The 61,863-nt window shown below is 47.8% G+C and overlaps 1 protein-coding gene across 1 annotated transcript; it reads left to right on the top strand.

The window, feature by feature from the left end:
• The first annotated feature begins 14,840 nt into the window (after positions 1–14,840).
• LOC115479000 (carboxypeptidase A1-like) lies at positions 14,841–51,312 on the top strand. Its single transcript, XM_030216705.1, has 11 exons — positions 14,841–14,911; positions 22,041–22,122; positions 28,631–28,765; positions 31,725–31,823; positions 32,924–33,025; positions 36,821–36,922; positions 37,691–37,801; positions 42,958–43,048; positions 48,840–49,039; positions 49,809–49,893; positions 51,125–51,312. The coding sequence occupies exons 1-11, from the start codon at positions 14,841–14,843 to the stop codon at positions 51,310–51,312; spliced, it is 1,266 nt and encodes a 421-aa protein (XP_030072565.1).
• The last annotated feature ends 10,551 nt before the right edge of the window (positions 51,313–61,863 follow it).

Genomic DNA, 61,863 nt, shown 5'->3' with positions numbered 1-61,863 from the left:
TAATAATAAAGCAAGCAAATCAATTAATGTGTAGAGGAAAGAGGAGAGGAGGGTAGGTGGAGGTGCGTGGTTACAAGTCATTATGTCAGCTCATTCACCAAGGGAATTTCCAGTGGTCCTTAGCTTGCCCCCAGTTTTTGATGATGTCTGCAATCTTCTTGCTGACTGTGCACACACACACGCACACACACACACCTTAGCAGTGAGAGATGACGTTAGCCAAAGTCTGTATTCAAAGTCAGGTTGAAAATGCTGAATAGTACCACGTATCATAATCCCATATACTTTTGTTATATAGCAACATACAGTGCTTTATGCAGGGGCCCTTTGCCCACACAGCTCTACCCTGCTGTGTGCATTAACTTGTAGTCTTGATGTAACATAAGAAAGTAGGACTGTAAAATCCATATATGCAAATGAAGGATTTGAGTGATCTGGTGGAATGGAGCCAGCTACCACCCTGCTTTAGTCACCTTTAGCCAAATATCTACTGTCCAGAAAGTATAAAGCTTTAATAGCTTTATGGATTGCAGGAATATATAAGAAATTAAAATCAATCAAATCAATCTTTCAACAGCTGCAAGTGCATATCATAAACCCATTCAAACATACAGAGGGAAATGGGGTCTGTGCCCTGAGGGACCCCATAACAATAGAAGATGGACTCTGATTGCTGTTTGATCTAGCCTAACGAAACAGGATCCACTTGCTTAGCCTTTCCTGTGATGAAAGATATTAATATACAAATAAATCTGTTCCACACCTGGGGAAACAGTAAAACTAGAAGACATGAATTGAGCTTGTACAGTGATAGACTTAACATAGTAACATAGTAGATGACGGCAGAAAAAGACCTGCACGGTCCACCCAGTCTGCCCAACAAGATAAACTCATATGTGCCATTTTTTGTGTATACCCTACCTTGATTTGTACCTGTCCTCTTCAGGGCACAGACCATATAAGTCTGCCCAGCACTATCCCCGCCTCCCAACCACCAGCCCCACCTCCCACCACCGGCTCTTGCACAGACCGTATAAGTCTGCCCAGCACTATCCCCGCCTCCCAACCACCAGCCCCACCTCCCACCACCGGCTCTGGCACAGACCGTATAAGTCTGCCCAGCACTATCCCCGCCTCCCAACCACCAGCTCCGCCTCCCACCACCCGCTCTGGCACAGACCGTATAAGTCTGCCCAGCACTATCCCCGCCTCCCAACCACCAGCCCCGCCTCCCACCACCCGCTCTGGCACAGACTGTATAAGTCTGCCCAGCACTATCCCCGCCTCCCACCACCAGCTCTGGCACAGACCATATAAGTCTGCTCAGCACTATCCCTGCCTCCCAACCACTAGACTTAAGAGTAATGTGAGGAAATACTTTTTCACGAGACGGTGTCAATGCCTGAAATGCCTCCCGGGGAGGTGGTGGAGACAAAAACAGTGATAGAATTCCAAAAAAAATAATGTAGGAGGAGCACAGAGGATTCCTAATTAGAAAGAAGATGGTATAAAAGCAAAACTTCAATGACATTATGGATGCTGATGTATTGGGCGGTGCTTAGACAATCCTGTAGATGACAAGACAGATCAGGAGAGGCTAGAGTAAGCTTTGATGGTAACTCCAGTAGTTGGGATGTAAGGCCTTCTACAGTATCCAGCTTATTTTCGAAGGAGATCGCCGGCCATCTTCCGACACAAATCGGGAGATGGCCGGCGATCTCCTAAAGCCGACCAAATCGGTATAATCGAAAGCCGATTTTGGCCGGCGCCAACTGCTTTCCGTCGCGGAGCTGGCCAAACTTCAAGGGGGCGTTTCGGTAGGGTAGCGAAGCCAGGATGGGGGCAGGACGGGGGCGTGCTTTGAGATGGCTGGCTTCGCTCGATAATGGAAAAAAGAAAGCCGGCCTTGACGAGCATTTCGCCGGCTTCACTTGGTCCCTTTTTTTTTTTCAGGACCAAGCTTCAAAAAGGTGCCCCAACTGATCAAATGACCACTGGAGGGAATCGGGGATGAACTCCCTGTACTCCCCCAGTGGTCACCCACCCCTCCCACACACAAAAAAATAAATAAATAAAACTTTTTTTGCCAGCCATGCCAGCCTCAAATGTCATACCCAGCTCCATCACAGCAGTATGCAGGTCCCTGGAGCAGTTTTAGTAGGTACAGTGCACCTCAGGCAGGTGGACCCAGGTCCATTCCCCCCTACCTGTTACACTTGTGGTGGTAAATGTTGAGCTCTCCAACCTCCCCCCAAATCTCACTGTACGCACATGTATTATTTATTAATTATTGCATTTGTATCCCACATTTTCCCACCTCTTTGCGGGCTCAGTGTGGCTTACAATAAGATATGAATAATAGAAATACATTTGTTACAACTTGGTTATGGATTACCTTGTGCAGAGTTATGCGAGACAATTGAAGTATCATTAGGAATATAACAATGGGATATAAACATTGAAACATTGGAAGGAGACAGTGGGAAGCTTAAAGCCCCCCTTCATCCCTAAGGGCTATGGTAGTGGTGTACAGTTGTGGGGAGTGGGTTTGGGGGGGGGGGGGGTTGGGAGGCTCAACACACAAAGTAAGGGAGCTATGCACATGGGATCAATTTGGGAAGTCCACTGCAGTGCCCCCTAGGGTATCTGGTTGGTGTCCTGGCATGTGAGGGGGACCAGTGCACTACAAATACTGGCCCCTCCCATGACCAAGTAGCTTGGATTTGGCCGGGTCTGAGATGGCCAGCTTCGGTTTCCATTATGGGCGAAAACCGAAGCCGGCCATCTCAAACCCGGCCATCTCAACATTTATGTCGAGATTTGGCCGGCCCCAACCGTATTATCGAAAAAAAGATGGCCGGCCATCTATGCGAAAATACGATTGGCTCCGCCCATTTACGGAGCCAGCCCCGGAGATGGCTGGCGCCGTTCGATTATGCCCCTCTATGTGTCCTGAAAACGGCAAAGAAATATCAAGATCGAGTATATATACTGTATACCACATTCACTGTTGGTTAAATCATGAATTGATAATGAATGTGACTGCTGGGCAGACTGGATGGACCATTCAGGTCTTTATCTGCTGTCGCCTACTATTTGACTATTTTTACTATGTTCCTCTGGCACGTTTTATCAATGCAGAAGGATAAAAAGGACTCTCCGCTGTTTGTTTCCATTCCCTAGATTTCCCATTAGGAGCAAATCTATCTACTATGTTTATCTTATCGTCCTCCAGGGTTTTCAGCAGCTGCTGAATTACTCACATTATTCAAAATCACAGGAAAAAAGAAGGTAAAAGGTAAGCAAACAACTTAGTGCCTGATTATTCAAGGTTTTTCTCATTAAGGTGGAAAATAATAATAAGATGTTGCATTTAATGTATCCATAAAGCATGAAATCTGTTTTTTTTTAAATTCTTTATTTATAATTATTGTATTATTACACAAGCATATCACTTGTAATTGGAAAAAATGCCACTATAATAATTAAATTCACAAAGTTACATTTTTAACCAAGGAATTATACTCTATAGCTTCATAAAAGTCCACAATAGGAGTCCAATATTCATACACTGGAGAGAAAGAAGAATCAAAATAATCTATTTAAATTAAGATTGAGATACAGACGTGTTTCGGTTGGAATATCTTTAACTAGTAGCACTTCTAGCTATTAAAAAAGAAGAAAGCTGATCAGGATCAAAATACACATATTTCACAGCAGTGGCGTAGCTACGTGGGGCCTGAGGGGGCCGGGGCCCCCGCAGATTCACCCCAGGACCCCCCTCCCGGCGAACCCGCCCCCGCCGCCGCCTACCTTTACTTTTGCTGGCGGGGGATCCCACTCCCCGCCAACCGACGTCTTCTCAGTCCTTCCTGCACTTCAATTTGTTTGCTGACGTCCTGCACGTACAACGTGCAGGACGTCAGCAAACAAATTGAAGAGCGGGAAGCGACTAAGAAGAAGACGTCGGCTGGCGGGGAGTGGGATCCCCCGCCAGCAAAAGTAAAGGTAGGCTGCAGCGGCGGCGGGTTCGCGGCGGGAGGGGGGGCGGCAATGTCGGCGGTGGGGGGGGCGTCGCCGGGGGGAGGGCTAAAATGTGCCCCCTCCCCCTGGGCTCGGACCCCTCTCCCACGGAAGGCTGGCTACGCCCCTGTTTCACAGATTGATAGTAGATTACACATTTACACGGGTATTTAAGATAGAATGTAGCACCCAATTGAAGTATCTCTTGCTTCATTTGCAAAAACGTTTTTCTTCGTTTCTGCGTTTCCTTCGCTAGGTCTGGAAAAACACGGGTATGTAAACCACGGAAAGTTTTATCTTTCTTCTGGAAGAATTTCTTTAGAATCCAGACCTTATCCGAGGATAACGCCACTGTAGCCAATAAAGTTGTCGCTGTTATTTGCACTGTGTCTGACATTTCAAGCAAAGCTGAAACGTCCAATGGTTGATCATTCTGAATATCATTTCTTTGTTGACTTTCTGTTCCTCTCACAGGAATATAAAAGACCTGTGAAAAAGGTGGTATATCTTTTTCTTCAACCTCTAAAACTTCTTTGAATTAGTTCTTTAGCATTTCTCTAGGAGAGATTAGTGGTTGTTGAGGGAAATTGATAAAGCGTAGATTATTCTGGCCCAGATGCACTAAACGTTTTTCACCGTTAAATGAGCCCTTAAGGAAGAATTTCCTATCCTTTCCATGCACTAAAGTCTATTTCCCGACAACAGTAGCAGCTAACGAAAACTGAGTGCAGATGAGCAATTCTTCTACAAATCCCATTGAAATGACATGCACTAACCTTTTCTGATTCGTTTAACGCAGGAAAACACCGTGAAATCTAACGAGAGTCTATCCCTCTCATTAGGGCTGTCTGTCTGCTAGAAGTTTACAAAATCCATTAAAAAAAATAACTGGGGGGGGGGCAAAAACGCGTCAGGGGCGTCCTTAATTGACGCTCCAGGTTGCTGCTGCTCCCCTCTCCCTCAGCACCAAAAAAGAAAAAAAAAAAAGGATCGGGAGGGGGCAAGGGCGCTCGTCATGAGCGTCCTGTATGGACGCCTTGCCCCCCCCCGCTGCTCCCCGCTTCCCCCCCCCCCCCCCCCCCCCCGCACGAAAAAACTCCAATTTTAGCAGCCCCAGCCCCGGGCCGACCCTCCTCCCTTCCTGTGTATTCTCCCACACTAGCTCCGCCTTCTGCCATGCTCCGGTCCTGTGCCCCGCCCCCGCCGCCCCCCCTTTGGTCGTGGCTGCCGCTCCCCCCCTCCAACGACCCCCCCCTTTGCCTTACCGGCCCGTGCAGCGCCTCTCACCTCTGCTGCACGGGCAAGGACAGCTGATCGGCGATTCTGAAGGCCTCCTCAGACGTCCCTTCTTTCTTCCTGGGCCCGCCGTCCTCTGAAGCCAGCAGATCAATATAACATCAAAAAGATTTTATTGAAGATACCGCATGTAAACAAATTGCCCGACACAGGCTGTGTTTCGCCCACCAAGGGCTGCGTCAGGGGCTAATTTGAAACCTTCTGAAAGGAGCAACTCTAAAAACGGAAAACTTGTGGTGTATAATAGATTGGAAAAAACCAGCGCATACAGCAGATGCCTAAAATGATGTGACTCTTAACACAACGCAAGCAGATGCACTGCTGTATGCACTGTTTTTTTCCAATCTATTATACACCACAAGTTTTCAGTTTTTAGAGTTGCTCCTTTCAGAAGGTTTCAAATTAGCCCCTGACGCAGCCCTTGGTGGGCGAAACACAGCCTGTGTCGGGCAATTTGTTTACATGCGGTATGTTCAATAAAATCTTTCTGATGTTATATTGATCTGCTGGCTTCTTTTTCCGTATTATCGAAATGAAAGATGGATGTCCATCTTGTTTCCAAAATACGGGTTTCCCCGCCCTTGGATTGGGACGTTTTGCGAGGACGTCCAAATCAAAACGTGGACGTCCCTTTCAAAAATGCCCCTCCACGTCAGTGTTTCCCAAACTGTGCGCCACGGTGAACTCACAGGAGTGGCCTCTCTCCACCGCCCACCTGCTCGCTCGCTCACTGCAGGCTGCCGGCAGCAATGTAAGAGCTGCCTTTGGCCTGCCCCCTGTTCCTGCGTAGGCGGGATGCTGTACTAAGAAGGCTTTCGGGGCAGGCTGAAGGCAACCCTTACACATTGCTGCTGATGCCGGCAGCCTGGAAGTTTGAAGGCCTGCTCCCGCCCCGGGACCCTGGCTGCTCACTACTTAGCTGTCAGGGAGGGAGGACAGGGCTGCAGGGCATTATGTTGCCTCTCTCCCGTGCTTAGGTCTGGGTTCTTCTTCATCCTCCTCTCCCCAGGAACAAGGTAAAAAAAATGGATTATAATGGATTACAAGGGGGCATGGGTTGGGGGGGGGGGAGATGGTACATGGGGGAGAGAGGGAGAAATATTGGACATGATGTGGGGTGGGGTGGTGGAGACCTGTGTGGTCGGGGAGGGGGGGTGCCACAAAAATTGCTCAGACACTAAGGGTGTCATGAGCCCAAAAGGTTTGGGAACCACTGCCCTATGTAATTGTATATTATTCCCTTCCACCCTTGCCCCTTGGGAGGAGGGAAATACCTCAGCCTCGGGGGCTGGGAAAAATAAGAGAGAGAAGCAGACTTAGGCGTTTTGGCGTAACCAGCAATAAATCTTTTATTGGCATATCATTAAGACAGATACAAAACAAATTGTTCTCTCTCTGGAGCAGGTTGTTACAGAAAAGCAAGACGCAAAACCTGGCTAACAAAATCTGCTCAGCTGACACCTATATACTGTCATAAGTTTTGTTTCTCCCAAATCATGTGATTTCCCATAAACCAGAACCATTAGGTAGCCTATCCATATATGGAATTGTTCCTGTATTCTATCAGTCTCTCCTGATGGAAGTTCACGTACAAAGGAGTGGAGGAGTGGCCTAGTGGTTAGAGTGGTGGACTTTGGTCCTGGGGAACTTAGGAACTGAGTTCGATTCCCACTTCAGGCACAGGCAGCTCCTTGTGACTCTGGGCAAGTCACTTAACCCTCCATTACCCCATGTAAGCTGCATTGAGCCTGCCATGAGTGGGAAAGCGTGGGGTACAAATGTAACAAAAAAAAAAGTCGGTAGCCATTGGCTAATCAGTTATCAGTATAGCGTGCAGTTAGTCACAGAGCAAAAAATTACATAGAACAATACCCTTGTGTCCTCTCTCTGTCTATTTCCCCAAATCTGAAACATTCTAGACTCACTGTGTCCTCAGTCTGTTGTTCACCAAGGTTACATCATTATATTCAGTTTATATGAAAAGCCTAGTCTCAGCTCCAGCAAAGTCAGCAAAATGTGTATCCCTGAAGTGTCTGTTCTCAGCTCCTGAGAAAGCAGTACTGTATGTTACATGTGAGAACCAAAGTGAGCAAAGTACAGGCCTTAGGCCTAGCCCTTAGGAACAGGCCTAACAGAGGAAAGAATATAACATAATGTAATGTAGTGATCTACTAAAATGAATATATTTTGTTTTGATGTTTTGTTTTCGATGTATCACCTTCTTTCCCAGTACAAAATACTGCTCAATGTGTCCGACAACAAAATAGTTTCAACAATTACAACACAAATTGCAATTCAACATTCAAATAGCAAATACAATAAGTATAAAATTCAACAATTACAATTCATTAAATACATAAATAATCTAAGAAATCCTGGCTGATTGCACAGATAGTTTTGCACCAAGCTGCCAAGAAACTAGTGGAGTGGAATGGGTAGGAGTGAATCGTTTGTTTACTTTTTCCAAAAATACTAGGACTAGGGGGCATGCGATGAAGCTACAAAGTAGTAAATTTAACATGAATCGGAGAAAATGTTTCTTCACTCAACGTGTAATTAATCTTTGGAATTCGTTGCCAGAAAATGTAGTAAAGGCAGTTAGCTTAGCAGGGTTTAAAAAATGTCTAGACGGCTTCCTAAAGGAAAAGTCCATAGACCATTATTAAATTGACTTGGGGAAAATCCACTGCTTATTTCTGGGATAAGCAGCATAAAGTGTATTGAACTTTTTCGGGATCTTGCTAGGCATTTGTGACCTGGATTGGCCACTGTTGGAAACAGGATGCTGGGCTTGATGGACCTTTGGTCTGTCCCAGTGTGGCAACACTTATGTACTTAGGATTCTGAATGGAATCTTGCTACTCTTTAGGGTTCTAAATGGAATGTTGCTATACACTTTGAAATTCTGCATGGAATCTTGTTATTCTTTAGAATTCTAGAATCTTGCTACTCTTTGGGGTTCTACATGGAATGTTGCTATTGTTTGGGGATCTTGCCAGGTACTTGTGACCTGGATTGGCCACTGTTGGAAACAGGATGCTGGGCTTGATGGACCTTTGGTCTGTTCCAGTATGGCAACACTTATGTACTTAGGATTCTGAATGGAATCTTGCTACTCTTTAGGGTTCTAAATGGAATGTTGCAATACACTTTGAAATTCTGCATAAAATCTTGTTATTCTTTAGAATTCTAGAATCTTGCTACTCTTTGGGGTTCTACATGGAATGTTGCTATTGTTTGGGGATCTTGCCAGGTACTTGTGACCTGGATTGGCCACTGTTGGAAACAGGATGCTGGGCTTGATGGACCTTTGGCCTGTCCCAGTGAGGCAGAACTCCTTAAGAAAAGCCACGGATAAGAATTACTTCTCCTGTGACTACTATGGACCTTTACTAGCCTGTACAACAAGAAGACGATGGTATAATACACCAGCTTTTGAAAACCCTCGAAAGTTCACGTAGTCACTTACTGCAGCATCTTCAATATCATTCTTTACACTGGAGAAAGAAACAGTCCAGGCAAGTATGATGAAACGTAGAGCAGGAGGGGAACACCTGCCGCTTTTCTATAGTCAAATACAAAAAAGAAAAAAGAGAACCACTAAAAAAGTGAACACACCAAAAATTCAAATAGTGGATCGATAACACTTCAAATGTACTCCAGGAAATGGAACATAAAGTACTAAATGCACACACATTACATTTCTTATATTTTTTCTTAAATATCTTTTACTTTTTTTCTTTTTCTAAAAAAAAAGGAGGAAATAGACCTCAGTTGGCTGTGACTGTCTTACCTAACTAAAAAGCAGGCAAACCTGCGGTAAGGTAGACATGTGTGATGTACACACAGCTCACAGGGGAATGAGCTCTATGCCACCTCCCCGCTCCCCCCGTTTTCTATTTCTGTTGATGGCTCTCTCATTCTCCCTGTCTCCTCAGCTCGAAACCTTGGGGTCATCTTTGACTCTTCTCTCTCCTTCTCTGCTCATATCCAGCAGACCGCCAAGACCTGTCGTTTCTTTCTTTACAACATTCGTAAAATCTGCCCCTTTCTTTCCGAGCACTCTACCAAAACCCTGGTCCACACCCTTGTCACCTCTCGTTTAGACTACTGCAATCTGCTTCTTGCTGGCTTCCCACTTAGTCACCTCTCCCCTCTCCAATCGGTTAAAATCTCTGCTGCCCGTCTCGTCTTCCGCCAGGGTCGCTTTACTCATACTACCCCTCTCCTCAAGTCCCTTCACTGGCTCCCGATCCGTTTTCGCATCCTGTTCAAACTTCTTCTACTAACCTATAAATGTACTCACTCTGCTGCTCCCCAGTATCTCTCCACACTCGTCCTTCCCTACACCTCTTCCCGTGCACTCCGCTCCATGGATAAATCCTTCTTATCTGTTCCCTTCTCCACTACTGCCAACTCTAGACTTCGCGCCTTCTGTCTTGCTGCACCCTACGCCTGGAATAAACTTCCTGAGCCCCTACGTCTTGCCCCATCCTTGGCCACCTTTAAATCTAGACTGAAAGCCCACCTCTTTAACATTGCTTTTGACTCGTAACCACTTGTAACCACTCGCCTCCACCTACCCTCCTCTCTTCCTTCCCGTTCACATTAATTGATTTGATTTGCTTACTTTATTTATTTTTTGTCTATTAGATTGTAAGCTCTTTGAGCAGGGACTGTCTTTCTTCTGTGTTTGTGCAGCGCTGCGTACGCCTTGTAGCGCTATAGAAATGCTAAATAGTAGTAGTAGTAGTCTCTTGTAACCAGAGCTAATAGTGTGATGTCATAATGCCTCAGGCCACCAATAAGAGCCAACCTCATCAGTGATGTCACAATGGCTTGATTGTCCAATACTTGGCTCACTTTTATTACATAGCTCTTTGAGCAGGGACTGTCTTTCTTCTGTGTTTGTGCAGCGCTGCGTACGCCTTGTAGCACTATAGAAATGCTAAATAGTAGTAGTAGTAGTAGTTACAGTCTGCCCAAAGGCAGGGCCGCCAAGAGACTGAGCCGGGCCCGGGACAAGGCAGCACCCAGGGCCCCCGCCACCCGCTGCTCCCCCTGGGCCGCCCCCCCCCCCAATCGCTACCACTGTCGCCTCCCTCTCCTGTTCTCAGTCCACCAGCGCCACAGTCCCCGGTCTCCACCCGCCCACCCCCAGCCCCCCTCCGTCCACCACCGGGCCCCCTGCATTCAAATCAGCAGTGCCTCACCTCCCTCACTGTGCCCTGCCCTCGCAGAAACAGGAAGTTACATCAGACGAGGGCGGGACACAGTGAGGGAGGGCCTGAAGGGAGGCTATCCTGCCGCTTTCACACGGAGGTGAGGCGCTGCTGATTTGAATGCAGGGGGCCCATGGCGGACGGAGGGGGGCTGTCGACAGAGCCGAGGGCGGGCAGGTGAGACCATGGACTGCAGCGCCGGCAGCCTGGGAGCAGGAGAAGGAGAGAGAGACCGTTTTCTGTAGTCACAAAATACAACAAAGTAATTGCAGTACTGTCCAGGCGACCCTCAGGGGAAGAATGCTGGCTTCGGCCTAACCCCTGGTAAGCCTTTCCTCAGCTGAGAGGTGCCCAGCTCTACCACCAGCTGCCTTTCAGGTGCTGTGGAGGACTTGCAGTTCATCTGCATATCCTTACAGCCTTCTCCAGGGTGACACCCAGGTCCACTCCGATCCACCCAGGGCCTCCGCACTAGGTGCCCAGCACTCCCACCAGGTGCTGTGGAGGACTTGCAGCCCTTCTGCATTTCCTCACAGCTGTATCCGTGGTGACTCCAGGTCTACCCCAAGCTTCCCAGGGCCCTCGCTCCAAGTGTACAGAGTCTCCAGGTGCTTTTTGGCTAGGATTCCTTTAAACACTATCACTCCCTATGCCTTAGCTGCTGCCTGCTGTCCATGTCCTAGCCTTCCTGCCTTCCTCCTCTACTCCTATCACCTTAGCCACTTCACATCTACCCGCATTCACCTTAGCCCCTATATATGGCCCCTATACACATTCTCTTCATCGCCCTGTCCCTTCCTAACCTCTTCCCCCCTCCCCTTCCACTGTCTATCTCAGGAACTCACTGCCCACCCTTGTCCCCTCCCGTCCTGCTCATAACTCCCCTACCCTACCTCCCCTACCCTACCTCCCCCCACCTCCCCAGCTCTCCTGCCCCCCTCGTCATTCCTAGCTCTCAACCTTCTACACTTCCTCCCCACCATTAACCCATCCCCATTCCTCCTTAACACATCCTGTCTTCGTCATCTTCGTCGACCCTCCTCCCCCACCCTCCTCCGCACTCTCTTATTCCTTCTCCTACTTTCCGCAGGTGACATCAATCCCAATCCAGGTCCCCCCACCTCTCCTCTCCATATCCACGTAACCGATCCCAGAATGCCTCCAATCTCATCTCTATTCCCCTTCTCACCCCCCCCCCGCTTCCCTCCCCTTCTCGTGTGCCCTATGGAATGCCCACTCAGTATGCAACAAACTCTCCTTCACCCACGATTTGTTCATCTCCCGTTCCCTTCAACTGCTCGCTTTAACTGAAACTTGGATAACCCCTAACGACACTGCCTCAATCGCAGCCCTATGCCATGGAGGATATCTTTTCTCCCACACTCCCCGCCCAGACGCACGCGGTGGAGGCGTTGGGTTTCTTCTCTCACCCTCTTGTAGTTTCCAACCCTTCCCCCTGCCACAGTCTCACTGCTTCTCATCCTTCGAAACTCATGCCATCCGGCTATTCTACCCGACACCACTCAGAGTTGCAGTCATCTACTGCCTCCCTGATAAGCCCCTCTCTTCCTTCCTTACTGACTTCGACGCTTGACTCACCGTCTTTCTTGATCCCTCATCTCCATCCCTCATTCTTGGTGATTTTAATATTCACGTTGACGACCCATCCAACTCCTATGCTTCTAAATTCCTCACTCTGACATCGTCCTTTAACCTCCAACTATGCTCTACCACCCCTACTCACCGTAATGGCCATTGTCTCGACCTCGTTCTCTTCTCTTCCTGCTCACCTTCCAATTTCTGCACCTCAGTCCTTCCTATCTCAGATCATCACCTAATCACCCTCACACTTCATCACCCTCCCCCTCAACCTCGCCCAACTATAGCCATTGCCTTCAGGAATCTCCAGGCTGTCGACCCCCCTATCCTATCCTCTCACATCTCCAATCTCTTCCCTTCCATCTCGTCTTCCGAATCTGTTGACACGGCTGTCTCTGCCTACAATGAAATTCTCTCCACTGCTCTGGATACCCTAGCACCATCTGTCTCTCGACCCACTAAGTGCACTAATCCTCAGCCCTGGTTAACCCCTTGCATCCGTTACCTTCGCTCCTGCACCCGATCTGCTGAACGACTCTGGAGGAAATCTCGCACCCTGTCAGACTTCACCCATTACAAATTCATGCTATCCTCCTTCCAGTCCTCCCTATTCCTTGCCAAATAGGAATATTATTCTCAATTAACTAATTCTCTTGGCTCCAACCCTCGTCGCCTTTTCACCACCCTTAACTCCCTACGTAAAGTGCCCACCGCTCCCACCCCCCTCACTCTCTCCTCAAACACTAGCTGACTACTTCCGCGATAAGGTGCAGAAGATAAACCTTGAATTCACTTCCAAGCCTTCTTCTCCCTGTGACTTCTTAACCCACTCCCCCAACCAACCTAGCCTGGCCTCCTCCTCCTTCTTCCCTGAGATCACCGAAGAGGAAACTGCTCGCCTTCTCTCTTCCTCTAAGTGCACCACCTGTTCCTCTGATCCCATTCCCACCAATCTGCTTAACAACATCTCTCCTACAGTCAACCCCTCAATCTGTCACATCCTCAACCTCTCTCTCTCCACTGCTACTGTCCCTGACACCTTCAAGCATGCTGTAGTCACACCACTTCTCAAAAAAACCATCACTAGACCCCACCTGTCCCTCCAACTATCGTCCCATCTCTCTTCTACCCTTCCTCTCCAAATTACTTGAACGCGCTGTCCACAGCCGCTGCCTTGATTTCCTCTCCTCTCAGGCCGTCCTCGATCCGCTCCAATCCGGCTTTCGCCCACTACACTCGACAGAAACAGCACTCTCTAAAGTCTGTAATGACTTGTTCCTTGCCAGATCCAAAGGTCACTATTCCATCCTCATCCTCCTCGACCTATCTGCCGCCTTTGACACTGTCAATCATAATTTACTTCTTGACACACTGACCTCATTTGGGTTCCAGGGCTCTGTCCTCTCCTGGTTCTCTTCGTATCTTCTTCCACCCCCATCCCGCTCTCTGTTGGGGTTTCTCAAGGTTCTGTCCTTGGACCGCTTCTTTTCTCGATCTACACCTCTTCCCTGGGCTCGCTGATCTCATCACATGGTTTCCAGTACCATCTCTATGCTGATGACACCCAGCTTTATCTCTCCACTCCCGACATCACGGTCAAAACCCAGGCCAAAGTTTCGGCCTGCCTTTCAGACATCGCTGTCTGGATGTCCAACCGGCATCTGAAACTGAACATGGCAAAGACTGAGCTCCTTGTCTTTCTACCCAAACCCTCTTCTCCTTTTCCCCCACTTTCCGTCTCTGTTGACAATGCCCTCATCCTCCCCGTCGCTTCAGCCCGCAATCTCGGAGTCATCTTCGACTCCTCCCTCTCCTTCTCTGCCCATATCCAGCAGACAGCTAAGACCTGTCGCTTCTTCCTCTATAATATTAGCAAAATTCGCCCATTCCTCTCTGAACAGACCACCCGAACCCTCGTCCACTCGCTCGTCACCTCTCGTCTTGACTATTGCAACCTTCTTCTCACTGGCCTCCCGCTTAACCATCTATCCCCCCTTCAATCTGTCCAAAATTCTGCCGCACGTCTTATCTACCGCATGAACCGATACTCTCATATCACCCCTCTCCTCAAGTCACTTCACTGGCTCCCGATCCGCTACCGTATACAGTTCAAGCTTCTCCTTTTAACCTTCAAATGCACTCAATCTGCAGCCCCCCAGTACCTCTCTACACTCCTCTCCCCGTATGTTCCCACCCGTAACCTCCGCTCTCAGGACAAATCACTCCTATCTGTACCCTTCTCCACCACCGCTAACTCCAGACTCCGCCCCTTCTGCCTCGCATCACCACATGCCTGGAACAGCCTTCCCGAGCCCATACGTCATGCGCCCTCCCTGCCCATCTTCAAGTCCTTACTCAAAGCCCATCTCTTCTCCCTTGCGTTTGGCGCATAACCACCTTCCCCACTCATGATACCTACACTGACTACATAGTTTGTAACCTTTAGATTGTAAGCTCTTCTGAGCAGGTCGGTCCTTCCCCATGGTAAACTTGTACAGCGCTGCGTAACCCTGGCAGCGCTATAGAAATGCTAAGTAGTAGTAGTAGTAGTAGAAAGTTTAATAGTGCTACCCTGAGCAATGAGAGGGAGGGACAGGTATGACTAATAGTCTCAGATAAAGGAGTCCTTGGCACACCATGAAACATCCGGCACCCGATATATAAGGGGCACTGGAGATGGATTCTTGCATAACTAAAAACATGAACATGAGGGGTGTCTTGATCTTTACTGCTCTTCTCGTGGCTGCCTTCGGCCAAAAGCTCTTTGTCGGGTGAGTACCTGAGTTTCAGTGTTTGTTTTCATATGGGTCACAGGAAAAACTGGGTACTCTGAAGAGCGTCATGTCTTTTACTGGACAAAAAAAATATTCTTTAGATTGTTTCTGCTTGAACTGTTTGGCTGTGTCCTCGAGCACACATGTTTTGTGGACTCAGCGGCGTCCTCCTGCCCGTGTTTTGCTAGCACTCAAAGTTGTTTTGGCGTTTAGCAGAGGACTCTCGTTTATCAACCCCCCTGAAGAAGGCGTGTTGCTGAAACACGGACCGTGTAGGGTCCCAATAAGCTTTGTTCGGAGCTCTTACTTCTGGGTTCGGGCTGGTCACTTGGACTTGGTCTTCTTCCACCCTTTGGTCTGTTTTGCTTGCGTTATTGTGGAAGGAGTGGATCCTTCTTTTTCTCCCTTAAATCAATTATTTTACAGAATCAATCTTCCACTAGTAATCAAAGAAAAAACTAACAAACCCCCCCTCAAAAATCCCAAACAAAAAGAAAAAAAAGAAGAAAAGAAAAAGAGAAAATATGGAAAATGGGAGAATAAACAGTGCAGTTAAATCCAGAATCTTGAATTTATCTCACCTAAATGTATTAGCAGAGAGGAATCCTCAGCTTCCCCACCAGGAACCAGCCAAACACTCTTTCTTGATAATGTGTTCTCTCAGGAGGTCTCACTGCTGTTGCTGATAACTGAAAAAATTTGGGCTTTGTTGAGTTGGGAGGGGAATGGAAGCAAAACCTGGATTGGATCAATGTATTCTCCTTTTTCTGGAGCCATATTTTATTTATTTTTGTACCCCACGCTTTCCCACTCATGGCAGGCTCAATGCAGCTTACGTGGGGCAATGGAGGGTTAAGTGACTTGCCCTGAGTCACAAGGAGCTGCCTGTGCCTAAAGTGGGAATCAAACTCAGTTCCTCAGGACCAAAGTCCACCACCCTAACCACTAGGCCACTCCTCCACATACGTGCAGGACGTCAGACTCACAGAAACGGAAGCCTGCACAGCCTTCTACATGGAATGTTGCTAGTGGAATAGCAACATTCCATGTAGAATCTCCAATAGTAGCAACATTCCATGTAGAATCTCCAATAATATCTATTTTATTTTTGTTACATTTGTACCCCGCGCTTTCCCACTCATGGCAGGCTCAATGCGGCTTACATGGGGCAATGGAGGGTTAAGTGACTTGCCCAGAGAGTCACAAGGAGCTGCCTGTGCCTGAAGTGGGAATCGAACTCAGTTCCTCAGTCCAAAGTCCACCACCCTAACTCACAGAAACAAAAGCCTGCGCAGCCTTCTACGTGGAATGTTGCTAGTGGAATAGCAACATTCCATGTAGAATCTCCAATAGTAGCAACATTCCATGTAGAATCTCCAATAATATCTATTTTATTTTTGTTACATTTGTACCCTGCGCTTTCCCACTCATGGCAGGCTCAACGTGACTTACATGGGGCAATGGAGGGTTAAATGACTTGCCCAGAGTCACAAGGAGCTGCCTGTGCCTGAAGTGGGAATCGAACTCAGTTCCCCAGGACCAAAGTCCACCACCCTAACCACTAGGCCACTCTTCCACTGTTGCTACTATTTGAGATTCTACATGGAATGTTGCTATTCCACTAGCAACATTCCATGTAGAAGTTGGCCCTTGCAGATCACCAATGTGGCCGCGCAGGCTTCTACATGGAATGTTGCTAGTGGAATAGCAACATTCCATGTAGAATCTCCAATAGTAGCAACATTCCATGTAGAATCTCCAATAGTATCTATTTTATTTTTGTTACATTTGTACCCTGCGCTTTCCCACTCATGGCAGGCTCAATGCGGCTTACATGGGGCAATGGAGGGTTAAGTGACCCTAACCCAGTACTTCCCTCCCATGTGCCCAGGGACTTTTTCAGCTCCCCATCCATGACATCTGAATGGGGGGAGCCACAGGTGCTGTGGAGGTTCCGCAGGGGTGCGGCAAAGAGGAGACTCCGGGGCCCGGCATAGATAAGTTTCTCTGAAAAGCTGCTGCTGCTGTGCAAAAGAAACAATTTAAAAAGTAAACCGGGGGGGGGGGGGGGGGGGGGGGGCAGCTGCTGAATCGCAGGGGGAGGGGAAGGTTTGAGAGAGGCTGAGTAGGGGAAAGGAGGTTTAAAAGATAGAAAAGAGAAAAGCTGGGCACTGGCAGCTTTAAAGGCAGGGGACGAGGGAGGTAGCAGGACCTGGGGAGTGGGGCCCAGTGATTCTTATTGTCCGGGGACCTTGATCACTCTCTGCCCCTGGTTCAGAATACTACCACTGACGAACACATGTGCGTAATTACATGCGTAAATGCTAGTATGGCACCTAAGCGCTATTCTGCAAATACTCACTGAACTTACATAGAACGCATTTCTAAGAGGGACATACCTAGGGGCGGAGCATGGGTGAGATGTAGGCGGGGCTTCCATTTATGCACATAATTCACAGAATACTGTAGGTTACTAGCCGTTGAGCCCGTTAAAACGGGCTACTGGGTCACCGCTGCCCCCTCCCCCCCGAGGTCGCCGCTGCCGGTCCCCCCCCCGGTCGCCGCCGCCACCCCTCCACCTGGCCCGTCTCATCGCTATTCAACTTACATCTCTGCAGCAGGCAGATCAGCTGAGCTCCTGTCGGCCTTCGTTCTCTGCCTGTGTCCCGCCCTCGTGTGACGTAACGTCGGCGAGGGCGGGACACAGACAGGGAAGGAAGGCCAACGGCAGCTCAGCTGGTCTGCCTGCTGCGGAGATGTAAGTTGAATAGCGAAGAGACGGGCCGGGTGGAGGGGTGGAGGCAGCGGCAACTATGGGTGGGGGGGTGCCAGTGGCGGCGACCTCGGGGGGGAGGGGGAGCGGTGGCGACCTTGGCGGTTCCCTCCCCTTCGCGCAGTTTCCCTCTCTGTCCCGCCCCCCCCTTCATCACGTATTGACGCGGTGGTGGGACAGAGAGGGAAGTCTCTACTGCGCATTTGCGAGTGAGTACGGTCACTCGCCGTTTACTCTACTACTACTACTTAACATTTCTAGAGCGCTACAAAGTGTACGCAGCGCTGAACAAACACAGATGAAAGACAGTCCCTGCTCAGAGAGCTTACAATCTAATAGACAAAAAGTAAAGCATTTAAATTTAAAATATTTAAGCAGTCAAGCACAAGAGAACAGTCACGGAAGGACTGAAACTCTAAGGCTACTACTGGGTATGTAATGAAGCTATTATGTAGTACATTTAAAACAAACTGTGGAAAAATATTTCTTCACTCAATCTGTAATTAAACTCTGGAATTAGTTGTCAGAAAAGCAGTTAGCTTAGCAGGGTTTAAAAAAGGTTTGGATAATTTCCCAAACAAAAAAAAAAAGCAGGAATGCACATCAAACGTTTACATGTTTGATGTGCATTCCTGCCGCACTTGGGTCTGTACATGTGCCTACGTTCTATGGCTGACGTAAGCGCAAGTACCTTAAATTTGATAGTCAGTTATGCTGGTATTCTAAACATTTAAATCCATGGTAATGAAGATCTTGGAATTTAGCACAGATGCAGAGAAGTGCATAGAAGACCTGAAGGCAGAAAGTAGGATTCTCTAAAGCAGTGGTTTTAACTCAAGCCCTGGGGTGGAGTAAAGGGTTAGCTCATTCTGTTGTCAGTTCTTGTGAGGATTTAATGCGTGTTTCATCTCTTTAGTGTCAGTATACAGGACCTATAGCTTTTTCTGCCTTCCTTGAAGAGGAGGAACTGAGGGGGGTGGGGGTGGGGTGGGAGGAGTGCTGGACAAAGGAATGTTGGACTATTCACAAAATCGGTATTTGCAAAATTGTGTAGCGACACTTCGACTGGCATGGTGGGAAGCGGGACTGGTGGTTGGGAGGCAGGGATAGTGCTGGGCAGACTTATACGGTCTGTGCCAGAGCCGGTGGTGGGAGGCAGGGATAGTGCTGGGCAGAGTTATACGGTCTGTGCCAGAGCCGGTGGTGGGAGGCGGAGCTGGTGGTTGGGAGGCGGGGATAGTGCTGGGCAGACTTATACGGTCTGTGCCGGAGCCAGTGGCGGGAGGCGGGGGCTGGTGGTTGGGAGGCGGGGATAGTGCTGGGCAGACTTATACGGTCTGTGCCAGAGCCGGTGGTGGGAGGCGGGGCTGGTGGTTGGGAGGCGGGGATAGTGCTGGACAGACTTATACGGTCTGTGCCAAAGCCGGTGGTGGAAGGCGGGGCTGGTGGTTGGGAGGCGGGGATAGTGCTGGGCAGACTTATACGGTCTGTGCCGGAGCCAGTGGCAGGAGGCGGGGCTGGTGGTTGGGAGGCGGGGATAGTGCTGGGCAGACTTATACGGTCTGTGCCCTGAAGAACACAGGTACAAATCAAAGTAGGGTATACACAAAAAGTAGCAAATATGAGTAATCTTGATGGGCAGACTGGATGGACCGTGCAGGTCTTTTTCTGCCGTCATCTACTATGTTACTATGTGTGTATATCTGCTCATGTGCTGGAATGCTATTCTGCGCAAAAATAACAGAACTGAAGAACTTTCACGGAACAACAGAATTTTTACAGAAAGAGTGGTTGATACGTCCCGCGGGAGGTGGTGGAGATGAAAACAGTAATGGAATTCAAACATGCGTGGGATAAACACAAAGGAATCCTATTTAGAAGGAATGGATCCACGGAATCTTAGCGGAGATTTGGTGGCGACGCCGGTAATTGGGAAGCTAAACCAGTGGCGTACCAAGGGGGGGGGCGGTGGGGTGGTCCGCCCCGGGTGCATGCCGCTGGAGGGGGTGCCGCGGCGCGCCTGTGGGCTCCGACTTTGCTAACTTCGCTCGTTCGCTGCAGCTCCCTCTGCCCTGGAACAGGTTACTTCCTGTTCCGGGGCAGAGGGAGCTGCAGCGAACGTGCGAAGTCGGAGCCCACAGGCGCGCACCGCGGCACCCCCCCATGGCATGCACCCGGGGGGGAGGTGTCATTTTGCAGGCGGGGGGGGGGGGGGCACGCTACACCCGGGGGGGGAGGGCGCATCGGCGATCCACCTCGGGTGCCATCAAGGCTAGGAACGCCACTGAGCTAAACCAGTGCTGGGCAGACTTCTATGGTCTACGCCCTGATCGTAACTGAATAGATAGGGATGGGCTGGAGTGTAAATTTTAAGGGGTTTCGACATTAGCTTCAGAACATTTAGTACAAGAAAAGTGCTGGGCAGACCTCTACGGTCTGTGCCCTGAGAAAGGCAAGGATAAATCAAACTCGGGTATACATATAAAGTATCACATACCACGTAAAATGAGTTTATCTTGTTGGGCAGACTGGATGGACCGTTCAGGTCTTTATCTGCCGTCATTTGCTATGTTACTATGTTATTGTGCAGAACTGTATTCCAGCATGTGGGCAGCTGCCACTCAGTGGTTCCCAAATCTGGTCCTGGAGGCACCCCAGCCAGTCAGGTTTTCAGGATATCCACAATGAATATTCACGAGCGAGATTTGCAAGCAGTGGTGGCTTTAACTGAAGAAATGCTGAGTGGCTAGTGCCACATTTAGAAAACGTCAGTCTTTTAAACTTGCAAGCACTTCTGGTTGCAGAAGCAGACAAAACTGGCAGTTAAATCTTAAAACCTGGCATGAAATCTTCTCCGCTATCCCTTCTACACTGCCCCAGACATAGTAAAACATTTCTCACATTGTTCGTGCGACGAAAGCCACTGCTTCCTTCTCTGCCTGCTGTAGAAAACATAATAGCCTCATTACCATACATTGAGGGGCATAATCGAACGGGGACGTCCCGGCGAAGGGGCGGGGAAACCGCTATTATCGAAACAAGATGGGCGTCCATCTTTCATTTTGATAATACAGTCAGGGACACCCAAATCTCAATATTTAGGTTGACCTTAGAGATGGTCGACCTAATGTTGAGATGGTTGACCTTAGAGATGGTTGTCCCAGGTTTTCGGCGAAAATGGAAACCGAGGAAGCCCATCTCAAAAATGACCAAATCCAAGGCATTTGGTGTGGGAGGAGCCAGCATTTGTAGTGCACTGGTCCCCCTCACATGCCAGGACACCAACCGGGTACCCTAGGGGGCATTGCAGTGGACTTCACAAATTGCTCCCAGGTGCATAACTCCCTTACCTTGTGTGCTGAGTCCCCCCAACCCCCCCAAAAAACCCACTCCCCACAACTGTACACCACTACCAAAACTCTAAGGGGTGAAGGGGGGCACCTACATGCAGGTACAGTGAGTTTGTGGTGGGTTTTGAAGGGCTCACATTTACCACCACAAGTGTAACAGGTAGGGGGGGATGGGCCTGGGTGCGCCTGGCTGAAGTGCACTGTACCCACTAAAACTGCTCCAGGGATCCGCATACTGCTGTCATGGAGCTGGGTATGACATTTGAGGCTGGCAAAAAAAATATATATTTTTTTTTAGGGTGGGAGGGGGTTGACCACTGGGGGAGTAAGGGGAGGTGATCCCCGATTCCCTCCGGTGGTCATCTGGTCAGTTTGGGCACCTTTTTGAGGCTTGGTTGTGAAAAAAAATGGACCAAGTAAAGTCGACCAAATGCTCGTCAGGGACGCCCTTCTTTTTTCCATTATCGGTTGAGGACGCCCATCTCTTAAGCATGCCCTAGTCCTGCCTTCGCTACGCTTCCGACACGCCCCCGTGAACTTTGGTCGTCACCGCGACGGACTGCAGTTGAGGGCGCCCAAAATTGGCTTTTGATTATACTGATTTGAGCGACCCTGAGAGAAGGACGTCCATCTCCCGATTTGTGTCGGAAGATGGGCGCCCTTCTCTTTCGAAAATGCCCATGATTGTAATACAATCTGCGGCCATGGCTTCCATGGAGTTAACACACACACTCGATCCCTCTGCGCATTGCTTGGCTATTAGCGTGTGTATACAACCCTGCAGCTAGGTTTGCCCCAGCTTTCTGCATTGGACCCCCCCAATAGGAAAAGGGGAACTTGGGTCTCCTGTGTGGCAGAGCACAGCACTGAATCACACAGGACTGGCTTTCCCACCCTCTGCTGTTGTAAACCAAACAACTGGTGATTGCTCTGGGTCACTGCCATAGACACCCCATCTGTGAGCCAAGCTCCATGCTCATCCCAATGCTTCTTTTCTCCTCAGAGATCAGGTTCTGCGGGTCACAGCCAAAAATGAGGAGCAGCTCACCTTGCTGAGAGGGCTAGAAGGCATGGAGCATCTGCAGGTATCCCTCTCTTGTCTCTGAAATTCTATCTGTGATGATAATAATGACATTCACTGTTCCCTCTAAGCTGAGTCCTCCACCTATACTCCTTCCTCTAGAGGGTGCTGTTTCACTATCACATTTTCAATAGTGAGAGACAGGCAAGCTCTGCAGGACTCCAGGGAACCTGCCTGTCCCTAGTGATGCGTGAGGCTAACACAATTACCTCACCTCAGGTAAAGGGGAGGTGATAAGGGAACGTATACACAGATAACAAAATATGAAGGGTAGCACTCTGGAATGTAGGTTAGGCGTAATTAAACGTCCCTCCAACTACAGATCCAAATTCATTACAACCTAGAATAATCACTAGAAAAGAACAAGACACAAAGCTCAGATATTGTAGAAATGTAAAAGCTAATTTATTATATTGGCAGCTTTAGAAACAGTGTAAATCAGAGACGACACACTTACAGTGGGGGAAATAAGTATTTGATCCCTTGCTGATTTTGTAAGTTTGCCCACTGACAAAGACATGAGCAGCCCATAATTGAAGGGTAGGTTATTGGTAACAGTGAGAGATAGCACATCACAAATTAAATCCGGAAAATCACATTGTGGAAAGTATATGAATTTATTTGCATTCTGCAGAGGGAAATAAGTATTTGATCCCCCACCAACCAGTAAGAGATCTGGCCCCTACAGACCAGGTAGATGCTCCAAATCAACTCGTTACCTGCATGACAGACAGCTGTCGGCAATGGTCACCTGTATGAAAGACACCTGTCCACAGACTCAGTGAATCAGTCAGACTCTAACCTCTACAAAATGGCCAAGAGCAAGGAGCTGTCTAAGGATGTCAGGGACAAGATCATACACCTGCACAAGGCTGGAATGGGCTACAAAACCATCAGTAAGACGCTGGGCGAGAAGGAGACAACTGTTGGTGCCATAGTAAGAAAATGGAAGAAGTACAAAATGACTGTCAATCGACAAAGATCTGGGGCTCCACGCAAAATCTCACCTCGTGGGGTATCCTTGATCATGAGGAAGGTTAGAAATCAGCCTACAACTACAAGGGGGGAACTTGTCAATGATCTCAAGGCAGCTGGGACCACTGTCACCACGAAAACCATTGGTAACACATTACGACATAACGGATTGCAATCCTGCAGTGCCCGCAAGGTCCCCCTGCTCCGGAAGGCACATGTGACGGCCCGTCTGAAGTTTGCCAGTGAACACCTGGATGATGCCGAGAGTGATTGGGAGAAGGTGCTGTGGTCAGATGAGACAAAAATTGAGCTCTTTGGCATGAACTCAACTCGCCGTGTTTGGAGGAAGAGAAATGCTGCCTATGACCCAAAGAACACCGTCCCCACTGTCAAGCATGGAGGCGGAAATGTTATGTTTTGGGGGTGTTTCTCTGCTAAGGGCACAGGACTACTTCACCGCATCAATGGGAGAATGGATGGGGCCATGTACCGTACAATTCTGAGTGACAACCTCCTTCCCTCCGCCAGGGCCTTAAAAATGGGTCGTGGCTGGGTCTTCCAGCACGACAATGACCCAAAACATACAGCCAAGGCAACAAAGGAGTGGCTCAGGAAGAAGCACATTAGGGTCATGGAGTGGCCTAGCCAGTCACCAGACCTTAATCCCATTGAAAACTTATGGAGGGAGCTGAAGCTGCGAGTTGCCAAGCGACAGCCCAGAACTCTTAATGATTTAGAGATGATCTGCAAAGAGGAGTGGACCAAAATTCCTCCTGACATGTGTGCAAACCTCATCATCAACTACAGAAGACGTCTGACCGCTGTGCTTGCCAACAAGGGTTTTGCCACCAAGTATTAGGTCTTGTTTGCCAGAGGGATCAAATACTTATTTCCCTCTGCAGAATGCAAATAAATTCATATACTTTCCACAATGTGATTTTCCGGATTTAATTTGTGATGTGCTATCTCTCACTGTTACCAATAACCTACCCTTCAATTATGGGCTGCTCATGTTTTTGTCAGTGGGCAAACTTACAAAATCAGCAAGGGATCAAATACTTATTTCCCCCACTGTATACATAGTAACATAGTAACATAGTAGATGATGGCAGAAAAAGACCTGTACGGTCCATCCAGTCTGCCCAACATGACAACTCATATGTGCTACTTTTTGTGTACACCCTACTTTGATTTGTACCTGTCCTGTTCAGGGCACAGACCGTATAAGTCTGCCCAGCACTATCCCCGCCTCCCAACCACCAGCCCCGCCTCCCACCACCGGCTCTGGCACAGACCATATAAATTACTTATGCTAAATTACCCATAATGATGGTAAAGCTATGAATATTTATGAATATTTATGTACCTGCCAAGGCACGGTAAAGATAATGCACACTGTACACCCTATGTCCTGAACTGATTGGGACCCCCAACTCCCAAGGCACTATGAAAAGAACAGTTACATCCTGACAGATGAAAAAGGTTCTCCCACACTCACGAACACCAGAGGAAGAGGCAGTCAGGAAGCTGTCAAGCAACATCTTTGGGAGAATGACAGGAGTCCCAGCACGGATGGTCAGACAGCAGATAGGATAGGTAGCAGGTCATCAGATGCTCTTTCTCATTGGCAGGGCAGGCAGACCAGCAGGCAGGAGCGGATGGCAAGGCTGTCAGTTTAATGAGCTTTAGATATCTTCATGATGCGGCCAGCTCGGATCTGGGCTTGTCAGCTATTTCGCTGATGGCAACTCTCGCGTGAACTGCTCCAGCTAACACCCAGACCACCTTATGCTTATGGAAAGAATTCTTATACCCTTTTCTTGGGTAAGGCGAGACTTTCTGTCCAGAAAAACAAATCTGGGGTTTTCCACTGTTGTGACTAGAAGAACTCAAACAACAGGGCCACAGGCCCAATTTCTGTAAACAAGGTTGTTACTGAAGTTATTTTTGCCTTCTTGTAGCCTTGGTTAGTCAGCAATGTCCTTTTCTCTGCATGCAGGCCTGAGGCCTATTGAAATAACAAGCCTTTGCATGAGAGCTGATATAGGCCTGAGCCTGAATCTTTAAAGTCAGGTTCATAGTGCTGAATAGCGACTTCTGTAAGACCTATTTTGCTTCCATAGTCCCCTCCTTTTTCGTGAAATTAAGCTCTAAGAAGGAACTGAAAGACTTGAAACACTAGCTAAAGAACAATAGCGTGGATGTCCTTGCCTATTGATCAATTTCTTCCTTTTCTTTTTCTAATGACTTTTACTAAGATGTGTGCTTCTTTTTCAAGTGTATAAGCTTGTAATGATTTAAAATGTTAATAAATAAATGATTAATAAAACACACAGGTGAATACATACCCTCACATTTTATAAATGGCGCCTTAAGTTGTATGTGCTAATTTGGCCACATGGCCAAATTGTGTGCCCAACTTTAACTGATTAATAAGCCAATCAGCACCAATAATTGGTACTTAACAACCAATTAGCGGCACTAATTGGCTTTAATTAGAACCTACGAGCACAACTTTCTAGATGCATTCTATAACGTGGTGCGCTTAAATTCTAATGTTTGTAACAGAAAAGGGGGCGTGGCCTTGGTGTGGAATGGGCGGGTTGTGGGTGTTTCAAAAAAAAACAAAACTATGCGCACTATTATGGAATACATCCACTCTGCGCCTAAGTTAGGCGCAGGTATTTAGGCCTGGTTTTAGGTGGCCTAAATGGATGTGCCTAAATTATAGTCGCAAGAACGGCCGCTAAGCATAGTCTAACTTTTGGCATAGTTTATAGAATTGTTGCTAAGTGCGTGGGTTTTTTTTGGCGACGATTTTTAAGGCGCCATTTATAGAATTTGGCCCATAAAGCATAAGGAGTAGTCTTATAGGGCCCTGTTTACTAAGCTGTGTTATAGGTACGTTAGCATTTTTAACACGTGTTAGCCATGTACTACTACTACTACTACTACTTAACATTTCTAGAGCGCTACTAGGGTTACGCAGCGCTGTACAATTTAACAAAGAGAGACAGTCCCTGCTCAAAGAGCTTACAATCTAATAGACAAGTGAACGGTCGGTCCGATAGGGGCAGTCAAATTGGGGCAGTCTGGATTCACTGAACGGTAAGGGTTAGGTGCCGAACGCAGCATTGAAGAGGTGGGCTTTAAGCAAAGACTTGAAGATGGGCAGGGAGGGGGCTTGGCGTAAGGGTTCAGGAAGGTTGTTCCAAGCATAGGGTGAGGCGAGGCAGAATGAGCGGAGCCTGGAGTTGGCGGTGGTGGAGAAGGGTACTGAGAGGAGGGATTTATCCTGTGAACGGAGGTTACGGGCGGGAACGTAAGGGGAGATGAGGGTAGAGAGGTAGTGAGGGGCAGCAGACTGAGTGCATTTGTAGGTAAGAAGGAGAAGCTTGAATTGAATGCGGTATCTGATCGGAAGCCAGTGAAGTGACCTGAGGAGAGGGGTGATATGAGTATATCGGTTCTGGCGGAATATGAGACGTGCAGCAGAGTTCTGAACAGACTGAAGGGGGGATAGATGGCTAAGTGGGAGGCCGGTGAGGAGTAAGTTGCAGTAGTCCAGGCGAGAGGTAATGAGAGCGTGGACGAGAGTTCGGGTGGTGTGTTCAGAGAGGAAAGGGCGAATTTTGCTGATGTTAAAGAGGAAGAAGCGACAGGTCTTGGCTATCTGCTGGATATGCGCAGAGAAGGAAAGAGAGGAGTCAAAGATGACTCCGAGGTTGCGGGCAGATGAGACGGGGAGGATGAGGGTGTTATCAACTGAGATAGAAAGTGGAGGAAGAGGAGAAGTGTAGGCATCTACATGGTTAACACGTGTGCTAATTGTAGGCGTGTTAAAAATGCTAACTCGCCTCAGTAAGCAGGGCCCATAGTTTTGTTGCCACGTTGCAAGGAAATTAGATGCCATTAGATAACGTCCATAAAAGATGTGGTGAAGTGACATGATGGAAAATAGATGTACATGTAAAAGTCACTTATAACCAGGGGCGTAGCTACGCGGGGCCACGGGGGCCTGGGCCCCTGTAGATTTGGCCCTGGACCCCCCCGCTGATGACCCTCTCGACCCCTCTCCCGCCGCCAACCCGCCGTCACCGTCTGCTATCTTTCTGGTGGGGAACCCCAACCCCCGCCAGCCGAGGTCCTCTTCTTCCTTCGTTCTGTTTGTGAGTCTGACGTCCTGCACGTACAAAGTGCAGGACGTCAGACTCACAGAAACAGAACGAAGTCCTGCAGATCACAAGACTTTGTACGTGCAGGACGTCAGACTCAGAAACAGAACGAAGGAAGAAGAGGACCTCGGCTGGCGGGGGTTGGGGTCCCCCGCCAGCAAAGGTAGCAGACGGCGGGTTGATGGCGGGAGTGGGGGTCGAGAGGGTCGTCAGCGGGGGGGAGGGGGTGTTAAAGTTGGTGGTGGTGGTGGCGCCGGCGGAGGCGCCGGGGGGGGCTAAAATGTGCCCCCTCACCTCGGGCTCTGGACCCCCCTCCCTCCGAAGTCTGGCTACGCCCCTGGTTTACACGCCCTGACGCTTACCGCAAGGTTAGGGCATGAGACCTTACCACTAACTCAATGGGTAGCGGTAAGGTCTCAGGCCGAAAATGGACGTACGCTGGTTTTAATTTTGCCACATGCCCATTTTCGGCTAAAAAAAAAAAGGTATTTTTTTATAGGTGTGCTGAAAAATGAACCTGCGTGCATCCAAAACATGCGCCTACACCAGCGCAGCCACTTTTCGGCGTGCCTTAGTAAAAGGGCCCCTCAGTTATAGAAACCTGTCAGTTACATTCATAAGACCAATATTTGGGTGCAAACATTTCACCAGCCATTGATATGGCATAAGCGTGTGTGCCTAGAATCAGTAGCGTAGCTTTGAGGGGCCTTGGGGGCCTGGCCCCCCAAGTTGAATACGGGGCCCCTGGTGTGGCTGGCGGGGGTCCTCAACCCCTGCCAACTGAAGCCTTTCTCCAGCGCTGTTCTCTGCCCATTGCCTGCATGCTGGGTTTTAGTGAAACTGAGCATGCACGACACTTCGCGACGTGAGGGGAAGCAGGGCAGTTAACGCAGAGATCAGTGCTGGAGAAAGGCTTCAGTTGGTGGGGGTCGGGGACCTCCGCCAGCCAAGGTATGTGGGGTTGCGGCAGGGAGGTGGGGCCAAACTGTGTCCCCCCCCCCCACTTTGGGCTCAGGACCCCCCCCAAACGTTGAGGTCTGGCTACGCCTCTGCCTAGAATTAGGCGCCAAAATGTGCACTTACACTAGTATTCTAGAACAACAACTATACACAATGTTGTCATTATAGAATTGGCGCTGAGCGCCCAAACTTTTGGCGCCTAAGTCTTATTTGTCTCTACGAAATAATAGTACCATTTTCTTTATAAAGTACCTATAATTATTTATCTCTCTGCCGTTACAGCCTATCTTTGTTCTTTCTACATGTGTCTGTATCTAGCTAGCCATCCATGTATATTTTTTATTTGTACAGTATTTGATATAAATATCGCATAAAGAAAAATTAACTTTGTTCCCCAATCAGGTTGATTTATGGCGCAGCCCAGCTAAGGCCAGTCTTCCCGTAGACATCCACGTTCCCTTCCACAGCCTCCAATCCGTCAAGGCCTTCCTGGAATATAACGACATTCCATACTCCATTATGTTGGAGGACTTGCAGGTAAAGAAAAATTTCCCCCCCCCCCTCCCCTAAACTGCTATACAAATTACTGGAATTACTAAAGCTGAGGTTCAGGAGATGCCAAAAGAAATTTGAGTGTCTGCAAGTAATTCAAATGGCTGAGCAATGACTTTATAATTGTAAGGAACTTATTCATGTATAACAATTTAGTGGGTCCTTAGGTGATAAAAGAAAACTGTGGCAGAGGATTGGCTGACAGAGCTTCTAGGACTTTGCCAGCAGGAGGCGCTCATGTTTGGACTGATTAGTGCAACGGCTGCCTTTAGACATAGAGATTTTAGTGGAATGGCCTCCCGGTGGAGGTCGTGGAGTCGAGGACTGTGTCAGACTTAAAGAAGGCGTGGGATAAGCACGTGGGCTCACTTAGGAAAAGGAAGAGTTTGGGGTTTCAGAGGATGGGCAGACTGGATGGGCCATTTGGCCTTTATCTGCCGTCATGTTTCTATTACTAAATTTAATCCCAACTAAGACACGCTTGCAAGTACAAAATAAAACTCAGTTCTCTCCTGCAGCTAGTAATGCTCTAATGGATTTAGATAATACTTTTGGACAAACACTGTACAGGCATAGTACACATTTTAAAAACCATCCAGTTACAATTTGTGTAACTAGAGAACAGGTGTTAGGATGTTATAATGCCGTTGTACCGCTCCATGGTGCGACCGCACCTTGAGTATTGTGTTCATTTCTGGTCGCTGCATCTCAAGAAAGATATAGTAGAATTGGAAAAGGTGCAGCGAAGGGCGACTAAAATGATAACGGGGATGGGACGACTTCCCTATGAAGAAAGACTAAGGAGGCTAGGGCTATTCAGCTTGGAGAAGAGACGGCTGAGGGGAGACATGATAGAGGTGTATATATATATATATATATTTATTAATATTACATTTGTACCCCGCGCTTTCCCACTCATAGCAGACTCAATGCGGCTTACATGGGGCAATGGAGGGTTAAGTGACTTGCCCAGAGTCACAAGGAGCTGCCTGTGCCTGCAGTGGGAATCGAACCAAGTTCCCCAGGACCAAAGTCCACCACTCTAACCACTAGGCCACTAAAATAATGAGTGGAGTGGAACAGGTGGATGTGAAGTGTCTGTTCACGCTTTCCAAAAATACTAGGACTAAGGGGCATGCGATGAAACTACAGTGTAGTAAATTTAAAACAAATAGGAGAAAAAGTTTCTTCACACAACGTGTAATTAAACTCTGGAATTCGTTGCCGGAGAACGTAGTGAAGGCGGTTAGCTTGGCAGAGTTTTAAAAGGGGTTGGACGGTTTCCTAAAAGACAAGTCCATAGACCACTACTAAAGGGACTTGGGAAAAATCCACAATTTCAGGAATAACATGTATAGAATGTTTGTATGTTTGGGAAGCTTGACAGGTGCCCTTGACCTGGATTGGCCGCTGTCGGGGACATGATGCTGGGCTCGATGGACCTTTGGTCTTTTCCCAGTATGGCATTACTTATGTACTTATTAGGTGTATCAGAAGGATCATGTTAGAACAGAATCAGAAACTCTCAGCTGTTTATGTAGGTTTGCACCAGACACATGTATAATTAAAGAACAATAGACCTGGATGAGCCCTTGAGACACAGAAACTTAGAAAATGATAACAGGAAAAGACCAGTCTGCCCATCTCAACCAACAGCCCAGCAGACAAATCTGTGTTTTGGACTATCCACAATAAATACGGATGAACATATCTGCTTACAATGGAGACAAAATGCTTGCAAAAATATGTCATTCATGTGCATTGTGGATATCCTAAAATTCTGACCTGTTAGGTGGAGTAAAGATAATGAAAACAGAATAGAAAAACGACAACACGGTGAAACTTTGTTTTGCATCCAATTGGCAGAACAGAGTCAAATCAAATAATAACTTGTTGACCACTATTATCCCCACTTTGCGGTTCAATGTTGTGTACAAAGTAGATGATGGCGTACAAAATTAGTACAAATTACAAACATAATAAAAGAAAAAAGAAAGAAAAACAAAATGGAGGAGTCGAGGAGACCACCGTGCATGGGAAGGGCTATGTACAGGGCTGCCGAGGGGGGGGGGGGACGACAAAATTCCCCGGGCCCAGGCCTTCAAGGGGGGGCCTGGCACCAGGGTCTCTCTCACTCTCTCTCCTGCTCCTGATGGGACCTGAGTGATCGCGTCCCAACAGGAGCAGGAGAGAGAAAGTTCCGGCGCCGCCCCTCCCCCCCTTGGAGGCTGGGGAGGACCCAGAGCTTCTTCTGCCCAATTGCTGAGCGGCTGCTTTTCCACTCAGGCGTGCCTGCTTGGTTTTGAAATCGAGCATGCCCTGAGAGGAAAAGCAGCCGCAGGGGGCCGGCAGCGCTGGTGGAAGACGTCCTCTGCTAGCAGGGCCTCATGATCACCGCCAGTCAAGGTATTTAGGCAGCAGCAGCGATTCGGTGTGGGGGGGGGGGGGGAGCAGCAGCGATGGGGGGGTGGCAGTTGCCCTGCCCCTGGCTCGGTTCAGTCTCTCGGCGGCCCTGGCTATATATACTCAGAACTTTAACTCCTGCTTATTGACAGAAGCCTATCAGTGCATTGTAAGTCACTTTGAGCCTGCAAATCTGGGGGGGAAACGTGGGGCATAAATGTACAAAAATAAATAAATAAAAACATCAGTAGATCACACTTCGTAACACAAAGGCCTCAGATTCAACAGGCAAACAACCAGTTTTAGCTAAGAGGCGTGTGTTTAGAGGAGTTGGAATTTCAAAACAATTGGGGGTGCAAACCCCAACAAAAATAACCCCTCCCTGGAGATAGCGAAGGGTTTGTTCGGTAGTAGGGGTGCTGAAATACCCATTGCACTCAGAGAACTGGTACCTGTGTGTGTGTGTTGTCTGTTGTATTGTGCGTGCATTCTGTGCTGTATGAGTAAGGCTCTACCTTTTTTTCATGTGTTCCGTTCCCAGTTGCTATTGGACCAGGAACAGGAAGAAATGAAGAGGTCCAGGATGCTAGTGCGGAATACCAACAGTTTCAGTTACTCCACTTATCATACACTGGATGAGGTGATTCCCAGTCTAATCTTTCTATGACTTTCAGCTGAACAGGTCGGCCTATTATTCCCTGAGCTTGTCACTATTTTTCACTTAATCTCCGCTGCAAGATCTTTTTTTTTCTCCCCCTTCTAGTCATCATGTTATATATTTCTTCTTACTCTACTAGTAAAAAAGCCCCGTTTCTGATGCAAATGAAACGGGGGCTAGCAAAGTTTTCTTCTGTGTGCATGTGGGGGTGTGTGTGTCCCTGCCCTCTCTCCCTTCCCCTGTGCTGTCTGTCCTCTCTGTCCCCTCCCCCCTTGGAGTCCAGTCCTTCAGTGTTAAGTTTCCTGCTGTGCTGTGTTTGTGTTACAGAGATAGTGAGGGCTTCTGGCCTCTCTCCCCTCCCCCCTCTGAGTCCTTCACTGTTACAGAGAGAGCGATTTGATTTCGTGCTTTGCTGTGTTTTCCTTCACTGTTTGTGTTACAGAGAGAGCGAGGGCGGGGCAGACACTCATGGGGAAACCGGATATCTCTCTCCCTTCACACTTCCGGCTGGAGGCTTCATTTAGAACGTTGGTGGTGCCTTTTATATATAGAGAATACTAGGGGTGTGCTGAAAACACCAACATGCTATGTTATTTCATTTTTCATTTTGTGCTACTTTGTTTTAGTTTGAGCACATACTATCTGGTTTTGGTGTGCATCAAGCATTTAGTGTCTGACCACAAGCTAACCCAGGTTGGAGTTTTAAATTCAGCCTTGTATTATACTGGTAGCCAGTGAAGTTTTTGCAAAAATGGTGTGATGTGGTCACGTCGCTTGCAACCTTCTATTAGTCTTGCTGCCGTATTCTGAATCAACTGGAGCTGGTGCAGGCGCTTTGTAGTCAGACCATCGAAGAGTGCATTATAGTAATCCAGTCTTGATGTTATCATGGCATGCACAACTGAGACAAGACTTGCCATCTTTACGTTCCCCAGTGTTAAAGAGTCAGAGGCACATGACATGTGCAGACCGTATCACAGTGCTCTGATCTGGTGTAGTCCAATGTTCCCTTCTAACATCATCTTTTATCATAACCGGATCATGTTGAGTTCACGCTCCTTCACTGAATTTCTCCATTCCAGATCTACAACTGGATAGATAGTCTGGTGGCCGAGCACCCAGACCTTGTCAGCAAAATTCAGATTGGCCACACCTATGAAAATCGCCCGATATATGTACTAAAGGTAGGTACAATATGCTGATCCTAATGTATGCCTCTTTGTCGTGCTACAGTGAGTATCTGTTCCAGTTTCCACAGAAGAATTTGTCTCACAGCTGTCCTTTTTCAACATTACTAGAAACCATAGGAGCTGACTCTGTGGGTGCTTGAGCAACCCCAATATTGAGAAAATTCATTGTATGTGTCCAAGGTAGGGTTATTTCCACTGGGCTTAGCACCCCCAATAATTCTGAAAAGTTGGCTCCTATGCTAGAAACTAGAGGTGGGCATGGATTACAGATTGTAATTGAAACTTATCTTGAGATGAAAAATTTTAATTGTGTGATTAGTTGCAAACATTTGGAAATATGCACAGAGTTAAGGCATGTTCTGCTGTCTGAGTGAAGTGCACTTTTAAGATGTCCTTTTGAAAAAGTACACTTTGCATTCATAGACTCCCCTTGCTTAAAGGTGCAGTGGCCGGGGAGCAGAGCCAAAGACAAGGCCGCTCACCTGGACTGGAGTTTTATAGTCCCTCAGTTTCCCTCCACAGGGGCGTCTCCTCCTATTGCTGTTGCTAGACAGAAGGATCAGCTGTGGAGGTCTATAAATTACAAGAGGTTTCCAAGTCAAAATTTCACTTTCTTCACTCTAGTAGAGGAAATAGAGGTCACTGTCAAGTTGTCTCTGACAGGCAGAATCTGTACACCCTCTACAGACTTAAGAATTCGCCCCTTTCTTTCCGAGCACTCTACCAAAACCCTCATCCACACCCTTGTCACCTCTCGTTTAGACTACTGCAATCTGCTTCTTGCTGGCCTCCCACTTAGTCACCTCTCCCCTCTCCAGTCGGTTCAAAACTCTGCTGCCCGTCTCATCTTCCGCCAGGGTCGCTTTACTCATACTACCCCTCTCCTCAAGACCCTTCACTGGCTCCCTATCCGTTTTCGCATCCTGTTCAAACTTCTTCTACTAACCTATAAATGTACTCACTCTGCTGCTCCCCAGTATCTCTCCACACTCGTCCTTCCCTACACCCCTTCCCGTGCACTCCGCTCCATGGATAAATCCTTCTTATCTGTTCCCTTCTCCACTACTGCCAACTCCAGACTTCGCGCCTTCTGTCTCACTGCACCCTACGCCTGGAATAAACTTCCTGAGCCCCTACGTCTTGCCCCATCCTTGGCCACCTTTAAATCTAGACTGAAAGCCCACCTCCTTAACATTGCACCTCTTTAACATTGCTTTTGACTCGTAACCACTCGCCTCCACCTACCCTCCTCTCCTCCTTCCTGTACACATTAATTGATTTGATTTGCTTACTTTATTTATTTTTTGTCTATTAGATTGTAAGCTCTTTGAGCAGGGACTGTCTTTCTTCTATGTTTGTGCAGCGCTGCGTATGCCTTGTAGCGCTATAGAAATGCTAAATAGTAGTAGTAGTTAAGAAATGCTAAGTACTAGTAGTAGCAACTCAGGCTCAATCAGCTGCTATTAAAATTGGAGGTGCTGCCCCTTCAATCTCCAGTCCCCAAGTTTCTCGGGAAATAAAAGAGAAGAGGTTTCAAGACAATTCCAGAGCACCCTTTAACAGGGGCAGCAGAATGCCTTTTTTGTTTGGGGCATTCAAACTCTGCCCCCAACCCCAGCTCTACCCCTGTCCCTTCCCTACCATTCCATAGTTACCCCACATGGCATCCAGTACCTCTCCTTCTCTCCCTTTCAATCCCATCCTCCATGGGGTGTCCAGCAATTCTCTCCTTCTCTACTCCCCTCCCTGGTCTTCAGCATCTCTGTCCTTTTACCTTTCTCTCCCCATCTTCAGCATCTCTCTCCTTCCCTCCCTCCATGATCTTCAGCATTTCTTTCCTTCCCCACCCTTACCCCATCCCATGGTCTCCCAACATCTTCTCTTTCCACTTCTCTTCAGCATCTCTCTCTTTCTTTCCTCCCCCCCCCCCCCCATTGGTCTCCAGCATTTCTCTCCTTCCCCACCCCCACCTCATAGTCTCCAGCATCTCACTCCATTCCTTCCTCCCTCCTCTCTAGCATGTTTCTCCTTCTCTCCCCCCTCTTCAGCATTTCTCTCCTTCCCTGCCACCGCTGCCACTGTGGTCCGGGTTTAAGACTCTACCATCTTCAAACGAGGCATTTTGCTTCATCTGAACTTTATGTTTTGGAGGAGATGGAAGCCAGCTAGCCTTGAGCATGCACAGATTCTCAAGGTCCCGTGCTGGATGGCCATGCAATGCCTGATAAGCAGATAGCAGAGCTGCTGATCCAGTGGAGCAAGGTAAAAAAAAAAATTAACACCTTGCAAAGAGAGAGACTGGAAGGGAGGAAACATCCCTTGGTTATCCTCTTTATACTTTATGCCTAATGATGACCGTATCGTTCTTATGTCATATGGCAGATTTGTTATAATCTTGTTTATGCCCCAAGATGTAGCCTTGAAGTTCGGATCTGCTTGGATTGCTTCCTGGCGATCTCCTAATTCTTGTCATTATCTTTACTTGTGACTCAAAGTCAACAAGAATTTAGCCTGTGGAAGAGTTTTTATTTAAATTCAGTAGAGGCTGATCTCATACTAAAAAGAAGGCAGGAATCAAGATAACAGTAAGATTTAACATATATATCTTAAACAAAGAATGAAACTGATGCAAATTAAGAGGAGTAAAATCTTCCCAGGATAGCCTGATTTTCCAACTGGTTGCCAGTTTCCGAAAAAATAAACAAACATATTGTCAAATTGAGATCTAATGGTTTTTACCTTGGTCTGAAAAAAAAAAAAACCTTCCAATTGTGATGATATAGCTAATTTATCTGAAGAAAAATCTTGACAACAATATGTGTTTAGCAAGATTATTCACTAGTTGATAAAGATATTTAGTGTTAATAGTTTCTGTCCCTATTAATTTAGGGACCCTTTTACTAAGCCGCGTAAGCGTCTATGCGCGCCCAACGCGTGCCAAAATGGAGTTACCGCCCGGCTACTGCGCAGCTCTTGCGGTCATTTCATTTTTGGCGTGCATTGGATACGCACATCCGAAAAATAATTTTTATTTTCGGAGACATGCGAATTGGGTGCGGGCCAAGTGGCATTTGAAATGCATAGGCAGTGGCGTACCAAGGGGGGGGGCAGTGGGGGCGGTCCGCCCCGGGTGCATGCCGCTGGAGGGGTGCCGCGCGCCTGTCGGCTCTTCATTTTCATGCTCCCTTTGCCCCGGAACAGGTTACTTCCTGTTCCGGGGCAGAGGGAGCATGAAAACGAAGAGCCGGCAGGTGCGCGGCACCCCCCCCCCAGCGGCGTGCACCCGGGGGGGGTTCTTTCACCAGGGGGTGTCGCGCTGTTCCGGGGGTGGGCGCTGCACCCGGGGGGCTGGGCGCATCAGCGATCTGCCACGGGTGTCAGCCCCCCTAGGAACGCCACTGCGCATAAGTCATTACCACCTGCTTACCGTGTGAAACTTTACCGCTAGGCCAATGGCTGGTGGTAAGGTCTCAGACCTAAAATGGACATGTGGCAATTTTCATTTTGCTGTGCGTCCATTTTCGGCAAACATTTTAAAAAGGCATTTTTTACAGGTGCGCTGAAAAATGATTCTGCGTGCGCCCAAAACATGCGTCTACACTGCCGCAGACTATTTTTCAGTGCGCCTTTGTAAAAGGGCCCCTTAGAATAATATTCTTGCTGTTTAAATCAATGGGAAAATCACTGGACGTCGGGTAAGAACAGTGGCTCATACTTAAATCAAAAGATATGGAATGTGTTGTCTTTCTGTAGTTCAGTTTTCTGATAGTTCACTGACTTCTCTTGCAGTTCAGTACAGGGGGCTCAAACCGACCAGCCATTTGGATCGATACTGGCATTCATTCACGAGAATGGATCACTCAAGCTACTGGCATCTGGACTGCAAAAAAGGTAGGGGTTACAGCCCCATCAATTTTTTGTTTTGTTTAGTTTCCCATGTTGCTTTAGAAGAAAGTATCATTAACAATGCACACTCTTTGGCAAATGTTAATAATGAGCATTATTTGCAAAGAAGATGCAGTATCTAATATAATAATTCGCACCTCCAACGTTCTGAAGCTGACTCCGTGGCAGTGAAGCCGTGTAGTGTTCGTAGGGTTCTTAATCGCACTCCCAATCGCTGCCCCGCCCTCGAGGGAACTCTGTATAGTTGCCAGGGAAAGAAACGCGATGTCAGAAGGAGCAGGGACCAACCGCAGGCCTCGCACTCGCTCTCACTGCCCCGCCCTCGGAGGGAAGGGAAGGCTGCATATAATATTCACCCACCGGAAGTTCGTTCCCTCTCTCCGAGTTCCAGGGTTGTCGTCCGTCCCCCTCCCAGTTCCAGCATCCCCCCTCCCTCCCTCCCTCCTAATTCCATGGTCCCCCCTCCCTCCCAGTTCCAGGGTTGTCGTCCCTCCCTCCCTTCCACTTCCAGGCCCCCTCCCTCCCAATTTTAAAAGTCATCCTGACTTATCTCGCGCGGTAAAAAGAGTGCAGGCTCGGCACTTACTTCAGTTTTCCCTTCTCTGTCTCTCAGCTCTGGTCTGGCCCTTGCGGAAACAGGAAAGGAGGGCGGGACCAGAGCTGAGAGACAGAGAAGGGAAAACTGAAGTAAGTGCCGAGCCTGCACCTGGTTCTGGAAAGGAAGCCTAAAAACAATGCTCTTTCTTTCTGCAGATCGCCAGTGACTATGGTAAAGAGAGCACTCTGACCTCCATTCTGAACAACCTGGATATCTTTCTACTTATCGTCACCAACCCTGATGGGTTTGCTTATACCCACAGTACAGTAAGTGGTTTTGGTGCTTGTCCTCTCCTGTGCCGCAGAAATGAGGGTTAGAACCAGTGCATTTTTTTCTAGCGAAAAAGGTGCGGTTACTCAAATGCCAGGCCACCCTTCAGGGGTGGGGTGATCACTGAGGGACCCACCCCACAATAGCCGGGCCCCCTGCAACCAGTCACAGAATCCATGACAAGGCAGAATTGGTGTGTAGAGCCTGAGCCCTTTCATTAAAACTTGGGGTCCATGGGTCAATTTTAGCAGACAATGGAAAAGGTGCCGGTGCTCAGTACCCCCAAGTACCCCCTCCAAAAAAGCCCTGCTTTTTCACATGTAGCAATGATTTTGATTTCTACAGGCATTTCTTTTTCATTTAGGGGGCTTATCAACATGAGCTATTGTTAAGACATGTTATTTTACTGTTAACCCCTGTAATTATCTTGATTGTTCTATACTTGGCTCACTTTTGATAATGTGATGTCATAATGCCTCACTCCACCAATGCCTAACAGCCAACCTCATCAGTGATGTCACAAAGGCCTGATCACCCACATGTGGGTCACTTTATCCAGTGCGTTTGTTCTAGCAAAAGAGGTGCCGGTACTCAAATGCTAGGCCACCCTTCAGGGGTGGGGTGATCACTGAGGGACCCACCCCACAATAGCCGGGCCCCCTGCAACCAGTCACAGAATCCATGACAAGGCAGAATTGGTGTGTAGAGCCTGAGCCCTTTCATTAAAACTTGGGGTCCATGGGTCAATTTTAGCAGACAATGGAAAAGGTGCCGGTGCTCAGTACCCCCAAGTACCCCCTCCAAAAAAGCCCTGCTTTTTCACATGTAGCAATGATTTTGATTTCTACAGGCATTTCTTTTTCATTTAGGGGGCTTATCAACATGAGCTATTGTTAAGACATGTTATTTTACTGTTAACCCCTGTAATTATCTTGATCGTTCTATACTTGGCTCACTTTTGATAATGTGATGTCATAATGCCTCACTCCACCAATGCCTAACAGCCAACCTCATCAGTGATGTCACAAAGGCCTGATCACCCACATGTGGGTCACTTTATCCAGTGCGTTTGTTCTAGCAAAAGAGGTGCCGGTACTCAAATGCTAGGCCACCCTTCAGGGGTGGGGTGATCACTGAGGGACCCACCCCACAATAGCCAGGCCCCCCCGAAACCAGTCACAGAATCTATGACGAGGCAGAATTGGTGTGTAGAGCCTGAGCTCGTTCATTAAAACTTGGGGTCCATGGGTCAATTTTTATTAGACAATGGAAAAGGTGCCGGTACTCAGTACCCCCGAGTACCCCCTCAAAAAAAGCCCTGGTTAGAACTCAAGAGGGCCAACTCCCAGCACCATGAGAAGGATATCATGCAGGTCACTATATTAAGGATGTGACCTATTAAGGCGGGGCCGACTCGAGCAGGGTTGCCAGGTGGAAAATATTTTTCCAGCCTAAAGGAGCCCAAAATCCAGCCCAAAACCCGCCCAAACTCAAACCCCGCCCCTGACACCCCCGCCCCCGCGTCATCACCCCCGCCCCCGCCGTCATCAACCCCGCCCCCGCCGTCATCGGCCCCGCCTTCCCCGTCACTAACCCCGCCTCCCACGTCACTAACCCCGCCTCCCACGTCACTAACCCCGCCCAAAAACGTCACTAACCCCGCCCACCGCGGCCGAAAAAGCCACCTAAAAAAACCGCCCGAAGCACAAAAACCAGCCCAAAAAACCGCAACCCGCCGCGGGCAAAAATTTCCCGCGGCGGGTCGCAGAAAACCGCCCAATTGGGCGGTAAAACCGCCCACCTGGCAACACTGGACTCGAGGGACCATTCAGATCACTGAGGATTTTGCTGAGTGGGGGAGGGGGACCAAATTACCTCCTCCTACTGTTTGTCCTGCAGCCTCCTGCTGCTCAGGCTGTAAGGCAATTGTTTGGAGACCCCTGGCACAGAGGCTAACAGTCTTGCATCTCCCCCCCCTCCCCCACAGTGCTGCATCATTTCTGAGCTTCTCTCTCTCTCTCTCTCTTTCGTTCATTTCTTCTCCCCATCCTGCATCTCCCCTGTCTTTCTCCATGCTTCCCGTGGTCCAGCATGTCTTCCTTTCTCTTCTCTCCCCCTGTGTGTCCAGCATCCTCCCTCTCTCTCTCTCTTCCCTTCATTTCCTGTGACCCTGCATCTCCCCCTCTCTCCTTGTTCCTCCCCCACTGTCCAACACAGGGGTGGGCAACCTCAGTCCTCGAGGGCCGCAACCTTTTCGGATTTTCAGGATTTCCCCAATGAATACTATTACTACTACTACTTAACACTTCTGTAGTGCTACAAGGCATACGCAGCGCTGTACACCATACACATAAAGACAGTCCCTGCTCAAAGAGCTCACAATCTAAATAAGACAGGTAACAGACAGAACAACTGAGGGGTAAGGGGAATTAAAGAGGAGGGGATAAAAAGTACAGGCAAGTGAGCAGTGGTTAGAACTCAAAAGCGGCGTCAAAGAGGTGGGCTTTTAGCTTGGACTTGAAAACGGCCAGACGGGGCTAGACGTACGTGCTCGGGAAGTCTATTCCAGGCGTGTGGTGCAGCGAGATAGAAGGAACAGAGTCTGGAATTAGCAGTAGAGGAGAAGGGTACAGACAAGAGAGATTTGTCAACAGAACGGAGTGCCCGAGGGGGGGTGTAGGGAGAGACAAGAGTGGAGAGGTACTGGGGAGCAGCAGAGTGAATATACTTATAGGTCAGTAAGAGAAGTTTGAATTGAATGCGGAAACGGATAGGGAGCCAGTGAAGTGACTTGAGGAGAGGGCTAATGTGAGCATGGTGATTTTGGTGGAAAATGAGTCATGCAGCAGAGTTTTGGACCGATTGAAGAGGAGAGAGATGGCTAAGTGGGAGACCGGTGAGAAGCAGATTGCAATAGTCTAGGCGAGAGGTGATAAGAGTGTGGATGAGGGTTCTGGTAGAGTGCTCAGAGATGAAGGGGCGGATTTTGCTGATGCTATAGAGAAAGAAATGACAGATTTTGACAATCTGCTGAATGTGAGCAGAGAGGGAGAGAGAGGAGTTGAAGATGACCCCAAGGTTACGAGCTGAGGAGACAGGGAGAATGAGAGTGCCATCCACAGGAATAGAGAAAGGTGGGGAGAGGAGAGGTGGGTTTAGGGGGAAAGATGAGAAGCTCGGTATATTTGATATATTTGCATGCACTTCTGCCATTGTATACAAATAGAGCTCATGCATTTTCATTGGGGAAATCCTGAAAACCTGAGTTGCAGTCCTCAATTTCTGAGACACCTCCAGTACTAGTATGTGAACGTCTATAAATCAAAGAAGACTGAAGCCAATACAATACCATCCCTGTTTCATTCCAGCAGTCACTGGAAAGATATATTCACTGTTGCCTTTTCATCTAAGGGGTCCTTTTACTAAGTTGCGCTGAAAAATGGCTCGCGGTAGTGCAGGCGCGGGTTTTGGGCGCATGCCGATCCATTTTTCAGCACGCCTGTAAAAAAAGGCCTTTTAAAAATTGTTGCCGAAAACGGACATGCAGCAAAATCAAAATTGCTGCACGTCCATTTTGGGTCTGCGACCTTACTACCAGCCATAGACCTAGCGGTAAAGTCTCATGTGGTAACCAGGCGGTAATGACCTACGCGCGCCAAATGCCATTTCACACGCAAAAATAAAAATTATTTTTTGGCTGTGCGTATCGGACGCACACCAAAAATGAAATTACCACAAGAGCCATGCGGTAGCCAGGCAGTAACTCCATTTTTACGCACGTTGGGCGCGCGTAGAGCCTTACGCGGCTTAGTAAAAGGACCCCTAAATGCATAAACTACTCCTTCATCTGAAGGCCCTGCAGTAATTACCCCTAAGTAATTACAATTAATGTTAACCCATCTTCTACATCATGTGGAGGGGCATAATCGAATGGGGCGCCCAAGTTTTCCTGAGGATGTCCTCGCAGGACGTCCCGCAAAGGGGCGGGGAAACCCGTATTATCGAAACAAGACTGACGTGATGGGCGTCCATCTTTCGTTTCGATAGTACAGTCGGGGATGCCCTAATCTCCACATTTAGGTCGACTTTAGAGATGGTCGTCCCTAGAGATGGTCGTCCCCGATTTTCGGCGATAATGGAAACCGAGGACGCCCATCTCAGAAATGACCAAATCCAAGGCATTTGGTCATGGGAGGAGCCAGCATTTGTAGTGCACTGGTCCCCATCACATGCCAGGACACCAACCGGGCACCCTAGGGGGCACTGCAGTGGACTTCAGAAATTGCTCCCAGGTGCATAGCTCCCTTACCTTGTGTGCTGAGCCCCCCAAAGCCCACTCCCCACAACTGTATACCACTACCATAGCCCTAAGGGGTGAAGGGGGGCACCTACATGTGGGTACAGTGGGTTTCAGGTGGGTTTTGGAGGGCTCACATTTACCACCACAAGTGTAACAGGTAGGGGGGGATGGGCCTGGGTCCGCCTGGCTGAAGTCCACTGTACCCACTAAAACTGCTCCAGGGACCTGTATACTGCTGCGATGGACCTGAGTATGACATTTGAGGCTGGCATAGAGGCTGGCAAAAAAATATTTGTAAGTTTTTTTTTTTTTTAGGGTTGGAGGGGGTTGCTGACCACTGGGGAAGTAAGGGGAGGTCATCCCTGATTCCCTCCGGTGGTCATCTGGTCAGTTCGGGCACCTTTTCACGGCTTGGTCGCAAGAAAAAAATGGACCAAGTTAAGTCAGCCAAGTGCTCGTCAGGGACGCCCTTCTTTTTTCCATTATCGGCCGAGGACGCCCATGTGTTAGGCACGCCCTAGTCCCGCCTTCGCTATGCTTCCGACACGCCCCTGGGAACTTTGGTCATCCCCGCGACGGAAATCAGTTGAGGGCGCCCAAAATCGGCTTTCGATTATGCCGATTTGGGCGCCCCTGAGAGAAAGACGCCCATCTCCCGATTTGTGTCGGAAGATGGGCGCCCTTCTCTTTCGAAAATAAGCCTGATAGCTACACATACACATTGCAGCGCCTGTTGGGCTCCTGTTAGGATTAGTTGTTTAAAACCAATATGGTAATGTAATCAAGTAAATACATTCTCAGTAGCTCACCCCCTTTACTAATAAAAACACTTTGCCCTTTATCTGTTTTCAGAACCGCATGTGGCGTAAAACCCGGTCCATTAATGCTGGGTCAGCTTGTGTCGGAGTTGATCCCAACAGGAACTGGGATGCTGGCTTTGGAGGTAGGCTGTGGCCGAAAGAGCTGCCTGTTTCTCTGGCTGGTTATCAGTAATTCAGATGTTATGCAGGAATACATACATTAGCATAAAGTGCCCATTCGATGGGATGCAACTTCTGTAAAGAGGGCTGCACCCTGTAAGCAGGTCACCCTTCCAGGTGGGAGCCGGGGTCGACCCTGCTTAGCTTCCACTGGCTTCCGTCCGCTTTCCTAGCCAGCCACAGCACTTTCGCTCGCTCTCTCTCTCCACCTTGCCAGCTGCTGAGAAACTCAGTCCCACTCCGACAGTAAGAGCAATCCAAGTCCTTTATTGTTACAGATGTCAGCCTTATTGAAACACATCCAACCATCAGCAAACTTCAATTCATTTCCAATTACAGGCTTTTGTTTTAAATCCTCCCCAAACCTCCAGCCGCACTATCTTCACAGCAGATAGTTTTGGAGATTTAGCTGGAACCACCTCCTCTCTCACCTCCTACAGTTTAAGTTCCAAAATGCCCATGCCTTTCTGTCTTAAATCCCTTCCCACCTTCCACAGCACTACCTCTTGGGAACAGCCAATATGGTAGCAAGCTGTGCTTTCCAGTTGCTCCCCCACTGCTTTGCTCCCAGCTTCCCCCAACTCCATAACCGGGGCAATGCTGAGGCCACAAAAGCTCTCACCCTGTCTGCACGGGTTAGAGCCAAACCACCCACTTCCATACATTCCTCCTTCTCCCTCTACCTCTTCTTTATTCCACTCCATCTCCTCCTCCTCCCCAAGCTCCACCAGCTGTTCCCCATCTCCAGGATCAGACCTCATCTCCCAATCAGTCATTCCACCCTCCCCCTCCTGGGAGTTCAGCTGACCCTGCACTGGCTTCTGGGGAATGTAGTTTTTCTCCTGCATTACAGCTTTCCCTGGCAGTTTGATCCCTAGAGGGCGCACTGCTCTCCTAGCTGGGCTGAATGACCGGGGATGATGCCGGCTGAAAGAACCACTATCCCCTTTCCCTCGCACCCGCCCTCCGGAGTGCTCACAATCCATAATCTGAGCAGTTACAGCTCATGTCCTATTCAGTAAACACATTCTGGGACACAGCAGTTGCAGCACCGCTTTCAACGTGGGTTGCGATGGGTATTGATACGGATGATCAATAATAACCCTGATCCGGTACTTTCTTACAAACGAGGGATCTGTTGTAAAATGATATGAAAACAATAATAAAATTTGCTGTGTGGCAGACTCGGGAAAGATGTCAGGAAGTATTTTTTCACGGAGAGGGTGGTGGACGCTTGGAATGCCCTCCCGCGGGAGGTGGTGGAGATGAAAACGGTAACGGAGTTCAAACATGCGTGGGATATGCATAGAGGAATCCTGTGCAGAAGGAATGGATCCTCAGAAGCTTAGCTGAAATTGGGTGGCGGAGCAGGTGGGGGGAAGAGGGGTTGGTGGTTGGGAGGCGAGGATAGGGGAGGGCAGACTTATACGGTCTGTACCAGAGCCGGTGATGGGAGGCGGGACTGGTGGTTGGGAGGCGGGAAATACTGCTGGGCAGACTTATACGGTCTGTGCCCTGAAAAAGACAGGTACAAATTCAAGGTAAGGTATACACATATGAGTTTGTCTTGGGCAGACTGGATGGACCATGCAGGTCTTTTTCTGCCATCATCTACTATGTTACTATGTAATTACCCCTCTCCAGACCCCCGCTGGACCCTTGTCCACGGGGGGTGAAGAGAGGGTTCCAGAAGGCTCAAAATAAGTCTCCTTAATATGACCTCTGTCTTCTGACTCCTGACATCTAAGGGCATCTTCGTGCATCTGCTCTCCCACAAAACGTGTTAATGAGTAGGAGTTTACTTGCTTATGGGGATACCAGAGAGGATAATTTATCTGTGTAGGTGTATTAGGAGAAATAAGTATGTAGCCAAGAACTAGATACAGACAAGGGAGATAGGTGTTAAAATTGATCTTTATTCTTACCCAATTGCAACTTCAATCAATCCGGCACGCTCATCAGTCAAAGTCTCAGGTTAACCGACCGTAGGTCTGCCCTCTGGGTAGAGTTGGGGAAATCTCCAAACTCCTCCCAGATTGGCAGTTCTTATGTACACTTTTTCACTCCTTGGACCCAATGGGCGTACATGTATTAATATGTGAATCATATTTTTTTAACAGTTAGCCTAACCGCAGATCGGAAGCCCATCTCTCCCCCTTCTACCTATTTCTCAATAACTGTCACATCCTGAGTTGTAAACAAGTTTTCTAAAATGCAGGGACAAGTATCCATTTTGTAAAACAAGGACTCCATTTTCTTGACCTAACACATATTAACAATACCTAATCCAAAATGACACAAAACACCCCCCAATGTTTTGTTTCCTTTTTTTTTTTTTAAAGCATGTGCTCAAAATGAAAAACAGATGAAACCAAACCAAATAGAAATAAATAAATAAAGAACACAAAGCGAAAAATTAACAGTGCTTCATACAGAGATATTTCCTTGTGCAGCAAACCGCAGTTTCATGTCTGGTGTATCACCCAGAGCATTCTTTGATTAGGCAAACAAATTCCTTTCACTGAGAAAAAGACGTTAGGCCACTGAATTCAACTTTTCTTAGGATAAGTCTTAATTGATTGATACAGATAAGACAAGAAAGGTGGGAGTTGGACCACGGGTGCCAAAGACTGGAAAGATGTATCCCGGTCTGCTTCGCTGTCAAGCATGTTTTTCCTTAACAAAGGTCTTTTTAAAGACCAGTATTTTAATCCACTTTCAAAAATTGGATATCAATTGCGTGCAGCAGGACAATCCTGCACCGTTGAACGTTTACTTACAGACAGACAATCCTGTACCACAGAGCATCGGTGTACACCCACTGTTTAAACAGACTCCTGATGCAGGCCTAGCGGCCGAAACGCAACGTTTGTGTCGAGTCTTTCTACTCAATAAAATTAAAAATCACTAAAATAGAAATGACCGGAAGGGTTAGGGGAAAAGGCAAGGAGGATGCTGAGTCATGATTACTATTCTAACTGATAAAAGGTTATTCTGTTTTGACGGCTCGTCTGTGTACATCCATAAGCTGCACAAGCCGGCAGGTTTCTATAACTGAGATTAAATAAAAATGTGCAGATCTAATCAGGATGAAAACTGTGAGAGCAGGCGAGGGAAGAGCAGGAAGGAAAGATTTAAGGATGCAGCTGATTGTTTAGGGCAGTGGCGTACCAAGGGGGGGAGCTGTGGGGGCGGTCTGCCCCGGGTGCACGCCGCTGGAGGGGGGTGCTGCGGCGCGTGCCTGTGGGCTCCGACTTCGCTAACTTCGCTCGTTCGCTGCAGCTCCCTCTGCCCCGGAACAGGTTACTTCCTGTTCCGGGGCAGAGGGAGCTGCAGTGAACGAGCGAAGTTAGCGAAGTCAGAGCCCACAGGTGCGCGCCGCAGCACCCCCCCCAACGGCGTGCACCCGGGGGGGTGTCATTTCACCGGGGGGGGGAGGTGTCATTTTGCAGGCGGGGGGGGGGGGGGGGCTCGCTGTACCCGGGGGGGGGGGCGCATCGGCGATCCGCCCCGGGTGCCATCCAGGCTAGGAACGCCACTGGTTTAGGGTACACCAATATGGTGGCTGTACGGGGACGATGGCTTCAACTTTCTGATGTCATGCTGTTTCCTGTCATATTAACCCTCCTTGGGTCACTTTGGAGGGGACAGCTGTGGATCAGACTGACCTTTCTGAACAGTTTCATGCAGGTGGAAAACATTTGGCTCTGCTACTTATGACTCCAGTGAACAGCTGATTAACAGGCTGGCAACCTCTGTGCTTTTACTTCTCCTTACTTTGCCCTGGCCTTAGGGGGTCTTTTACTAAGCCACCACAGAATTGCAGTAGAAATCAGCTGGCATCTCGGTGTTTACCACCAGCTGATTTCTACCACAAGCTAAGGAGTGTGGTAGCCGTGTTAGTCCACTCTTAAGGTTATCAATAGAAATCAAACAAAATAAAACATGGAAAAGAAAATAAGATGATACCTTTTTTATTGGACATAACTTAATACATTTCTTGATTAGCTTTCGAAGGTTGCCCTTCTTCTACATGGAATCTTGCTACTCTTTGGGATTCTACATGGAATGTTGCTACTCTTTGGGATTCTACATGGAATCTTGCTACTCTTTGGGATTCTACATGGAATGTTGCTACTCTTTGGGGTTCTACATGTTAAATAGAGAGGTGTGGTAGCCGTGTTAGTCCACTCTTAAGGTTATCAATAGAAATCAAACAAAATAAAACATGGAAAAGAAAATAAGATGATACCTTTTTTATTGGACATAACTTAATACATTTCTTGATTAGCTTTCGAAGGTTGCCCTTCTTCTACATGGAATCTTGCTACTCTTTGAGATTCTACATGGAATCTTGCTAGTCTTTGAGATTCTACTTGGAATGTTGCTACTCTTTGGGGTTCTACATGGAATCTTGCTACTCTTTGGGATTCTACATGGAATGTTGCTACTCTTTGGGGTTCTACATGTTAAATAGAGAGGTGTGGTAGCCATGTTAGTCCACTCTTAAGGTTATCAATAGAAATCAAACAAAATAAAACATGGAAAAGAAAATAAGATGATACCTTTTTTATTGGACATAACTTAATACATTTCTTAATTAGCTTTCGAAGGTTGCCCTTCTTCTACATGGAATCTTGCTACTCTTTGGGATTCTACATGGAATGTTGCTACTCTTTGGGGTTCTACCTGTTAAATAGAGAGGTGTGGTAGCCGTGTTAGTCTACTCTTAAGGTTATCAATAGAAATCAAACAAAATAAAACATGGAAAAGAAAATAAGATGATACCTTTTTTATTGGACATAACTTAATACATTTAGTTATGTCCAATAAAAAAGGTATCATCTTATTTTCTTTTCCATGTTTTATTTTGTTTGATTTCTATTGATTACCACAAGCTAAAAACGCCACTGAGGCTTAGTAAAAGACCCCCTTAGTTCCTTGAGCAGAGAGCTAAGGCTGTGGTGAGTGAGTCCCTGGGTTCTACACCTACTGCTCCTCTTCATCCTTCTTCGTTGGGACCCTTCCAGGGAGAGGAAAAACTAGGGCTTTATACTTGGCTCCAAAAGCTCATGGTAGAATCTTATTGGCACATTGAATCAGACTTTCTGAATAGACCTTTTCTAGAAGAGAGGCCACAATGTTCTCAATGCAACTGCAATAACAGAGAATTTTGGCAGCCTGCTATATTTATATCAAACTGATTGTACATACAGTGCAAGACAGAGATAGAAAGAGATAATGAGTGGTGTACTACAGATTATTTGAAACAAATGTTGATGTTGGGTAAGTTTCAGACAGTGGGTACCACACCTTATTTCTTTCAAAGTTCAGAACGTGTTTTTCATACAGTCATAGAAAGAGCAGTCAGGTGACCTAGTTCAAGGAGAGGGAGGTGTGGCCAATCTTAGGTTTGTACAGTGCAGTGCATTCTGGTATTTGTAGTGCCTGCTTCTATCATTATGGTACAGGTACCAGAATGTTAACAGGAAAGGGCTGGCTGAAATCCATCATGGTCCCTTAAATCTTCCACCTTGAATTGAGTCACTTGGAGGCTCAGTATGTAACATGGATTTAAAAGTCAAGCTCCTAACCCTGGAAGCATCAGTTCAGGTCCAGCAGATTCCCAGGATGCAGGAAACATCAGATCCAAGAGGCACAGGAGGCAGGAATGGGAATCATCAGACATCATCATCTTCATATCAAGGAGATTAGGAAGACATGGTTTCATGCATTTATTTATTTTTTAACCAGGTCCTGGCGCCAGTAAGAACCCCTGCTCAGAAACCTACCATGGAGCCTATCCTCACTCTGAGTCGGAGGTGAAAGCAATAGTGGACTTCCTCCTGTCCCATGGGAATGTGAAATCCCTGCTCTCCATCCACAGCTATTCTCAGATGCTGCTCTTCCCTTATGGCTACACAAACAACCTCGCCCCTGACCACGAGGCACTGGTGAGAGATGCTCATGGCTCACGCTTCCTTCAGAATTTACCCCGGCGTACCGAGGGTGGTGGGGGTGGTCCGCTCCAGGTGCACACTTCAGGAGGGGTGCAGGGAGCAGCTGCGTGCCGGTTCTCTGCTCCCTCTGCTGTTACTTCCTGTTCTGGGGCAGAGGGAGCAGGGAACCGGCAGATCTGATAGCCGCATGGCTGCTCCCACTACTACTACTACTTAGCATTTCTATAGCGCTGCCAGGGTTACGCAGCGCTGTACAAGTTTAAACATGGGGAAGGACGGTCCCTGCTCAAGAGAGCTTACAATCTAAAGGTAACAAACTATGTAGTCAGTGTAGGTATCATGAATGGGGAAGGTGGTTAGGCGCCAAAAGCAAGGGAGAAGAGATGGGCTTTGAGTAAGGACTTGAAAATGGGCAGGGAGGGCGCATGGCGTATGGGCTCGGGGAGTCTGTTCCAGGCATAAGGTGATGCGAGGCAGAAGGGACGGAGTCTGGAGTTAGCTGCTCCCAGCACCCCAGCAGGTAAGAAGAATGCACCAAGGGGGGGGGGGGGGCTTGGAGGTGATGCGCTGGGGGGAGGGGGGATGACGTTGCAGTCGGGGGGGGGGGGGGTGCGCAGTGGCGATCTGCCCCGGGTGGCAGCCGACCAAGGAACACCCTGGAAAGCTGTCCCCGTAGATGTTCTCAGTAGAGACGGGCTCTTCCATCTCACATTGCCCACCCATTCTTGGCTGACTTACTAAATACCAGGTCTTATCTTTGCAGAATAATCTTGCCAGAGAAGCTCTGAGTGCTTTGACGTCATTACATGGCACCAAATACACTTACGGCACCACCTTTGCCACCATCTGTAAGTGAAGGCTACTGGCAGCTTCAAATGTATTTATTCTAAATTGCATATTTGCTTTTTTAGTACAACGGGCTGTTACGCTTATGTTCCTGAATATCCTTTTATGGCAAGGCTTGGGTTAACCTTGAGAAGTGCACCTCTGCTGTACATTTCCAGTTTGAAAATTCAGTGCAAGCAAACTTTCTTGTCAGATGATGCATAATAATGATGAAACCCTCTCTTATCAGTGAATATGACATGTCAGAATCCTTAACTCTCTCTTACTGTGGCCCATCAGAACAAGGCAACCTCCCAATCAGTCTGCTTCCCTGAATCAACCTCTTAAATATCATCCATCTCTGTAGACTTTAATGTCAGCAATGCAAGGACATCACAGAAATCCCACTCCGGCGTTTCTATGCCCTAAAGATATAAGAACAGACGTCACATTAAAAATTACCCATAATGGTTCTATTTATTTATTTTAGACCTAATAGTTTCTTCCTGCTGTTTTGGGCCTCCAGTAAAATCAGCAGGGGTGTGTCTTGCAGTTGCACATGTAAAGTACAGAATATTATCACTTACATGCACAACAGCCCAGTGGGGCTGTGGGTGTGTTCTGCCCTGGGTGCAGGCAGCAAGGGGGTGCATTGAGCAGTTGTGTGGCTGTCGGCTCTGCCGGTCCCCTGCCCCAGAACAGGAAGTTGACGACAGAGGGGGCAGGGGACTGGCAGAGCCGACAACTGCACAACTGCTCAATGCACCCCCTTCCTTGGAGGAGGGGGTGCTCCGCCCCATGTGGCAACCAAGCTAGGTACACCGCTGCTACTGCCAGCTTTAGGTGTGACCCTTTACATCAGCTTTTGACACGTCATAACTTCTCATATCTAAAGTTACCTGCACACCAGGGGCGTAGCCAGACTTCGGCGGGAGGGGGGTTCAGAGCCCGAGGTGAGGGGGCACATTTTAGATTTTAGCCCCCCCCGGTGCCGCCGACCCCCCCCCCCGCCATTGCCGACCCCCCCCTGCCGCCGCCACCACCACCAACTTTGACCCCTCCCGCCAATGACCCTCCCCCGCTGCCGCCGTCGCCTACCTTTGGTGGCGGGGGACCTCAACCTCCGCCAGCCGAGGTCCTCTTCTTCCGGCGCAAGGCTTCGTTCTGTTTCTGACTCTGACGTTCTGCATAGTAGAGGTTTGTTCTTTGGCTATTTAAATTTGGTTCCCATTCTTTCTTGTATATCTCTTTCAGACCAAGCCGATGGGACCACCATTGACTGGGCCTATAACAACGGGATCAAGTATTCCTACACCTTTGAGCTGCGTGACACTGGTCGCTATGGTTTCATTCTACCAGCCAATCAGATCATCCCAACGGCTGAGGAAACATGGCTGGCTCTAGTGAAAATCTTTGAGCATGTGCGGGACAATCCCTACTGAGCCTCTGCTGGGCCTCGCTGGAGGGCTTGGTCATTAAGCCACAGCCCGTATTTGAATGCTCCTCTTAATAAAGAATTCTCTTTGATAGTTTTTCGTTATTTTTGCTTCATTTGCACGCGTGAACACACACTAATGAAAGTGTGAAAGAGTTGTGTAAAATGAATTCAGAAACAGAGAATATGATAGAGAAAAAGAGCACAAGGCCCATCCAGCCTGCCTGTTCCCTTACCTGCTCCACATTTTTACCATCATTTCCTAATAGTCCTCTGTGCTTCTTTAAATCTGTTTATCAGAGCAAAAACTTAGCTGGTGTATAGTTGTTTCTTTTACCCCCCCCCCCCCCCCACACACACATAATTAACTGTATTCAAATGTAACAAAGGTAAGGACAAAAACACTCCCTTCCCACCTCACCCCTACCCCTTCCCCTTCCCCCCTCCAAAAAATTCTTAAAGAGGATAACTGCAAGGACCATCAAGTTAGGAACTGTTCTTAATTATAACAAAATTCACATGTATTTGGCTTTCCAATAATGTACAAATATATATACAGAAGGTGGTAGAAAAACAATGAGGCAAAATGAAATAATTATAAATGAATCAAAGAGCTTCAAAGGTTTCACCACTCTTGGCCTCCTCTGAGCAGTTCTCTCTGCTTCAGGCTTATAAATACTTCACACCTCTCTGTAGACTGGACAGTTGCAGGGCCGATCAAACCCACTAAGCGGGGTAAGCGCCGCAGGGGCGCCTGCCTTCAAGGGCGCTGCAGGGGGGCGCCATACCGCGCCGCCCTTGGTGCTTTAAATCTTTAATTTACCTCCGTTCCAGCAGCCGCATCATTTGAAAGCCCTGCCCCGTCTCTAGCCTTCCCTCCCTTCGTGAGTTCGTTCCGCAGTCCCGCCTTCTGACATCATTTCCTCGACGGCGGGACTGCAGAACGAACTCACGAAGGGAGGGAAGGCTAGAGACGGGGCAAGGCTTTCAAATGACGCGGCTGCTGGAACGGAGCTAAATTAAATATTTAAAGCACCAAGGGTGGCAGGGGATGGGGCGAAGGAGAATCGCTGGACAGGGGCAGGGTGGGAGAAGAGAGAAAGGAGATGCTGGGGGGGGCAGGGGTGCGCGGGTGCCGGAGGGGGGGGGGGCGCGCGGGCGCCAACTCATAGTCTGCAGGGGGGTGCCAGAGACCCTAGGACCGGCCCTGGACAGTTATATAATCCTTACTCCTTTAATCTGTTTACAGTCTGGTCAGTAGCCTCTCCTCTGTCAGTCCTTCAAAGTTATTCTTTAGCTTTTGGGCATGGGTTAAGCCCAGCTCTTTACTCTCTTCAATTTCTCTTTCGTAAGCAAACAGATCTCCTAAGGGTTGTTGCTAATTGGATCCAGATTCCCCTGACAGGATTGATCCATTCCTGGGTTTACCCCATTGCAGTTCTGATTTCCCCATTGCAATGCAATCTCTAACGAAAAAGCAAGACTACAAGTCCATGCATGCAACAGGGTAAACTCAGGACTGGATAAACCCGGTTGGGCAAATCCTAATCCAGTTAGCACCCTTATCTGTGCTCTGATCACCTTTTCTCCACTCTCTCACCCCTTTTCAGCTCTGTGTTCCCCAGTGCTTCCTTTCTCTTAGAACAAGGAGGAAGCTAATCAGCACCCAGGCTGGGTTCTATCTCCTGTGTCTTTAAGGTATCTGTGTTCATCAGCTCTACTGATCCCAGCTTTCCAATCCTTTCCCTATAAGGACTGAAGCTCCTTTACAGAATCAGATTTGATCTGTCTCTCTCCCCTTTTACAGCACTCTCTGCCTCAGGAGCAGTGGCGTAGCCACAGGTGGGCTTGGGTGGGCCAGGGCCCACCCATGTATGGCTCAGGCCCACCCAACAGTAGCACATGTTTAGTGGTAACTGGTGGGAATCCCAAGCTCTGCCAGCTGAAGATTTCCCCCTGATGGTAACGAAAACGCTACTCTCCACAACACCGGCACCTGCACATGCTCAGTTTTCAGTGCATTCCTGCTGCCAAGGTGGAAAGAAGCGTTTCCCCACCAGCTGAGATTTATTTTTTTTGGGGGGGAGAACACTTGGTGCCCACCCAATTCTTGACTAGGCCCACCCAAAATCTGTTGTCTGGCTACGCCCCTGCTCAGGACACAGCTGTGGATTAGACTGGCTACCCCTGATTACATTCAGTCTTTCTTGGGGATAGGCCTGTCTCCTTTCACTATGCCACCGGGGAAAGCAGAGATAGCAAGTTATCCAGTGCCAGGTTTCATCCCAAAGTAGAGCTAGATTTTTAGATTTGCAGTATCTGATTCTGCCCATTTAAATCCGTGCTGAAAGTCCCATAATGCAGCAGGATGGGGTGGTTAGAATTCCAGGACTGGTCCAAAATATCCCAAATGGGGTGTACGGAGCAGTTGGGCAGCTGTCAGCTCCACCAGTCCCCTGCCTCCTGTGACATGACTTCCTGTTCCAGGGCAGGGGCCTGGCGGAGCCAACAGTTGTGTGACTTCTCCATGCACCCCCGCTAAGATGGTGGGAGTGATGCATTTTGGGGGAGGGGGTGTTTGTGACTTGTCTGGGGGGGTGAGGGGGGTGACGTGCCTTTGGGGGGGGGTCGTGATGCACTGGAACAGCAGTGACCCGGCCTGGGTGGCAAGCAAGCTAGGTACGCCACTGCGTGCTTGTTAGCTCCAATAATTGATTGTTAATGCCTAATTGACTAAATAGTTTATACGTGGATCTGAGGGCCCAAATTTGGACATCCTATACACAGAACCTGGGGGATTGCGTCTACTCTTTATCCTTTATGAAGCTTCAAAGAAAGGTAATACTTAAATCTTTCTAGATTTAAACCCTGGACAAACCACCTGGAAAATTCATCCAATTGCAGCAGTAAAAATATTCCAATAACAATACAAAGTATGGCATAGTATACTACTTACAATGTCAACACAATACGTAATTAATTTAATTGACAGTGAAGGGTATGAGCAAAGATGGAACATATAGATAGGTAAGAAAGTAAGAAGAGTTAGAAAGTAAGGTGACGAATTTAAAGAAAGTTGCACATGAGGTCAGAGAGATGGTTAAATATTATCTCAGCTAGGGTAGGAGTGGATAAACACGTCCTGCAGCATATACCAGTGGACAGCTGTGGATCAGACTAGCAACCTCTCTTTTAGCCTCTTCAGCAGGGATCTAAAACTTCTCTGGCCACCCATCTGGGGTTACCCCATGGCCACTTAGAGGGTCTATCCCCAGCATAGTTCAGGTCTGCCTGCACCTACCTTTCATGTTGTACACTAGCACCCTTCTCCCACCGACTGGGTCATAACCACTCTCAAATTATCCCCAGTGATTTCTAGGTTACTGGAGCCACACTCCCAGTGGTCCCACAGTTCCCAGAAAGCACTCACAGACCCAAAATACAAACCACCAGGATTCTTTATCAGTCCAGACAGCCAGAACGAACAAACAAATGTGTTTATTCTCAGAACTTTGAACAGTGGACAAAAAAAAATGTGCAATCAGCAAACAGTAACAAGTAACTGAAAAATGGATCAATTAGAAAACTAACTAAACATTTGCATACTTCCTAGAAAGTACCTGGGGAGATCAGGATATATATAACTGTTCGCTAGTTATCAAATATAACTGTTTTTTAAAGGGCTTCAGCAAAGAGCTCTCTGTCTTCTCCCGGGCTGAAACTGAACTCAAAACCAGTAATGTCCAAATGAGATGAGCTCCTGGGCCAATCAGAGCCCAGACAACAAGATTTCAACTATATACTGCTTCTTGCTTCCTGTTTGTGTCAAACTAAAGAAAAAGCACTCAGTTCTCTGTAACAGCTTTACAGGAAAGAAACAGCATCTTCTGGCTAAATAGGAGAAATACACTTCAGAACATAATCAATACAGGAAAATATCCAATATATCCAGGCTTGAAACACACTGTTTCTTCACAGCCCCAGAATCAGGTGACCCACTTCTACGTGCTCCTTGCTGAGACACCTCCTGGGAGAAAGGGACATGGCTCCTTCCCGAACCCAGGGTTTTATACCAGTGGCGTAGCCAAGGGTGGGCTTGGGTGGGCCCAGGCCCACCCACTCTGAGCTCAGGCCCACCAGTAGCAGCACACCTATGATGTGGCCGGCAGAGATTCCCAAGCTGAAAACTCCGAACAACTGTCCCTCCTGCATACCTTATAAATAGCAGATCTTCGCCTGCAGGAAGCAGCGACTGATACATACTGCTCACACCGGCCCCAAAGCCTTCCCCTCTGACTTATTCCCGCCTATGCGGAAACAGGAAACTGCTACATGAGTAGTGTGTATTAGTTGCTCCTCACTGAAAATCTGAAATTTAAAAGGTGTGCAGGAGAGGAGGGATATTTGAGAGACCATATGGCATGCAGGCGAGAGGAGAGACCAAATTACCTATGGGATGGGGTGGGGTTCTTCTGCCCACCCATCTTGGGCCCAGGCCCACCCAAAATTGGGTGTCTGGCTACGCCCCTGTTTTATACTTCTGTTTGCCAGAAGATTTGTAGACCCTCCCCACTTTATCTCAGTTTACAACTGATTTAAATACTTTCTTTAGGCTTATGTGCGCTAACCAAAATTGTGTGGATCACCAACACTTGTATTTTTCCTATTGTTTTTTCCCCCCTCTTCTCTTTTTTTTCTTTCCTATAAGATAATGTAGTTCTTCCCTTGTTCCTTTTGTGTCAGTATGTCTTACCAGTTTATCAAGAATGTATTTTTATCTTCTCCCTATTAGATTGTAAGCCGCCTAGATACATGCTTGATTTGTGGGATAGAAAGTCTTTAATAAACCTGAAATTTGAACTCTCCAAAAGCTAAAGCTTCAATGCCATTGGGCCACTTTCTCAGCATAACTCTCTCACCCCCTATTCAAATTTGATTGGCACCTTTCTGGAGCAGGAACCCAGAATGTTCTTTCTGCAACCACAAAGGAAAGCACCTTTTGACAGCCTGCTACAAATATGTTACCTTACCTTATGTTAATGCTTGTTTATTTGTTACATTTGTATCCCACATTTTCCCACCTATTTGTAGGCTCAGTGTGGCTTACATAGTACCGGAGAGGCCTTTACAGGCTCCGGTGTGAACAAATACAGGGCGATGTTGTGGTAAGATCAAGTTCATGTGGCACAGCCACATTAGGGGAATCGGAGAACGGAAGAGTTGTGTTATGTCCATTACGTGCTTTAGTTTGGTTGTGTTGCAGAGATTAGACATTTAAGTTGGACTTTGCTCGCACCTTTTTCAGTAGTAACACAAGGGGCATTACATTGGGGTACACTAGGCTATTTCCCTGTCCATAGAGGCCTCACAGGCTGCTTTTGTATCATAGGTAAGGGAGGGTTAATTGATTTGCCCAAGATCACAAGGAGCAGCAGTGAGATTTGAACCAGGCTGCCCTGGATGTCATCTGTTGGCTGTTAAAATTCACATATTTTTTTTCCTGGTCTATGAGTCAAATGAGGCCCAGGTGCACTTAATTCTGGGAGCAGGAGCAGCTGCTCCTGTTGGGAAAGGAGTGGATTGTTAATTCAAGCCAGCCTAATATTTGGCCATCGGCCAGGTCTTGTGTCCTTGAAGCAGTGGGTGACTTCTGAGACCAGGCCATGGCTGTTGATGGCATGTCAGTAGAATCTGGGAACTCCAGAGGCAAGAAATGAGAAAACCATGAGACGCCAGACCCGACGTTCCGTTTTCCTGGTTGAGAATGATCCAGTAATATTTAACCACTGGCTGTCACTTCATGCTGGAAACAGGCTCAGTGTTGTCTGGAAGGTCTGGGACAAAGGCTCAAGACTCTTTGCTATAGCTGTTCTGTGTAGTAAAACCACCAGTTCCATGGGACAAGATGGGCTGAACTCCTGCCTTTAAATATTCCCATTGTAATGCCTTCTGGGTCATCATGTAGTCCTGCTCTGCTCTCTAGAATAAAGCAGCATTAATGGACCCAAGGCAACGCAGGGCATAAAACAACAGCTGATGGTGTTCTGATCCTGAAGGATAAGGGCTGAACTTCTTGCAAAAAGGCAGTAAATAAGTCCTACTATATAAATAAATAAAGAAATAACATTAGATCCCAAATGTCAGCAATCGTTGTCTAGGGTTGGTCCCTGGGGTCCAGTTCACAGAGGCAGTGGGTTCCCAAAGAATACACAATCCACACGGGTTTGGATATATAAAGTATATTATATTTGCAGATATGCATAGGCTCACAGCACTTAGTACAGGTAAATGGTACAGGCTGTCTCTGGGTGTGTGTTTAGAGAAAGAGAAGGAACAGTTAAGCCAGCAAAGCCATGTGCGGAGAGAAGGAAAGAGAGAAAAACTGCCAGCCCCAGAGCCTTGTGCTCTGGGGCTCAAGATGGTTGTGAGCAGAGGGAAAGAAAGAAAGAAGTGCAAGCAGAGCTCTATGCTCTGCTGCCCAGAGAAAGACAGAGAGAGATGCAGTGCCCCGGACACAGAGAAGTGGAGGAGTGGCCTAGTGGTTAGGGTGGTGGACTTTGGTCCTGGGGAACTGAGGAACTGAGTTGGATTCCCACTTCAGGCACAGGCAGCTCCTTGTGACTCTGGGCAAGTCACTTAACCCTCCATTGCCCCATGTAAGCCGCATTGAGCCTGCCATGAGTGGGAAAGCGCGGGGTACAAATGTAACAAAACTAAAATAGATACTATTGGAGATTCTACATGGAATGTTGCTACTATTGGAGATTCTACATGGAATGTTGCTATTCCACTAGCAACATTCCATGTAGAAGGCCGCGCAGGCTTCTGTTTCTGTGAGTCTGACGTCCTGCACGACCATATTGGTGATCTGCAAGGGCTGACTTCTACATGGAATGTTGCTAGTGAAATAGCAACATTCCATGTAGAATCTCAAATAGTAGCAACAGTGGAGGGTGGCGGACTTTGGTCCTGAGGAACTGAGTTTGATTCCCACTTCAGGCACCAGCAGCTCCTTGTGACTCTGGGCCAGTCACTTAACCCTCCATTGCCCCATGTAAGCCGCATTGAGCCTGCCATGAGTGGGAAAGCGTGGGGTACAAATGTAACAAAAACAAACATAGGGTTGCCAACTAGATTGATCCAGTCCTGGGTTTACTCCATTGCAAGCAGGAGCTTGTAGTTTTGCTTTTCTTAGGAATTGCATTGGGGAAACCAGAACTACAAGGCGCTGATTTTTCAACACCACTTATAGAATGTGGCCCAAAATGCTGATCTACATGTATAGAAGATTTACTATAAAATTACATCATGCCCACAAGTATGCACAGTGCACATAGATGCATGTTTATAGAGTAGGTGTTGTCAGGGAAGGAGTTTGGATGGAGCCTGGGCGGAGTTGTTATTTATATATACATGTGTATGTACATACTTTACATGGATAACATTTATGTCTGTTCCCAAGCAGATGTAAATGTCTGTGCCATTAATTTAGGTATGATAGGTGCTGGATTTTTATATTCAATGACAGATCAAATTCACCATAAAGTGTACAAGTGGTAACTTAGAAAACAATATTATAACCAAGAATTATTGCAGCCTGAATGTCCAACCGCCACCTGAAACTGAACATGGCCAAGACCGAAGCTTATTGTCTTCCCACCCAAACCCACTTCTCCTCTCGCTTCACTCTCTATCTCAGTTGATAACACCCTCATTCTCCCCATCTCATCTGCCCGCAACCTCGGAGTCATCTTTGACTCCTCCCTCTCCTTCTCTGCGCATAGCCAAGCAGATAGCCAAGACCTGTCGCTTCTTCCTCTATAACATCAGCAAATTTCGCCCTTTCCTCTCTGAGCACACCACCCGAACTCTCATCCACTCTCTCATTACCTCTCGCCTGGACTACTGCAACTTACTCCTCACCGGCCTCCCACTTAGCCATCTATCCCCCCTTCAATCCGTTCAGAACTCTGCCGCACGTCTTATATTCCGCCTGAACCGACATACTCATATCACCCCTCTCCTCAGGTCACTTCACTGGCTTCCGATCAGATACCGCATACAGTTCAAGCTTCTGCTTCTTACCTACAAATGCACTCGATCTGCAGCCCCTCATTACCTCTCTACCCTCATCTCCCCCTACGTTCCTACCCGTAACCTCCGCTCTCAAGACAAATCCCTCCTTTCAGTATCCTTCTCCACCACCGCCAACTCCAGGCTCCGCCCTTTCTGCCTCGCCTCACCCCATGCTTGGAATAAACTCCCTGAGACCATTCGCCAGGCCCCCTCCCTACCCATCTTCAAATCCTTACTCAAAGCCCATCTCTTCAATGTCGCCTTCAGCACCTAACCACCATACCTCTATTCAGGAAATCTAGACTGTCCTAACTTGACATTTCGTCCTTAAGATTGTAAGCTCCTTTGAGCAGGGACTGTTCTTCATTGTTAAACTGTACAGCGCTGCGTAACCCTAGTAGCGCTCTAGAAATGTTAAGTAGTAGTAGTAGTAGTAATTGAAATCAACACAATTTTTATGAGGCATTTTCTGCATATAAATATGTTTTGCACGTAGAAAATGCTTTATAAAATTAACCCCTGAGTGGGAAGATATAAGAGACCAGATCAAATCATTCCTGTGCTTTTTCTCCATTCTGGTTTCCTTTTCATTCCAGAGGAGGGTTTAAAACATCTGCGGACAGCTTGTCCATCTGCATGATGATAAACAAATCAGAGAGAGGGAGAGGATTACAGTGAGCCTCCTCAGGACTGCGGGCAGACATCTCATTGACGGTAGTCACTTATGAGTCTAGCACAGAGAATGGAGAGAGGATTTGGGGAAAGAGGGGCTGGGGGAAGAGCTACGATGCACACTAACCATTCAATTAAACCTTAAAAAAATCTAAGAAGGAGAATAGTCAATGCCAAAAACAATAAAGTGGAAACCTAAGCATAAGACCAAAAGAACACCTGGTACAATCAATGGTGCTCAGTCATCTAGATTACTGTAACGCACTCTACGCCGGCTGCAAAGAGCAAATAATCAAGAAACTTCAGACAGCCCAGAACACTGCAGCAAGACTCATATTCGGCAAAACAAAATATGAAAGAGCTAAGCCCCTATGAGAAAAACTACACTGGCTCCCACTCAAAGAACGCATCACGTTCAAAATTTGCTCCCTAGTTCACAAAATCATTCATGGAGATGCACCAGCCTACATGTCAGACCTAATAGACTTACCACCCAGGAATGCCAAAAGATCATCCCGCACATTCCTTGATCTGCACTTCCCTAACTGCAAAGGTCTAAAATACAAATTAATGCACGCGTCAAACTTCGCCTACTTGAGCACACAGTTATGGAACGCACTGCCGCGCAACTTAAAAGCGATCTACGAATTAATGAACTTTCGCAAACTACTAAAGACCCATCTCTTTAACAAGGCATACCACAAAGACCAACCAATATGAATATACACAACTCCCCCACATAAATTCAGAACTATCTTACAATATCTGCTTGTTATAATAATATCATGTTTTATCATTATCATGTTGCCCAAGATCCTTTTCTGTTTTCTATTATATTTCCACCACTCATGATGTATTGTAAGCCACATTGAGCCTGCAAAGAGGTGGGAAAATGTGGGATACAAACGCAATAAATAATAAATAAATAAATAAGTAATGTGCATGAGTTAATTAATGGGACACCTTTAGCCAGCACAGTGGGTAGAGCAGCAGGCTGAAAAGCAGGGAAGCCAAGGTTCAAATCCCACTGCTACTCCCACTGACGCCCATCATGGCTTTGGGCAAATTACTCCAGCCTCCACTGCCTCAGACACAAGCTTAGATTGTGAATCCTCCAGGCAGTGGCGTAGCTATGTCACATCCCGCCCTCACTAACATCACTTCCTGTTTCCAGGATGCAGCAGCAGAGGGAAGCCTGAGAGGCTGGCCTAGGCAATGAAAGTGCACCCCTGCTGTGCCAATGAAGATGCTGAGGTAGACCTGGGGGCTGCCGAGCCATGGGTGGGGGGGGGGCTAACATTGGATTTGGGAAAAAGTTTTAGAAGGCTAACACCCATCCTAACTGTGGGCCCACCCAAAATGACTGGTGTGGCTACGCCACTGCCTACAGGGTATAGGAAAACATAGGAGCCTACATTTCAGAATGGCAGGAGGTGCTAAACCTATCACCAATTCCCCCTCCTTGGACAAAGTGAAGGCATGAACTCATCACTGGGAGACGCTCAAGCACCCACTTATGCAGGGAACACCTACAGCACCTGGAAAGGTGAATTATGAAATCTAAATTCAAATGTGAAGGCAGACTAATCTTGACCCTGCTTACCTGCACGCCTTCCCATAATTCTAAACAAAATATATTCAGCAGTATTTTAACATTCTACTTTCTATTTACAATGCAAGGCTGGCCCAACCATTAGGCAAGACTAGGCAGTCGCCTGGAGCAGCAGTTTTTGGAGGACACCAAAGAGCAGCTACTGGCAAAGCAAAACAATAGATGCCGAGAACCACACAAAGTAAAAGAAACATTAGG

Source organism: Microcaecilia unicolor, chromosome 10, assembly GCF_901765095.1.
Source record: "Microcaecilia unicolor chromosome 10, aMicUni1.1, whole genome shotgun sequence".
NCBI classification, from domain to species: Eukaryota; Metazoa; Chordata; class Amphibia; order Gymnophiona; family Siphonopidae; genus Microcaecilia; species Microcaecilia unicolor.
Note: the sequence above shows the minus strand (reverse complement) of the source record. Positions and strands in the feature narration are given on the sequence as shown.

Excerpts from the sequence above, each read along its gene's own strand:
- LOC115479000 (XM_030216705.1), top strand. The coding sequence starts at position 14,841 with ATGAACATGAGGGGTGTCTTGATCTTTACTGCTCTTCTCGTGGCTGCC. Across the intron at positions 37,802-42,957 it reads TTGCTTATACCCACAGTACA|AACCGCATGTGGCGTAAAAC; the intron begins GTAAGTGGTTTT and ends ATCTGTTTTCAG. Across the intron at positions 49,894-51,124 it reads CACCACCTTTGCCACCATCT|ACCAAGCCGATGGGACCACC; the intron begins GTAAGTGAAGGC and ends TATCTCTTTCAG.